The 69,339-nt window shown below is 50.9% G+C and overlaps 2 protein-coding genes across 4 annotated transcripts in view; both read right to left on the bottom strand.

The window, feature by feature from the left end:
• The window catches only part of STX1A (syntaxin 1A), a 72,461-nt gene extending 35,681 nt beyond the window's left edge, over positions 1-36,780 (bottom strand). For both annotated transcript variants that reach the window (XM_053960934.1, XM_053960935.1), the window contains exons 1-3: positions 36,683-36,780; positions 21,378-21,455; positions 20,140-20,239 (exon numbers count right to left, since the gene is read on the bottom strand). In XM_053960934.1, coding sequence (XP_053816909.1) covers positions 20,140-20,239; positions 21,378-21,455; positions 36,683-36,712 — 208 coding nt within the window. In that variant the 5' untranslated portion in view covers positions 36,713-36,780. The remainder of the gene's footprint in view (positions 1-20,139; positions 20,240-21,377; positions 21,456-36,682) is intronic.
• Positions 36,781-45,123: 8,343 nt separating this feature from the next.
• Positions 45,124-57,124, bottom strand: MKS1 (MKS transition zone complex subunit 1). Of its 2 annotated transcripts, none has more exons than XM_053961446.1 (17): positions 57,043-57,124; positions 56,757-56,970; positions 55,832-55,987; positions 55,338-55,435; positions 55,013-55,141; positions 54,588-54,692; positions 53,772-53,880; positions 52,844-52,900; positions 51,885-51,927; positions 51,327-51,389; positions 50,224-50,294; positions 49,378-49,441; positions 47,826-47,933; positions 47,175-47,308; positions 46,389-46,471; positions 46,202-46,299; positions 45,124-45,727 (listed from the first exon to the last, which is right to left on the bottom strand). In XM_053961446.1, exons 1-17 carry the CDS (start codon positions 57,114-57,116, stop codon positions 45,621-45,623), a joined length of 1,713 nt encoding a protein of 570 aa, XP_053817421.1. In that variant the 5' UTR covers positions 57,117-57,124; the 3' UTR covers positions 45,124-45,620. The 2 variants fall into 2 exon arrangements, with proteins under 2 accessions (XP_053817421.1, XP_053817422.1); XM_053961447.1 differs by having other exon boundaries at positions 55,344-55,435.
• Positions 57,125-69,339: the final 12,215 nt, after the last annotated feature.

The following is a 69,339-nucleotide window of genomic DNA, read 5'->3' as shown; positions in this document are numbered from 1 at the left end:
TGGTCCCACTGCACACACAGCAGCAGTTTGTCAGCACTGTGGCCCAGCTCTGCCCGCTCCATCCTGACATTTCAGTAGCTCTGTGGGAGCTATTTTGGTCTCTGCCAAAAGGCAGAGCTCTGACACAGGCAGCCAGAGGAAGGAGGAGGCAGTGGGGATGCAGGAGGAGAAGGCTCCCAGACAATGCACACATCAGCATCACCAGCCATGTCGTGGAGCCCCCTGCCCTATGCTGGCTGCTGCTTGAGTGAAGGGTGGATTTGCTTCCAGCCTGCCCCAGCCTGGGGAGTTGGGAAACTCCACAGAGCTGTCCTGGAGGAGGACATGGCACACAGGGACACCACACAGGGGAAACCTGACCTGCCAACCTCCTTCCACCACCTCCAGACACAGCAGGATCTGCACATCCAGCTTGGATAGGCAGAGGTTGAGCCTGTGCCAGAGCAGGAGCAGCTCAGCAGAGCACCAGGAGCCTGCACAGCACTTCAGAGAATCACAGAATCATGGAATGGTTTGGGTTGGGAGGGACCTTCAAAGGTGATCCAGTCCAACCCACAGCCAAGGGCAGGGACACCTGCTAAGCCAGGGTGCCCCATCCAACCTGGCCTTGGACAATTCCAGGGATGGGGCAGCCACAGCTCCTCTGGGCAACCTGTGCCAGGGCCTCACCTCCCTCACAGGTAAGAATTTCTTCTTAATATCTAATCGAATCTCCCCTCTTTTAGATTAAAACTGTTCTCCTTTGTTCTGTCACTATTTGCATGTAAAAAGTCACTCTCCCTCTTTTTTTAAGTCCCCTTTAGGCTGGAAGAGGCTCCAGGCTCTCCCCAGAGCCTTCTCATTTCCTGGCTGAACACCCCCAGCTGTCTCAGCCTGTTTCCAGAGCAGAAGGGCTCCAGTCCTTTGATCCCTCCACATTTCCCTGTGGAGACCAGGTCAGAGAGCACATCTCACCAGCAGGAACTGAGCCTAGAACAGCTCAGGGCAGAGGGGCAGCCAGCATGGGGCTGTCCTGCTTCAGCCCTGATGGGTACAATTTCACCTCTAAGCAGGAAAGGGATTTTCAATTTACATTCATCCTGCAACGTTAATTAGGAGCCCCAGGCACACATAAGGAAGGAAAAGTTTTCCAACTCCCAGGTCCCTCCAAGCCATAACTGCTGCGTAAACTCCAGGTCATGCTTGAGACAAACCTGGACAGTTAAGAACCTGGTGCCTTCAGGGACCCCAAGTTGGTCTCCTACTATAAATGAAATTGGAAATAGGAATACCAATGCCAGGGGATCATGGGATTATGGTCCTCCTGCTCGTGATGGAGCAAGGCAGCAGCAGCATTCCCCACAGCTGAGGTGCCAGAGCAGCTGACTGCAAGAACACCCCACCAGGGGCTCTGAAAAGCCTGTTTACATTGCAAGAATTTGGATTTTTCACATGACAAATTACTTCAATCATAAAAATATGCCTTTTTTCCCCATTTTTCTGCTGCTCACAGCTGATGGGACATCATTCCCAGCTGCTCCATCCATATCAATGACCACCTTCCCACCAGTGGTGGGTTCGGAGGCTGGTCCCGAGGGAAAGCCCTTCATCAGCAAAGTTAATGACTTTGGGCTGCTGGAAAAAGCAGCTCAGAGCTTCTCTAGTGAGTGAGCAGAAGCTCCCCAGGGCCTTGGGGCTGTGTCCAGCACCCTGCTCAGACCTGGTACACCCTGGAAATGGAGCTACAATGGCAAACACTGACAAGCCCTTTATCAGCATTTTTTCATGTAAAACTGAACAACAGGGCAAACAAAAAAGAACAAGATGGAGGGTTGAAATGTCACTTCATTTTCTTTTCAATTAAGAGCAAATTTTACACATCCTTCCCCAGCTAAATCTTGAGAGCAGCTCCATTTGCTGTGGCTCCACCACTGCAGAAGGGAACAGCAGGAACTAAGCAGGATCTTCTTAAAATTCAGAAGAAAATAAGGTGGGTGATGTTCTGCCTACATTCTCCAACTTGCTTTCCCACCAGGCTGCTTTCCTGTAGCACCAGAAGCTATTAAAAGCCCTTGCAGTAGTCTCAAGAGCACAGAATTATCTTCCAGATTGGAGCTCCAGATTCTTTTTGGTCATGGTGAGATATATAATCCACACATGGTGCCATTACCCACTCTAAGCACTGTCTCTGCAAGAACCCAGATGGATGCCAAGAATAAGGCACCTCTTATAGCTGAGGCATTTTTAAGAGATGTTAACATGCCTTGCATAAACGTGTCCTACTTTCTGACTCGGGCTGAACACACATGAGTCACTCACTGCATCCTCCTAAAAGCCCACACCTGTACAGAAAAATCCCACCTCCTCTCTCACACACCCAACCTGATCAGGAAGTGGTGACAAAGACAGGAACACGCTGGGTTTATCATCATGATTCAAAACTTTTAAGCCCTCAATGGAAAAAAAAAAATGTTACTCCACATCACTGCCCAGTGCGCTACAGAGTCACCTTCCACCATCAGCACAGGAGGATGCTTGTACAGGTGACTCTGAGCTCAGGACAGACCTGGTCCTAAAAACAAGCTATCAGCATGAGGTTGGAATTGCCTTTCATCACAAACAGTAGGTGGGGGGGGTGACAAGAAGTGACACAGAGACTTGGTGCTCCTTCCAAGTGGAGATACAATGGGGACAATGTTCTCCACCACACAAGGACGAGGCTTCGCTGCCCTCAGAGAGCAGATACAGCATCTGACTGGCTCTGCTGCTCCTCCCATGGCAAGAGGAGCCTTTCAAGTCTTGACATTGCCACTTCTCCTCAAAGCCTTCTCACTAGGCTAAAAAGGACAGGAAAGGAAAGGGCTGGTGGAGGTCACACCAGCCGTGTTTTTCACCAGGGCTTGGCCGACAGAGAACTTTGGAACTTCTGCCTTGTTTCTTCAACAAAAAGCTTCAAAGAGAACACCTGTCAGTCTGAGAACAGCAGCTCCCTGCAACTGAGAAGAGCAGGTAGCATCACAGCTTGTTCAACAAGCCAAAGGCAAAGGGAGCACAGAAAAACCATTTCCAGCTAATCTGGCCCTGCTCTGCTTTCAACCCAGAGACTTTTTAGGAGAAACCTGTGGGTTTCTATCCCCTGACTAATTGAAGTAACCACAGATACAAACTGTCTTCTCATCTCTGCTTTTTTTCTCTAGATAAATGCTAAAGCACCTATGCTGCCTTAACTGCCCTCAGAGATCCAGAGACTCCTCAGGGTCAGCTCCTTCTTGAACTCAGGGGCTCTTTACCTGGGGTTAAGGTCTTCCTTCTCCTGAGCCTTTGTATGATCAATCTTTTAAGGCAACCCTTAATTTAAGAGACTAAAGACCAATAATTGTTGGTACTGGAAACCCTTTGACACAACCTGCCAACCTGTAATATCCAGCTGATTACTGCAAGTTTTGAAATATTGACGCAACTCAGAAACTTTTCACATTGTAATAAAAAGTCAAACAGTATTCAAACCACTGCCCACAGGCACAGAATGAGGGATGGTTTCATGTCATGGCACTAGAGAAAGGCTGGAACTGACACAGGCTCACTCTGGTATGTGGGCATGTCAGGATTTGGTTATTTTCCATCATAACTTTCCCCTGAAGCTGCTCCCTTCATGGCTGTGGTTTGAAGGGCAGAGGAAAAAGTTTCAAATCTGGTACCAGGTCAGATGGGGCTTGGAGCACCCTGGGATAGGGGAAGGTGTCCCTGCCCATGGCAGGGGGTGGAACAAGATGAGCTTTTAAGGTCCTTTCCAACCCAAACCACTCTGTGATATTAAGATTCTGTGATACCCACTGTTTGACCAGACCTGAGAGGAAAAGGCTTCCAGGTCCCAGGTTCAGGCTGGGACCATGGAGGTGATAGGAAACCAAAAAAGCAGCCTTTGGGTTATGGGAAATGGCACAAATGTCCTTGTGTGCATGCACACACACACTCAGCAGCTGACCTGGAGATGGTGTCCATCAAAACAGACCAAAACAGCATCAAGGGCATTTCACAGATCAATACAACCATGGACCTAGAGTGGTCTGGATTGCAAGCGACCATAAAAGCTCATCCAGTGCCACCCCTGCCATGGCAGGGACACCTTCCACTGTCCCAGGCTGCTCCAAGCCCTGCCCAGCCTGGCCTTGGACACTTCCAGGGATCCAGGGGCAGCCACAGCTGCTCTGGGCACCCTGTGCCAGGACCTGCCCACCCTCACAGAGAAGAATTTCTCTGCAATATCTGAAGTGCTGCTACCTTAGGGCTGCTTCCAGCCCTGACCACCCTGGCAGTGAGCAGAACAATGATGGATCACTCTCCTTACTGAAAGTGCACAGGGAAGTGGTTCATAGGAGGCAGGTAATGAAGAGTATCTGCACAAGATGGTCTTCAGCTGCACACACATCAGTATTTACAGATCACAGGCCAAGTCCTGACCTGCTGGATTCTATACCGCTTGATTAATTATTTACCTCAAAGCTAATTAATCATCCCTTAACTCTTGGTGAGGTCTTCTACCAGTAGGGCACATTTATGGAGTGACTCAATAAATACTTCCACCATTCAGAACTTTGTAGGATTAAGAAGAAAAATCTTCTGTGAGAGAGCCCCAGGCATCTGAGAGGCCATGTTCCAGTTGCATTTCACCTTCTTTACTGGACAATTCTTGGGCCTTGCCCCAATCCTGTTATCCATGCCATGATGCTCAGTGCTTCTCCAGACAGCACTTTTTTTTAGTTGCATCCAAAGCAACTCTTTTATTTGCATTTTTGCTAATAAACTCATAACTTGATTAGGAAAACAGAGTTCTGCTCCACCTCTGTGGGGCCTGGAAACTCATTAACAGTGCTGAGAGATAAGATGCTTAAACCTATTAAGCAGGCTCTGCTGGCATTAAAAACAATTTCAAGATTTGTTGCCTGCTCTCAAAAAATATTTCTCTCTGACAGACCTGAGGGACTGAGGCAGGATCAGTGGAAAGGGCTCTGGGGACACAGGGGGAGACATGTCACCACAAGGGAAGTGACAGGGCCATTATCAAGGCACACTCTCCTTAGAGAGTGTTTGGCCCTAGTGTTGCCCAGCCAGAGCCTTCGTAGCCATCATGCACAAAACATCAATAATTCACCCCCTTTCCCCAGCCATAGAATCACAGAAAAAGGCTGGAAAAGCCTTCTAAGATGATGAAGTCCAACCATTCCCCCAGCACTGCCAAGGCCACTACTACTAACCTATGTCCACAAGTGCCACATCCACACATCTGTTAAATCCTTCCAGGAATGGGGACTCCACCACTGCCCTGCACAGCCTGGGCCAAGGCTGGATAACCCTTTCCATGATGAAATTTTCCTCAGTAGCCAATCTAAATATCCCTTAGTGCAACTTGAGGCTGTTTCCTCTTGTCCTGTCACTTGTTCCCTGGGAGCAGAGCCCAACCTCCACCGAGCTCCACCCTCCTGTCAGGGAGTTGTGGAGAATAAGAAGGTCCCTCCTAAGCCATGGCCTGTCACTGTCACTAACACGGTGCAGACTGAAGTGACAGACTAATTTCTTTGTCCCTATCAGCCAGCAGCTATAAACATCTCCTATTCAGGCTGTTGAGTCTGGAATATCAACCCAAACCCCATCTCTCCTGTCTCAGTCACAAGCCAGGATTTATGGTAACACCTCCCCAGCCCACATGTCCTCATGTCACCGTCTCCAGAGGAGACTGGTCCAAACACAGCACATCACCACCAACTGGAAAGGAACTGGAGCATGTTAACAACATGACACGTCCCTGAAAGGGCAGACCAGCACTGCACTGATGCAGGAATTGCATCCATGAGCCAGCTACGTTAGGTAGAAGGTCTCAAGTGTGAGAAAAATCATTCAGCATCACCACACCACATGAATCCAGCCCATCCCCAGGCCAGGATATCCCTTCTGGGACAGCCTCAGCAGGCTGAGTGCTCCAACTAAGCAATGGGGTACCCAGGGTGTGGGCAGCCCAGGGGTGCAGGCTCAGGCTCCATCCCACCCTGCGCTCACGGAGCTGTGGAGCATCTGCAACAAACACTGCTGAGCACCCATAGATTACAGGCAGGGGATCCCAGCACTGATAATTCAGCAGCAAATTGCCAGGGAGGAAGCCAAGTGACACATCAGGGGGACTTTCTGATCCTACTGAATGATCTCCAGCTCATAAGCAGCAGTGTCCCATTAGAATGGCAGCAGCTTTCCGTGATATTTCACTTTTCAGTCGCTCCCTGTCTATTATTTACACCTGCCTGCTAAATTCACTTGGAAATACCTCAGGGCCCTTTCCCACAGCTCTGCTCTAGTTGAAGGATCAAAATCCAGAACTAGAACTCACAGAATCACCAGCTGCTGCTTGGTGCTGTGGTAGGCAGCCCAGTGACGGAGGCCACACACAGCTGTGGGTCCCTTCCCTCTAGCCAGCACCCATCCAAGTGGGTCCCAGTACAGCAGGGATGCAGGAGCCACAGCCCAGCCAAGCAGAGAGCAGTTTTGTCCTGGGACTGGCTATCTGACAGGTTAAATCTTCCCCTGGAGAACTGGGAAGCACGCTGCTCCTGATGGGAATAGCTCCTCTCCTGTGCTCCTCACTGCCTGCTGGAAGCTTGGCCATGACCTTGGAGCTTCCAAGCAGTACAGAAATGAGACAGACGCTGGCAGATGCAAGACAGCCTCCAGCATGGCTGCTGAATCACGGCTGCTCTGAGCTGTGGAGGCACTGGGGAGGAGCTCTTGCCAGAGGGAAAGCTGGGGGGACTTGAGGAAACTGGAGTTGCAAAGAGAGGGGTTTGAGGAATGCACTGTGGATGGGCAGGGAATCAGTGGGATGGTCGTGTCCAAATTGTTGCAGTGAATGGCTCAATGTGCAAGAGGAAACTGGTAAAAAGTGGTGCCCACCAAGGTAGGACCAGAACTAGTTCATACCTCCATCAGGACACAAGCTGTGGATCAAGCAAACCCCCAGCAAGTTTGTGAATGGTACAGAGCTGAGTGGTGGGGAAGGGAAGGGAAGGAAGGGAAGGGAAGGAAGGGAAGGGAAGGGAAGGGAAGGGAAAGGGAAGGGAAGGGAAGGGAAGGGAAGGGAAGGGAAGGGAAGGGAAGGGAAGGGAAGGGAAGGGAAGGGAAGGGAAGGAAGGGAAGGGAAGGGAAGGGAAGGGAAGGGAAGGGAAGGGAAGGGAAGGGAAGGGAAGGGAAGGGAAGGGAAGGGAAGGGAAGGGAAGGGAAGGGAAGGGAAGGGAAGGGAAGGAAGGGAAGGGAAGGGAAAGGAAGGGAAGGGAAGGGAAGGGAAGGGAAGGAAGGGATCCAGAGGGACCTGGACAGGCTGGAGCAGTGGGTTCACAGGAACCCCATGAGGTTCAACCAGGCCAGGCAATGTCATGGACCTGGATCAGGACAATCCCTGGTGCCAGCAAAGACTAGGAGATAGATAGAGATGGATGGATAGAGAGGGATGGATGGAGAGGGATGGATGGATGGATGGATGGATGGATGGATGGATGGATGGATGGATGGATGGAGAGCAGCTCTGTGGAGAAGGGACTTTCTAGCTGAAGTCCCATTTGCCAAAGACATTTAGTACATCAGTGACCTCTGTGCAGTCCTTCAGTTCCCAAAGGCTGACATTTATTCTTGGAAACAGAGCTCAGAGTTTCACATTGCAACTTATTGATTCAAGCTGTGGAAAACAGGAACAAGAACATCAGATGCTGACTCAACCCCTTCCTAATTTTCTAGATTTTTTTTCAACTCTGGCCAATAAAACACTTTGCAGCAGGTTTGACAGAACAGGCAAAGATGCAGAAGGATGGATGGAGGAATGGAGGGCACCTTGTGGTCGCTAAAAAAGAAGAAATTTAGATTATATATTAGGAAGAAATTCTTCCCTGTGAGGTTGCTGAGGCCCTGGCACAGGGTGCCCAGAGAAGCTGTGGCTGCCCCATCCCTGGCAGTGTCCAAGGCCCAGCTGGATGGGGCTTGGAGCAACCTGGGATAGTGGAGGGTGTCCCTGCCAATGCAGGAGGTGGAAAAAGATTAGCCCTTAAGTCCCTTCCAACCCAAACCAGTCTGCAAATTCATGATTTCATGAACTTCTAACCCCAGTACTATGGGAGCTGCTGGCACTTGCAGTGGGGGAGCTACAGGGGTGTTCTCCTGTGAGAAGAACCTCACCAGGAGCTGCCCTTTGCAGGGCACAGCCAGTGCCAAATGGCTGCAGAACAGATCGGACAAGCCGAGACCCTCAGTGACAGTGCCTCAGATAAAGGCTACAAACAATGTCCAATAGCAGCTGTGAGAGAGAAATGAGAACATGTGAGAGGAAAAAGCCCTGCAGACCCTGAGGCCAGTGCAGAAGGAGAGGCTGGAGGTGCTCCAGGCACCAGAGCAGAGCTTTTCCCTGCAGCCCACAATGAAAACTATGGTGAGGCAGGATGTCCCCCTGCAGGCACAGAGGATGCCATGCTAGAGCATGTGGATGTGTCCATAAGGAAGCTGTGACTTCACAGAGAGCCTAAGCTGGAGCAGGCTCTCTCTGTAGATTGAAGCTCTAACTGTGACCCTAACACCCAGAACCACTGCCCACTCACACCATCCCCAGCCCTTGCCATTCAAGACCTTCGAAGTACCCACACAAGCTGCTACTCACCCCAGACTCTCTGAGCAAACAGCCTCAGCCTCACCAGGACCTGAGACAAGCTAGGGAGTGTTCACATTCATGGTGGGGAAGAAGCCAGGAGACAGACACTGGTCTGGGCTGTGGAATGTGCATCCAGCCAGCCCCTAAGTCCTTCCACTCCCTCAGTCCCTTTGCCAACAGCTCAAGCTGGGCAGAGGGGATGGGGACAACCCAGGAGACAGCAAAGGAGCCTGATAAGGGAAAACAAAAATAAATCCCAAGTCCTGAATGAGCTTTTGGGCAGCTCATGACATCAAATACTGCCCAGCTCAGGAAACTGAGCAGAAACTTCTCCCTGGGGAGGTGGTGGAGTCACCATCCCTGGATGTGTTTAAAAAAAGACTAGATGTGGCACTGGGTGCCATGGTTTAGTTAAGGCAGGGCATGGGTTGGACTCGATGATCTTGAAGGTCTGTTCCAACCCAGTCACTCTGTGACTCTGTGAATTCTGTGAAAGGGGAGGTCCAAGTGGTACTCAGGAATGTCCCACAGATGTCCAGGCCATGTGCTTGTGTGTGGGTGGCTGGGTTGGTGAACACCAGTGTGCCAGCTCTGCCAGTGGGATTCCAAGCCCTTGGATGGCAGGCAGGCAGCTCTGGGCAGGCAGCAAGGATCAGCCTGCAGGGGCTGGGCTGGCAGCTGCCCCAGCAGCAACCGCTCCGGATCAGCAGCTCCCAGGCACTTCCAGGAGGCAGAGCCCTTCCAACCAGCTCTCTGCAGGGTTTCCAGGAACAGCAAATGGGCAGCAGTGCCCCCACGGTGATTAATCATCCTCCTGGGATGCAGGGAATCGTTACTTCCCACCCCTCTGTGCAGCTGGTGCTGCACCCACACAGCACTGCAGCCTCGCAGCTGGTGGCACCCTTGGATCACTGTGGGTGCAGGAGGGGGCAGCGGGCAGAAACCCTGAGAGAGTGGGCTGGAGCCTCATGCAGAATGTGGGTAGTGCTGTGAGGCTATAAAATGCAGGGATTTTGGGGGGAGCTAAAGGGGAAATGGGAGATATTTGCTGTCTGAATGTTTTTTCCTAAAACAAGTGCTGAAAGGATTTAAAACACAAATACTTGATTGCTGCAGTGATTTTGTCAAACATATGGCAACACTGTGTGAACTGTCTCTGGAACAGGATTATCATGGAATCATTTAGGTTGGAGCAATCCTCCAAGATCATTGAGTTAACCCAGCACTGCCACCACTAACCACATCCCCAAGAGCCACACATCTGTTAAATCCCTCCAGGGATGGTGACTCCACCATTGCCCTTCACAGCCTATTCCATTGCCTGACCACAATTTCTGTGAATAATTTTTCTCCAATCTTGTTACATCCTTTCAGGGAGTTTAGAGAGCAAGAAGGTCTGTCCTTCTTGAGCCTCTTTTTCTCCAGGCTGAGAGCTGTTTTTAGCACTGGGTAGAACACTGGATGCAGAACCACATGCTGCACAGCATCACAGCCATGCCATGGGCCAGCACCACTGGACTGGACATCCTATTGCAGGTGTCTTTGTTTTGTCACTATTCATCAGGAAAAAAGTCCCATGTATCTCAGGAACACTCCAGAAGCACTGTTGGTTTGGCCTGAGCTTGAAGCAGCTGTAGCCCCACTCCTGAAGGAACCAGTCAGCTCACAGAGTGGAGAGGAGGGCAGGGGACAGCAGGGCAGGGCAGATGTGCACAGTGCCAGGTTTGCCCCGGGCTGAGGCTCATTCCACCAGCTCCTGCCAATTCCCAGCCTGACCCCCTCAGATACTCGTCACTCATTCCTGAGCTGGTTTTGTGAGGAGATCTGCTCTGCACTGATCAGTCAGGGATGGGACAGGCAGCCATTCCCACCCTGATGTCAGACCCACTCTCCAGCTGGGCTCACTTGGTTGCTGCCCAGGACTGTCAGGGCTCCAGGAGTGTCTTGGAGCTGGTCACATCACCATCCAACCTGTTCTCCCAGCAGGCTGTCCAGTGTCCCACTGGGTATCCTGCCTGTCCACCCCTCAATTCCTCTTCCAGTTTCTCCTCAATGTCTTATCAGTTGATGATGGCAGACCGTGGGCAGCCAAACTGACTGCAGCACCTGCAGCTTCCACACCAGAGGACTCCACCACCAATCCAGAGAACCCTGATTTCCAGACATCACACAACTCAAGGGTTGTGTTGAGCCTGCCTTCCTGGCAGGCTCCAGCCCAATCCTCCAGTCCATGAGGATTCCCATGCTGCAGCCATGGTCTACCCTCCTTGGCACATGGCCACCCACCTCACCAACCCAGGCAAAGGTGTCCCTGCACCCACCCAGCAATGTCCCACCCCTCCACCAGACCCAATCCACCTGTGCTCCCCTCTGCTCCTGCATACCCACTGTGAGAGCTCCCAAGCTCCTTCAGCATTCAGATTTCCTGCTCTGGCTACCACTTGCTCAGACTGCTTGCCTGAACTCGCCAGTTTTAATTGACTTCTTCTCCCACCTAAAGCACAGCCACACACATCTCCCTGCCACATGTGAGTACAGTCACCCAAGGGGACAGACAGACACTGCCTTTCCAAATCCAAATGGATTTTCATCAATAATTCCTCCTCAAGCTACTCCCAGCAGTTTTCCACTCACTATCCCTGACACTTTCCCCTCTCAATAATTTAGCTGTAGCTTTGTAGAGTCAGTTCTTGGAATGTGCCCTCAGCAGAAGCTCCTGGTGCACCCACAGTGGGGTCTCCATGGGTGATGCTGAGGTTCCAGAGATCCCAGGACTTCTGGCCACCCTCCTCCTCCTGCCTGTGCTGCTGCCCAGCTCTACTGCCCAGATCCTGCTGCTCCTGCTCTCAGCGTGCCTAGAAAGCACCAGTCTCCCACGTCAGAATAATCTCAGGAAAGAGTAAAAGGATTTAGGGTTTGCTCAGCTCAGCCCTCCTAAACCCATTTCTGCAGATAAGGGATTATCCCCAGTGCCAGCACCAGTGATTCAGCAGGAGAAGGCAGAGCTCCAGCTGCAAAAGGAACGCTGCTGGGGCTGAAGGGGTTTGCTTCAGAGCACCCTCCCCACCCTGGGGTCCCTGCCCCTCTCTGCCCACACAGGCAGCCCCCAGGAAGGCACATGGCTGGGTGACGTGGCTCCCAGGGGTGTCAGGGCTGTGCCAGCTGTGGTGACACAGCTGCACAGGGCAGGGCTGGCCTCCTCACCTTGTGGATGCCAGGCTGCCACTGCTGATCCTGCTGTTTCCTTCTCCCAGCACTTTCCAGAGCAGCCCCAGATTTCTGTTCTTCACCCTCTGGTCTTCACACCCCCCTTAACACCTCCCCCCACCCTGACAATGCCAAACCTGAGAGCCAAAAGCATGAGGAATCCCAGTCATGTCCATGCCAGGAGGAGGACTGAAGGGATGGGGAGGGGATGGGGGGATCCTGGCTGCCAGAAGAAGATGAGAGAACCTCAACCACAGACCAGTGTCTGTGACACCCAAGAGCTGTGCCACTGATGCCTCCGATGCCACCCAGCATCCCACCTGCGGGGGACAAGGCCACAGCTCAGCTCCTTTCTCTCCTTCCTCCCTCTTTCTAACCTCTCTGGATGAAAAGACTCAGGCTAGGAGAGGGCCAACAGACCCACTGTGCAGCCAGCTTGGCTCACCCATCCAGCCACGTGGATCCCAGCCAGGCTCAAGGACCAGCCAAGGCTGGAAACCACAACGGGAGTGGGACCAAATTCACACACACACAAGATGAACCAGCAGAGAGAGACAAGGGTGCCACAGGCTCAGGGCAGTGATGGCCTCGTGTCCCCTCACCTCCAGGGCTCCTTGCCTCCCACTCCATCCCAGCACACAGAACAACAGGGACTGAGGTACTGTCCTGGGTGACACTGCTGACAGTCACACAAAGCCAAGGAGCCACAGGCCCCTCCTGCACTGAGATGGGAGCAGCAGCACCTCAGGCAGTAAGGATGGGCTCCTGCTCCACAGTCACTTCCTCACTGCCCATCACACAACAGGCTCTGGGGTGCAACAGGGGGAGCGCTGCCCAAAGGAGTTAAAGTTTTCCAGCAGCAGCAATAACACAGGTTCCAGGAGTGCCACTAACCCTTCAGGCTAAATTAACCCAAAATAATTACAGAACAGCTGATTTTGATTCTTTTTTAACTTGTTGCCATGAATCAGACTCCAGTTAGATATTAACTGCACTCAGTGTGGTGGATCACCCAGCACTGCTCAGGGTGATGGAGCAGACAATGGGTGCTGGTGATCATGGATATTGATGATCACGGAGCAGGAGAACTGCATGGGAAAAGGGAATATCACCTGGGATAGCACATTAAGGGGAAACAAAAGAAAAAGCCACAGGGGCACAGGAAGAGAGGGCAGAGATGTCACAGGTAGCCTCACTGCAGCATTGGGATGATGCATAGGAAGCCCATTGTTGGAAAAATCCCAGCTTTACAGAGATGAGGCAACAGAGAGCGCTGACTTAGGAAGGCCATGGAACAGAGATGACATTGTTGAGAGAGAGATTGAACTAGAAACAAGTTTCAACAAGTTTCAAACTATGGCCTTGCAAAAAGACCAGGCATTTTAGAGAATTAGAACTGTGAAAGATGCATTGTAGCAAGACCTCATGGGGTAAAAATATAGGTGATTCGTGTTAGAAGCATTAGCAGCATCGTGTGGTAAAAGCCAATAGGCTGGAAAACATTTAAAGGATATTGTAACCAGGAAATAGGTTGGCTTCTGATAGAATGGTGTTGAGTTTTACATCTCTTATGTCTCACCCTTCAACAAGACTGATAATGGAATAAAATCTTTTAAAACACCTCTCAGTTGCTCCGTCTCTGTAAAGCTGGGATTTTTCCAACAGTCCATGTGTCCAGTTCCTGTGGGCAGCACCCAAGGGCTGGCAGTGGGTGCCACCACGCTGGGCACAACGTGGCTGTGGGAGCCTCAGGCAGGTGGTGGCAAAGGGAAGGTGAGGAACAGTACGAGCATTCCTGCTTCCATGACCTGAGCATCCCTGGTACCCAGGGCATGAGCATCCCCACACCCATGGCCTGAGCATCCCCACAGCCATGCTCACCCCTGTTCTGCCTGGCACCCCATGGCACCCACTGGACCAGTGCCAGGAGGAACTGGGCTGGTTTAGGGCTGAGGGGCAGCATTTTGCCAGTTTGTTCCCAGAGATCACAGGGAGTGATCCCTCTCTGGACAGCTGTGTCCACATGGCTGACACTCAGCCGAGTCACCATGACCTGCCAGCCCTCTGTCCACGCCCTTCAAACACACATTGCCTGTGGCTACCCAAGCACAGCACCCACCACCCTAACACAGGAAACCCCAGCCCATCCCACACAGACAGATCCCAACTTCCACAGAGAAAGTGAAGGGCAACCCAGCCTGAAAAGCTCAAGAAACGCTGACCAGCAGCCAGGTCAAAAATCCTGGAGACCTCACACCCTGGGGTACTCCACCTCTTTAAAACCAGAGCTGGGGCAGGTGCTGGGGCCTGGGAAGGCTGGGGTTGTGCAAAGCCTACACAAAACACCTGCACTGCTGCAGCGACCTGCCAGGATGAAGCCAGAAGGGCAAACAGCTCTTTAAGCAAAATGTGTTTGTTCCTGGGCTGACGGTGGTACGTACATCGATCGCCAACAGACTCAGGCTGGAAATGAGAAGACCACTGGAGGGTATGTCCTAGAGTGACCCTTCAACAAGGACTACTGGCAGGAGAAACAAAACTCCTCCAAGACAGAGCTGAAGCAGTGTCTGTAAGGGTGACAAAAATATCTGTGTGACACAGGGACAGGACAAAACCTGCTGAGGCAACCCAAGCACAGTGTGGCATTGCCATAAGGGCCACGGGTAGCATTAGCACCATGCTGCTAGGGATAGTCAGGCCAAGTGAGGGACTGGAGACACTTCAGGAGATCCTGGACCCCCCCAGTGGGCAGAGGAACCCCCCTCCCTGCACCAAACACCCCTCCAGTCTCTCCATCACACAGAGGTTTGGTGTAACGGGCAGCCACAGCTGCACTGACCATGGGTGGAAAGAGGCTGAGGACACATTCCCTTAGGGACCTGCCTGCAGGAGGGAGAAGCAGAAGCAAAGAGGCAGGATGCTGAGAGCCACAGGGGCACGTGGCGCCTGTTCTTGCTGTCCCTTGAGTGCCTGCTCTGCTGTGGCTCTGCTGCCACACCATGCCCTTCCCACCCTGCTGAGGCTGCTGGTGAGGACCATGACATCCACCAGCTGCACTGCTGTGTCCTCCAGCCTCAGTCCCACTCCAGGAGCTGCAGGAAGCAACCAGAATCATCCAGCCTCCCTGGGCCACTCACAATTTTATGTCCATCAAAGCCACTCCACATCCTGACATCCAACTAGGCCAAGGGCAAAGTCCTGAATTTGGGTCAGGGCAATCCCCAGTGCCAGCACAGACTGGGGGAAGGAGAGATGAAGGGATGGATGGAGAACATCCTGCAGAGAAGGACTGGAGGATTCTGGGGGGTGACAAACGGGACTTGACCTAGCCATGGGCACTGGCAGCACAGAAAGACAACTCTTGGGCTTATCCTCAGCACTGTGGGCAGCAGGGGAGGGAGGGGATGTTCCCCCTCTGCTCTGAGACACCCTGGAGCTGCCTCCAGCTCTGGGGTCCCAGCACAGGACAATGGTGTTAAACTGAGGGTAGAATCAGATTGGACATGGGGGGAAAATGTCAGACCAAGAGGGGCTGGCACAGGTTGCCCAGAGAAGCTGTGGTTTCCCCATCCTGGGAAGTATTTAAGGCCTGATTGGAGCAGGCTTGGAGCAACCTGGTCTAGTGGAAGTTGTCCCTGCCCACAGCAGGGGGTTGGAATGACAAGAGCTTTAAGGTCCCTTCCAGTCCAAGCCACTCTGTGAATATATCCCTGCTTCAGGCCTGACTGCCTGGGCAGGGGCAGCTCCCAGCTCCACTAAGGCTGCAGATGAAGGGTGAGAGCAGAAGATGAATAGGGGGGATATGTTGCTTTTGCCTTCTGTGACCAGGACATGCCCAGACACCTCTTCCCAGATCCCTTGCTCTGCTGGGGCTACACTTGTTTCATCTTCAAAGTCTGATGAAGTCTGGGCTGTCTCTGATTTCCCACCTGAGGGAAGCTGGGAGAGGTGAAGGAGCAAAGAGAAGACAGGAGAACAAGGTCACCTTCACCTCTCCTGTCCACTGCTCCTCCCAAAGGAGCATCACAGCCCTGAGCCTGCAGCCTCCAGCACAGCACTACTGCAATTCCTGGTCTTCAAGAAAACCTCCTCCCTGCCCTGGTGGGACCAGGCACCAGGGGAAAGTAGCCCCAGAAAACCATTGCATGGTGGTGAGTGGAGCTGAGAGGGCACAGAAAGCCATGTCTGAGGGGGCAGCTCCAGCAGGAACCAGCCCCAGTCTTGTTCTTCCAGCAGCACCAGAGCAGCAGCTTCTTGGAGCACACTCAGCATCCTGCTGGGACACTCTCCCCAAGGACCTGCTGAGAGGTGAGGTTGTACTCACAGGAGAGCACAGAGCCAGCTCAGAGGGGTCCAGCCAGCACCTCGGCACCCAGACAGTTCCAAATTGTTTTTTCTACACAGGCCAGTGCTACCTCAACAGCATCAGACAGAAGTGAGCAGCTCCAGCTTGTCTCCTTGCCTACCTGACACGTCTCCACCAGAAAATGGTCTGCTAGGGGCCACTCTCCAAGGAACTCCCAGCAGCCAGAAAGACTGAACAAAGTCACCTGTGCCCTGGTGTTGAACACCACCACCCTGAGCCTGCACAGCTAAAATGATGAAGCTGGAAGTCAAGCGCCCATGGAAGAGAACCTCCCCTTCCTTCCTGGTGCAGCTGTAATGGACCTGCTTCCAGGTCTGAAATATTTACTGGGTCTCCCGAAGCCTGCAGAGATGGGCTGAGCTGACGGGCTGAGCTGACAGGCTGAGAGACACAACTTGGGATCTGAAGATTTCTGTTCCCAGAGGCAATTCATGGAGCGAACAGCTGTGTTACATAACGCTGTGCTGGAGAGCCACGGAGCACGGCCACTGGAGGGACGCAGTGCTCATAGGACAGGGATGGCACAGAACCTCTCCTGACCACTCCAGGAAAACAGCAAATGTGATCTCATTGCTTGCTGGCTGGAATGTCACCCAAAGCCACCTCCTCTGGGATGCGGCCTGCACCACGGACCAAACAGGAGCAGCTGATTCCAGCGCCAGGAGCAACAACAGCCGCAGCACTCACTGGGAAGGATTTTAGGAACGGGTTTATCAGGAGCTGTGACTCAAATCTGGAGTGGCACAGCGATGGCCCCAACCCAAGGAGGAACCCAGCCCCTCTGCTTTTCCAAGCCCACCCCAGTCCCACCATGACACTGCCCGGCGGGGTGGGGAGACCTTCCTGGTGCCCCTGCAGCCAGATCCAAACCTGCCAGGGCCACAGGCTGTCACCTCACTGTCTCAGTGGCAAAGCCAGCCAGCTCCCCACCCACTGGGCTCCAAAATAAGCCCAGGCAGCAGTGGCAAGCCAGATCCAAAAACAGTCTGTGCAGCCAGAAGAGGGATCAGCAGGAAGGGAAGGATGAGCCCTTCCATGAGACACAGATCCTGCACCTCCGCATGCCAGGAAGGTCAGCAAATCCAGGTCTCACACAGACACTGGACCTCACTTTCTCCTGCAAACAAAGAACACCAAGGGACTGCATCTGCCTACACACAGCCACTTAAAAAGCAGATTCCAGTGGGATTGTGCCCATGGAGTCTCTCTCTTCTATTACTGACCCTGAGAAAGCAGCTATTCACCAGCGGCCACTACACACCTCTCCATCCATCCCTCCACTCAGTATTCCAACAGCAATGCCAACCACTGCCCATACATTTCCCAGACCACCAGCCCAGCTCTGTTCCAGTCCAAAGCCCCACTGCAAAGTCCTCCAGCTCCAGGAGGGACTTGCTGGTGGTGTTTAAGGAGTTTGTATCTCTGACAGAGACGCTACACCCACACCAAACTAAGCTACACAGCACATGTGCCTCCAGACAAGGATGAGAAACCAGTGACATTCTCTTATTTCCTGGAGGAACATTTCCCCTCATCTTGCAGTGAGGGTTCCGCATGATGCTAAAGTACTTGGAGATAAGAAATAAGCAAGGTGCTGTTCCAGAGGGGATGAGCAGCATCCCAAATCCCTGCAGGGAGCAACATCTTGCCCTGATGGCCATCCCAGGTGTCACTCCTTGCCCTGTTAAACAGCAAACCCCACTGAGCACATCCCAAAATTAGCTTCTCACAACCTACATTTTAGTGTCCTTTGGTCCATCCCCCTGCCATGCCTCATGGGAACTTGTTTCTGAATTTCCAAATTAATCTTAATAAATTCACAGCCCTGGGTTACAAATTTGCATTAATGAGCAGGTTCTCTGTGGGTTCAGGAACACAGGAGGGTGGGGGTGAGGCTACCAGCACATACAGCAACCTGGCAGAGCAGGTTCAGAGGTGGCCACCAAATGGTCCAAGGGCTGGGACAAGGGGCAGTGGGGTCAGATTGGACATGGGGAAGAAATGTCAGACTGTCAGGGTGGTGAGGAGCTGACAAAGGTTGCCCAGAGAAGTTGTGGCTGCCCCATCCCTGCAAGAGTTCAAGGGTACATTGGACAAGGCTTGGAGCAAGTGGTCCACTGGTCTAGATTTAAGGTGTCCCTGCCCATGGCAGGGATGTGGAACTGGATGATCTTTGAAGGTCTCTTCCAACCCAAAGCACTCTGTGATTCTGAGTCTCTCCACCACTGAGCCCTACCACACCCCTGAACACACCACAGTGCTACAAATCACTGATTTCAGATGAATGTGTGGGCTCCTCTCCCTGTCCAAACAGTTCTTGATGTGACAAACTGAATTCTCTACAATACCAAGGCAAAGTAATGCTATAGAACAAAAACAGAAGCACTTCCAATGTCCTGGATGCTTCTGGAAGTCATAGGAATGTCACCACATCTCGTTCACTGCATATCTCAGACTTTTAAATAGATTATTATGCTTTTAGGCCATGAGTGCCCTTTGCAGACCCAAGCGGACCCCATGCCACTGCAGCAGCCAGGAGCACAGCAGCTCTTCTCTGAACACTCCCAAACAGGAACACTGCAGCATCTTAAAGTGAAAGCACAAGAGCCTGGAGGATGATTGAGCAATAGCCTGAGACATGTGAACTCCCTTGAGAAAATCCCTCGCTTCCAGGCTTGGCCAAGGAAATTTTAGCTGAGGAGCAGCTGCCAGAAGAGGGGAGCCTGAGACAATTTAGGAAGGGAGGAAGGGCCATTCCTTAGAAGCAATTACAAAATCTACTGATTTGACATAGGGCTGGACACAGGGCAATGTGTGTGTGGGCACCCTCCTGGGACCTCCAGGCACAATTCCACAAGCAGACATGGAATTGCACTGGGCAAATGAGAAATGGATGGGAAGAGGGTAGGTGAGCAGAGACCTGGTCTCAGCTTTCCAGCCTCTAAGCACTGGGAGCACGAGCAGTGCTCAGCCCATGCAAGCAATACCTTTGCCAAAATGAGGGCTGTCAGTGGCCTGGAGCCATCCTGCAGGGTCAGACCTGCAGCATCCAACACCCCTGTGACACCAGCACCATGATGGAGGAGGGCAAAGGAGAGTCACCTGGGCTCAATGTTACCTGAAGGTGGAGCTTGGGGCAGCAGAGCTGCTCCAGGGCTGCCCCTCAGCAGGTGAGCCTGGGCAGGCTCCAGCACCACCCTGCAGAGCTCAGCCCTGCTCTCCCCACACAGCTCAGCCCTCGGATCTGCCCGCTCCACAGTAAGGGCTTTGCAGATACTGAAGCTGGAAAGCCTCTGCTGACTTCACCACCCCCACAGCCGGCTCCTCGGGCTCCCCTGGGAACAGGGGACCACAGCATTCACAGTTCTAACTCTGCCAGATCCCCCAGACACCCAAATGTTACCACCCTTTGGGTGCTCAGATCCCTAATTCCAGCTCCTGGAAACAAATCTCTTCTCTGAAAGACAAGGCTGGTGAAGAAAGAGGTCTGGAAGGGATGGATTCTTTGACCAGCCAGCAACAAATTGTCCCCAAGACAGAGATGCAAAGTCCCAGCTGCCCACCTCTGGCTCAAAGAGGAGCTGTAACATTTCTGGGCCCAAGTAGGTGACACTTGGTCTGTTCTGTCTTATCCACGGACTTTCCCAGGCAGCCCAGGGCAAGACAACAGCCAACCAGCACAAAAACAGCCACGTGCTCTTCCCAGCCTCCACACCACCCCATCCTTTCAGAAATCCCCCTCACTGGACTCTCACCACCTCTCCAGGTCTTAAAGCCACCAGGCCAGCCCAAGCCCTCCCTCACCACGCAGCCGTGGCCACCTGCAGGCACAGAGGATTGTGCCTGGCCCCAGCCACCCACCAGTGAAGCCACGTGCCCACAGGACACACGGGGCTCACGGCTCACTCACTTTCATCAGGGTTGGGGGAAGCGAGGATGGCGCTGTGCTTCCTTTTCACTTCTTCCACATTCTCTGAAATTTTATCAATGAAGCCTCGAATTTCTTCCACCTGTGAAGTGAGACAAGACAGGTGTCTGTGACAGACCTGGATTTTTGCAAAGTGAAGGGATTATTATACCCTGTTCCAAAGCAACCATGACATGTCTGAACCACAGCAAACATCCTCCAGGGTAAATATTTTCCAGCTTGGAACTACAGCACCGCTGTGGAATCAGACCTTCTCCATTCCACCAGCCAGCTCCGAGTTACAGCAGTGTAATACACACTGCATGTCCTGTATTCTCTGTGATACACTGAGAAACTTCTGGGATTTATATAAATCAGCATCAGACTGATTCCCAGACTCTGTGCCACTGGCAGAGCACTGCTGAGACTGCACAAGCCAGGCTGGTAGCACTCAGTCCCCTAAGGCTTCTTCTTCCATAAAAAGCTCCAGAAACACCCAGTTTGATCCTCACTCCCCATTCCAGGGAGTGAGGATCCACATTTTCCAAAAGATCCATTCTGGCATTTTCCCTCCACTTCTGTGCTACAGGAAGACACCAGCATCGCCCAAGAGGGGAAACCTCTCCTGTGTTCTCCACCTGCCAGGCTGCTCACCCTCTAACTCAGTCTTCTCCTTCGGCTCACACCACTCCTTTGCTCATCTTCCTCCACCTGCACATCAGATTTATCCCAGTTCCCACTCCATTGCCTGCACAGATCCTTTTTAACACCCCCCACACACATGCCATGCTAAGGATGTGCTAAAAATCCGCAAGCAGATCTTACAGCCACCCACATGCCAGAAGACAACCTCTTGTTTGGGAACGGGAGGCACAAAATTAAATCAATCCCATGCAGAGACTGCTGCTCTGCAGAGGTGCTCTGGGGAAAGGCCTGAGAGCTGTGTGTGAGGCTTCCCTGGTCCCATCGCCTGGGCAACAGCCTCGCTGGGCTCTGGAGGAGCAGGGGGAGCAGGGAAACATCCATAGGGCAGCACAGCCTCACGTCTGCAGGGAAGCCAGGTTCCTGATGTTCAGCACTCAGCACAACCCTGAGCATCAGCTGAGCAGCACCAGCCAGGGCAGGACCTTCATCCCATCCCCAGTGGCTGCAGGGAGCCTGGACCATCCACAACCCACCCTGGTGCCAGCAGAAAGGTCTGAACCAGCTTCAAAGCCACACTGGAGGAACAAACCTCTCACCTGCTCAAAGAACTCATCCATGAAACGATCCCGGTCCACACTGACGGTGACTTCATCGTCATCATCACTGTCCTTTGCCTGCAACAACAGAGAGAGAGAGAGGCATCAGTGAGGGCTTCCTGCAGAGTTCATGGCCCTATTTCAGGAACTCCTATGAGGAATCTTCCCCTTCTCCTGTGCTCAGTTGCTCCAAGGAGCTGGGGCAATCACTAGCCAGAGTGTGGAACACCCCAGGCACTGCCACTCCGAGCCCCCAGGATTCTGAGGGAGCAGAGAACAGACACATCCAGCAGTGAGGGATGGCCAAAACTCCGTGGCAGCCAGAGCCCCATGGCACGACCTCCGCAGTGAGCATGGGACACAGCTAAGGACACCCCACATCCAAGGTGTGGGAGCTTCCAGGGCACCCTCAGCCCTGTGTGAACACACCAGCTCTGCAAGGAGCAGGAACTGGAAACACCACAGATTCCACCATGGGAAACACCAGGATGCTGCAATGGGAAAGCATGAGGCATGTCACAATGGGAAACACAAGGGATGTTGGACTGGGAAAGCATGAGGGATGCTGCCATGGGAAAGCTCGAGGGATGCTGCCATGGGAAAGCTCAAGGGATGCTGTGATGGGAAAACACGAGGGATGCTGCCATGGGAAACACAAGGAATGCTGCCACAGGAGAAAGCATGGGCGATGCCGTGATGGGAAAACACGAGGGATGCTGTAATGGGAAACATGAGGGATGCTGTCACAGGAAACACAAGGAATGCTGCCACGGGAAAGCATGAGGGAAGCTGCAGTGGGAAACATGAGGAAAGCTGCAATAGGAAATGAGAGATGCTGCAATGGGAAAACATGAGGAATGCCATGGCAGGAAAACATAAGGGATGCCATGATGGTAAAAAGAAGGGATGCTGCCACGGGAAAGCATGAGAGATGCTGACAAGGGAAACACAAGGGATGCTGTGATGGGAAAATAAAAGGAGTGCTGCAGAGTGCAGGAAAGGTGGGAGCAAACAGATAATACAGCAGAACTAGTAAAGTCACAGCAGGCAAATGAGGGGTTGTCCTTGTCTGCAGAAACATGTGTGTCATTGTCACCAGAGATGAAAACACCTCCTGTCCCAGCACGGCGGGGGATGCAAGCTCTCAAGGGAAGGAAAAATTACAGTCCTGCACATAAGGAGACATTTAAAAGATTATTATCCAAAGCAGTTACTCAACGGAGGGAAATGGAAAATTAACAGGTTGGAAAAGTTTCCTCTTACTCCATCTTTACAAGAGAGAAGAAGCCAGTGGAATGGAGATTTAAGACAGGACTGCCTCTGCTCATCTCATGATGACTGCAGTTTGTTGCAGACACTTACACATCACCCCACGGTCCCTCTGCACTCTGCAGAGAGGTAACCACTACAGTCTCCAGAGAGAGCCCTCTTACATTGAAATAAGCCAGATGAAATATCTATCCTACCCCCTAAAATAGTCTTTCCACCCTACAGTGACTGATTAAGGTGGTATCATCTGGAGACCTCAGCTTTCAGCCTTGTGGCACTTTTTGCCTGGGTAACTAACAGAATAAATCACACAGGACTCCATTTTCTTCATGGTGGAAAAAGCCCCCCTCTTTATTCACATAAATAACTCCTTTTTATACAGTTTTACAGACCTCATGTGGGACTCCAATTGGTCAGGAGCTTTCTTGTTAATTGGTTAGTAACAAGTTGTTTCCCTGTATTGATTGGTCACTCAAATCCCTGGTGTGTACATGCAGGAAAAGTTGTTTTTGAGAGATAGTTTTCATTTTTCTATCTAATGGTGTAAAACAGTTTATACAGGTACAAGTTGTTTTTTACCCAGGAATAGATTGTTATGTTAATGAACTGCTCACACCAGGATTGGTTTCACATGGGAACTTGTAAAGGGCTAGCCTGACAAGGCCAGACACTGATTTTAGGAGAGCAGGTTTGATTTTATGAACCCTTTCTTTATAATTTTTCTACCTTACTACAACAGGTAACTCACTCACACACAGTTATCCCATTCATGGTTATCCAGAGCCTTTGTGATCAGAGAGCTCCCACAATTCTGGTGAAAATCTCACCCTGACAAGGAAGAGCAGGCATGGTGCTGCTCTTACCCACCACTCTATGGGCACAGAAAACTGTGCCCTAAAGTCTGAAATTGTGCCCATTTGTGACACAGCCACTCAGGCCAGGAGCTGCTGGCACAGTGAGGCTGGGGCATGGCCAAAGCTGCCAGCCTGGGATGAGTTGGTACATTTAAATCCCTCCAGTGATGGTGACTCCACCACTGCCCTGCACAGCCTGTTCCTGGGTTTGACAACCCCTTCCATGAAGACATTTTGCCTAATATCCAACCTAAACCTTCCCTGGAGCAACTTGAGGCCATTTCCACTTGTCCTGTCACTTGATAACTTGGGAAAAGAGAGTGACCCTCACCTGGCTCCATCCTCCTGTTAGGGAGTTGTAGAGAGTTAAGAAGGTTCCCCCTCAGCCTCCTTTTCTCCAGGCTGAGCCACCCCAGTTCCCTCAGCCTGATCCTCCAGAGCCTTCCCCAGCTCTGTTCCCTTCTCTGGACATGCTCCAGCCCCACAATGTCTTCATTTTCGAGGGGTCCACTGTCCCCAGCCCAGGGGATGGCCACTGTCCTGGTCCCACTGGCTACCTATGTGATGGGACAAGCTGGGGCTGTACAGTCCCTGCAGCAGGCACTGCCTTCTGCATCAGGCAGGGCCAGCTCTTTCCCTGAAGCTTTTTGCTTCCAAAATTCTGAAGTTTGCTCACACCAGGTCCACACCACCTCTCCCATTCCCTTCAGCAGTCACAGTCCAGCATCGAGAGGCAGAGCACAGCTCGGGCAGAGCTGGATACATGACCACATCCAACACCTCCCAGACCTCCCTGGAGCCAAGGGCAGGATTTGGCCACAGGCTCTTTTAAATCTTTCCTGCACACCAGTGCCACCAGACAGCCCAGTCCCTCCCCCTGTCCCATGTCATCACTGCTCCAGCCTTGCTCAAAACCATCTGAGCACAGTGACAGCTGTCAGTGTCCCAACCCCAGTGCTGTTCCTTCAGCCAGCACCAAGCCTGGCTGTAAGCTCAGGTCCACTTGGGGTCAACAACTGCTTCCACAGCAATGCCCACACATGCTCCACTGCTCCCAGAGCACTCCCCCAGCACCCACAGCACGTGGGAGGAGGGCTCACCATGGAGGAGGTCACGAAGAACCATGTCCTAAAGCTAGGAATGCATGGACAGATCTTTGCTACAGAGACACAAGTACCACCCATGTTCACATTCCACTTTACATATCACACATGCCTGCTAGGTTGGTGCTGTGCTTGATTTTAAGCATCAATAAATTTTGAAGCAATCACACACTTTGGTGGATGGTACCAAGAGCCCACTGGATGGGCAATTACAACACAGACCCCACCTACACCCCCCAGGATCCCAGATAATGCCAACAGATCCTGGGGACACAGGCTGTGAGTGATGGAAGATGCACCAGCCAATGCAAACACCACGCTGGATGCCTGTTTCCAGGTCAGGGGATCTTTCTTCCCCCCACCCTGCTAAGCCTCTCCATGTCAGGGACAAGGACATCCACAGATGGAGGGACACATGTCCTGCCTGCAGCTCCTGCCACCTCGCATGCACCGACAGGATGGCCATCTCAAAGGAAAGGGGGCTGAGAGCACCCTGTGAGGATGGATCAGGGGATTCTGGTGGGTGACAAATGGGACTTGACCTAGCCACGGGCACTGGCAGCACAGAAAGACAAGTGTCTCCTGGGCTCACCCTCAGCACTGTGAGCAGCAGGGGAGGGAGGGGATGTTCCCCCTCTGCTCTGAGACACCCTGGAGCTGCCTCCAGCTCTGGGGTCCCAGCACAGGACAATGATGCTGAACTGAGGAGGGTGGAGTCAGGTTGGACATGGGGAAGAAATGTTGGTCCATGAGGGTGGGATGGCCAGAGCAGCTGTGGCTGCCCCATCCCTGGAAGTGTCCAAGGCCAGGTTGGACAGGGCTTGGAGCAACCTGGACTACTGAAAGGTGTCCCCACCCATGGCAGGGGGTGGAACTGGATGGGAAGCATCAGTCAGCCCCTGCAGCCCTGTACAGAAAAACACACCTTCAACACAACTTCCTCACAAGCCTATCCAGCCTTTTTTGCCATCATTCTGGCAGGATCTCAATTTGCCAGAATTCTGAGCCCCTTTTTGAAGCCTGTGAGCAGAGTATTCCCACTGTTAATTTTAAATGCAGGCTTGTACAGAAACCAGGAAGGCCAGGGACGGCAGCAGAGGAAGAGCAGCAGGGGAGCAGGGTACCTGCCAAGATGCTCTTCTCCTTGTCACCTCTTGCTTGTCCCTTCCACCTCTGAAACAGGCCTGCCTCATTGCACAAAGGATGCCACAATCCTGCCTAGTCCTGCCCGTGCTGCCCACTGGACACTGCCATACCCAGAAATCCTGCAGGAAGGGGACTCACCACCCACAGAAGGGGTTTGTGCCAAAGCCACATACAGCCTTACCAGAGGCACTCATGGTTGAGGGCAGACCACTCCTGGGAGCACAGAGGCTGATGGACAGGCAGAGAGATGTTATTTAGGGCAGGCACTGGATAGGGGCAGTGGCACAGAGCCCAGCCAGAAGCCCCATGAAGAGGAAATTACACAGATGGAGCCTGCTGGTCAGGAGGGCACATGTCACTTGTCACTCCAGGCTGGAGAAGGACACCATCTGTCCAACCCACGTCACTGGAAACACCCTCGGTGCCATCCTGCCCCTCACCCCCCGTGCCAGGCAGATCATCCCAGCCCACCACCCCAAGCCCTGGGCCAGTAAGCAGCAGCCACATCCACTAATGGCTGCCTTGGACTGGAGCCAGAGGGGATGCCACTGGGAGAACAACTCATGGCGTGCAGGGCACTGATGGATCAGCTGCTCCCAGCATCTCCCTCCACTCTGGCCCTCACTCACTATCATGAGGTGTCCCCCCATGATAAATTCTAGCACAAAAGTAGGAATGAGGCCAAACTTTCAAAAAAGAAACATAAAACAAAATAAAACAAAACAAAACAAAACAAAAAAAAAAAAACAACCAAAAAAACCCAAAAAAACCAAAAAAACCCCAAAACAAAAACAAAAAAGAAACATGTTTCAAAAGGAAACATAACAGTGGTTTGGCCTCATGCATCCCCAACTGTGAGCATCCCAGGTTTCCAAAGTCGCATGGAAAGCTCCTGTCTCAGTCAAAACTACCTGCAGGTGCTGCTCAGCACAAGCAGCAAACAACTCCCCAGCCTGGGAGCTCACAATGTCAGGCACACCATCCTCCCAGTGCCCCTCCTCTTCTGCCTCAGGCCCTGCCAAGCAGCACCAAGGACCCAGGGCTTCCAGGCTTTTCCCCCACACAGAGTAGGTGAGGATAATCCTTCTTTTGCAAGGCTTTTATTTCTCCAGTCCACCAGAGGCCAAGCAGTGGCAGCACGTGGGCACTGTCCCCGCAGCTGGGATGGCTCTGGGAGCCGCTGCCTCTTCAGTTCCACTGAGCAGCAGGAGCTAGATGGGGAGGGCAGGGCAGTCAGAGCTCCTCCAGCAGCTTTCAGGGCCTCACAGGCTTCAAAGTGCCCTCCATAAGGGCCAAAATCCCAAGTGGAGGCAGAGGCAAACTGTGATACCATCCCTGACACAAAGGAGTAGCAGATGGGAAGACATCCAGAGCCCCGGAGCATCCCGGCTCTATGGATTTTGTAACCAGCACATGCCAATAAATTCATTCCAACCCACCCCATTCCCTCTCCAAGCACTTTCTGAAAGAGGCAAAGGAGCACAGAACACCTGAAAAGACTTGTTGCTTGCTCTCCTCCAAACAGCAAAGCTGGCAGGGTGGGCTGTGCGGGGCACAACCAGGTCCCTGCCACCTCAGCAGTGGCCACATGCAGCCCCAAGCTCCTGTCCTCTCCTGTCAGGGCTGCAGATGGATTTGACCACGTCCAGATGCACCCAGGGAGCTGGTGCAGGCAGCAGAGGAACAACGGGGCTCAGCCCCTGCTGGGCACACCTGAACCCACACACATCCCTCTAACAAGCCCTGCTGGCACATTTTCCTGGGAAATACCTGTGTCCAAACAGGCAGTGAGCCCTTGCCTGCCTCCAGCACCCCACGGGGCTGTGGGCCCAGGCCATGCTGCATCCCACCCTACCAGAGACAAGGCAAGGCTCACAAAAGCACAAGGGAAAGAAAAAGCCACACCAGCTGCCATCCTCCTCCTAGGGACCACTCAGTTAAGCAAAGAAAGGCCTCATCTCTGAGATGAGGAGGCTGCTCCAGGGCTTCACTCCCAGGCTGGATCTGTTTGTTTTTATTTACCAACACCTCCATGCTGCTCTGCCCAGCTGAAGAGATTCCAGCCATCTGGGCTTGACTTGCTTTGTACAATTATGTTCTTTTTGTACCAAGACCAGAACGCGGCGGGATGCACGGGCTGCTCCTGGGGCTGCCTCTGAGCAGCTGTGGGTCACATCTGGGATCGTGTCCCCACACAGAGTGGCACACGGGGGTCCAACACCCAACAGCAGTCACCTTGCTCCCCATGTCCAAACCCCCAAGGCCAGGGCACTGCTGCTGACACTCTGTGAGGGAAGGACAAGGTCACAACAACGCAGCAGCAAGCAGCACTGACATCTCAGCCATCCCACGGAGCCCAAAGGACAAGCAGGAGAACATACAAACGTCCAGATCTCTGGAAACATCCCAGCCTGGCTCTGCAGTGCTTGGCAGCACAAGGGCAGCTCAGCACAGCCTCACCTGGACAAGGTGCAGGGCACCCAGGGATCTCCCACCCACCAAACGAGTCCCTCACCCTGGGGCTGCCCTTCATGTCTTGTGAAGGCTGACCTAGAGGCCAGACAGAGCCAAAGAATAAAGCAGGGATTTATTAAGAGGCTTCAATGGATCCACTTTGGGCAGCACAACCCAAAATGGTCACAAAATGTACAACCAGTCATGAGGTCTCACACTTTTATAAGTTTTGGTCCATTTGCATACTGGAGTTAATTGTGCAATTACAGCTCCAGCCCATGCAGTCCCATCCTGCTTGTTTTTCTCTCTTCAGCCCACGTTGTTTGTGCTCTTGGGCCTGAGATTTGGATCATTTGTCCTTGGTCCCCAGCTAGAGAAGGAATTGTTTTGTCTCCCTACTCTGTGCAGAGAGCTCACCATCCCATAATATGAAGCCCAGACCCACACACTAAAGCAGCACAGAATCTGAAAAATATAAAAGCTAAAAACTGAGGCATCACCCTGACCTCCCCACACTTCAGGGTTTGCTTTAGGCATCTGCAGCAGCCAAAAAAAGCCCTTCAAGCAGGGCTGAAGTCCTGTTCCTGCAGGTTCCCAGGGAGGTGGTGCCAAGGCTGAGGATAAGGACAGCCAGAGGGTGTGCTTCCAGGAGCCCTGAAGAGCTGAACCACCCAAAACCATGCTTTAAACTACCTATGATCTCAGCCTCAGGCCTTTTTGCAGACCATACAGTGCACCATGATAAATTGGCCATTCCATGGCACACAGGCCCCAAACCCAGCTGTGTCCTATTCCAGCATTAAATCCAGCTGTCAGCCTGTCACCAGTGGTGTTCTCCAGGGATCAGTGCTGAGGCCACTCCTGTCTAACAGCTTTATCAATGACGTGGACAAGGGGATCCAGGGCAACCTCAGCAGAAGACACCAAGCTGGGAGAGTTGCTGAGCTGCTGGAGGGCAGGAGGGATCTGCAGAGGGATCTGGACAGGCTGAATCAATGGACCAAGGCCAATTCTGTGACATTCAATGAGGCCAAGTGCAGGGTCCTGCACTAGGGTAACAACACCACCATGGATGCTCCAGGCTGGGGGTAGAGTCAATGAAAAGCTGGGAAAGGCCTTGGGGTGCTGGCCAGCAGCAGCTGAACATAAGCCCAGGTGGGCAAGAGGCCAGTGGCACTTGGCTTGTATCAGAAATAAAGTGTCCAGCAGGACCAGGGCAGGGATTGTGCTCCTGTGCTGGACACTGCTGAGGCACCACAAATCTTGGGCTCAGTTCTGGGCCCCTCACAACAAGAAGGTCAGTGAGATGCTGGAGTGTGTCCAGGGAAAGGAATGGAGCTGGGGAAGCATCTGGAGCACCAAAAGCAGCTGAGGGAGCTGGGGGGGCTCAGCCTGGAGAAAAGGAGGCTCAGGGGGGACCTCACTGTCTACAACTCCCTGACAGGAGGGTGGAACCAGGTGGGGGTCAGGCTCTGCTCCCAGAGAACAAGGGACAGGACAAGAGGAAATGGCCAAGGCAAGTTTAGTTGGATACTGGGGAAAATGTCTCCATGGAAAGGGCTCTCCAGCCCAGTTGCCAAGGCACAGGCTGTGCAGGGCAGTGGTGCAGTCACCATCCCTGAATGGATTTAACAGATGTGTAGTTGTGGCACTTGGGGTTGGTGCTGCCTTTGGCAGTGCTGGGGAAAACTGTTGGATCTTAGAGGGGTTTTCTAACCTAAGCAATTCTATAATTCCAATATTCACCAAAACCAGCCCATACCTTCCCATTAACAAGTTTTTTTATGAATAAAAGTCCAAGGCACAGATGACTTCATGCATTCAGCAACATCTGCATGAGTCAGGTGGTGTTTCCAATTTCCAACACTAGCAGTGCAAGGGAGAACATGATTTCCAAGGTGCTTGCTTGCATTCCTGCAAAATAATTCCCAGCCTTTGGCACAAAGTCCAAGCCTTTTATCAGAACCATGATCACTCTTAAGCTCAGTTTTAAAAGCAATCAGGTAAAATTTTCCTTAACTATGAAGAATGAGTGTCAGAAGTGACAGAGTTGGCACCAGCCCTGGAGAGGGCAACGAGCTGAACACACTGACCTTCTCCTGTAGCTCTGAAACATGGACAGCACTATCACCTACTGGAAAAGCACCCATACTTTACAGCCAGTACTTTATAAATTTAGAGTCATGGCTGAAGAATGATTTGGTTAAAAACAGACTTAAATAATCTGAAATTAATTTCTTAACATCCTCTAAGTGGCATCATCATTGTTGCAGTTCCTGTGCAGACCAGAGCTTCCCCTGGGCAGCAGAAGGACCTGCAGCCACAGCACTCATCTCTTCTGTCCACTCCATTCACCAGGGTGAGCCCTCAGAGAGGTCTCTGCTGGGATCATCACCCTGCTTTGGTGTCTGCCAACGTCACCAAGACCTGGTGATGACCACTAGTGACACTGCAGCCTGTCCTAGGAAACTGCCAGGGAAAAAAGAAAGAAAGCCTCAGGCAGAGAAGGTGACACAGGCAGCACCACAAGTCCCATGGCTGTGGGATCAACGCAGTCTGCAAAATGGTAATCCTTCAAATCCCACTACCCCACCTACAAACAAGCACTCATGGAATATTGATTTGGAAGGGACCTTCAAGGATGCTCCAGTCCAACCTCCTGCCATGGGCGGGCAGGGACACCTTCCACCAAACCAGGTCGCTCACATGATCATGAAAGCTCAATGACATTTCTCTGGTGCTGTTGTCTAGTCCCTGTAAAAGAACCTCAGCACATCCAGGTGAGACACTGATCCTCCCAAAAGGCAAAGGTCCTCTGGAAAACCAAAACAAACAGTCATTTCATGCACAAACCCAAAGTCTGATAGAATCTGATGGAACAGAAGCAATGGCAGAGAAAAAGGCAGAGCTGATACTGGAAAACCTGCAGCACACATCTGCAGAAGTACAGCAGCATGGAAGTGGCAGCACTCTCCTGAAAACTCACTGGACAGTGAGTAGAAAATTTCATTTTTAGTTATTTCCTATGAAAAGAAACCTGGGCCTGCAAGTGTTCACCAGAATCTGGAAAACTGCACTGTTAACAGAAAGTTCAGTCCCACCCTGCAGCAAATTTTGATGCTGCACAGCCAGGTCTGTCCCCTGTGTTGACATGTATCCTGAGGTGCCTGTGGATGCCTGAGGAGGAGGAGGCAGCAGAGAGGGGGAACCTTTTCCTGCAGAAAGAACATGCTGGCCTAGGAGCAAATGAACACAATTTGGGAAGGAGATTTGGAATTCTAGAACCAGTCAAGAGCTGGTCTAGTGGAAGATGCCCCAACTCATGGCAGTAGGGTTGGATGAAATGGTTCTTTGAAGGTTCCTTGGCAACTGAGGGGAAACTTTTCTTGAGCCTGAGCTCTCCAGGGCTGCTGGAGCAGAAGGACTTGCTGTTCTCCTCTGGATGTCCCCAAGCTGAGCTTTTGGCCAGCAGATGTCCTGGGCTCCACTCACTACTTCCATCAAAAGGTGATGGAAGAAAAAACCCTCCTGCAAGGGGCAGCAGCAGCATCACTACAGAAAATACTCAAGAGTATCTCTGAAAAAGGTTGAAAGATGTTTCAGAACATCTCTCATGCAGGACTTGAGCATCCTGAAGCCTGTCTGCTGTGTCTGAACACCCCTGGAAGTGTTCAAGGTCAGACTGGAAGAAGGCTCAGAGCAATCTGGTCTAGTCGAAGGTGTTCCTGCCCATGGCAGGGGTGTTGGAGCCACACAGTCTTTGAAGGTCCTTTTCAAGCCAAACCACTCTGTGAGCCCATGCCACAGCCTGTCCCCTGCTCACAGCCACAAGTCTGCTCCCTGATTTGGGGGGCAAAAGCAATGCCCACATTCCCAACACCAGCCCTGGTTCTGGCCACTGCAGGCAGGGGCGCAGGCAGAGGTGCAGAGGTGCAAGCAGCCTGTGACACGTCACCCCTGCCCTCTCCCCTTCTTTCAGTTCAGCAAAGCTTTCTACTCCTTGTGCTTCTACAGTTGCCTCATTTCATACTTTTCCTAAGCAAAGAGCCTCTTTGGCTTTGTGCCTGGTTGGGTCCTGACACAGCATTGCTCCATCTCCATTTCCCGTGCTGTCCTCTGCTTGCCCTCCCCTCCCCACACATCTCCTCCAGGATCATCCTGCGGACACCGTGGTGCAAGGACACTCCCCTGAGGCAGGTGTGCTCAGGTCACCTGCAGCCAGAACAATACCACACACTGTCTTCCTGGCCTTCCACCTGGGCTCACTCTCCTCCTTTTTGCTAATATACATAATTTTCCGGAAGAAGCAATTTATCACAGTACTTAGCTTAATGAGCCTTACTGTACATGTTCTGCCTGTAGTGATAATTTTGCATATTTCCTGAGAAATCTTGTTAATGGGGAGATACATGGCAAAACAAACATTTGTACAGCTTCTGAGCAGCTCACACACAAAGACACTTCGATTAAAACAACGGGGATGAGACTGAACCCTTTTGGCTCCATCCTCTCAGACATCCAAGGCACAGCTGACCTATCTGGCTGCACTTACTATCACTCCTATCACTCTCTGGTGCCCACAGATTGACACCAGGTCTCAGTGGGTCAAGAGTACTCCTGTATTTAAGCTGACTTCATGGTGGGACCACCAGACCCCCATGCACCAGACCTGAAGCTCCCCAACACATATCAAGGGACTCTGGGGCTCAGTGTCCCCTCGTCTGTCCCTCAAACCCTGTCCCTCACCCCACCAGGCCCCTCCCAGGCTGGGGACATGATACACCACCCAGAGCTGACCTAGAGTCTGGGCTTTGCCTGCAGCCATGTTTAAAGCACAGAAAAAGGTTTCCCCAGTTTTTGGCTTGCCCTACCATGGTGTGCACCCACTGCTGTGAACAGCATCCCTGTGGCACAGGGGCACCCAGGACCCCCCAGCTCCTGGGGAACACAAGAACATCCCACACAGAAGCATGTAGGAACACGAGAACATCTCACACAGGAGCATGTAGGGCTCATCTACATCCCTCCTGTCACCTTCCTCCTCGCCCAGCTGCCCAGCCCAGCAGACCCCAGCAGTGAAGATTCATCAGCATCTCACTCCTCCCACTCCAGGACCCCAAGGGAGCAGGCAAAGCAGCTTTCCTGCCGCAGTGCTTGTGAAATCAGGAATGCTCTAAGGGCAGCCATGATGTTTGACCTGCCACGGCAGCTCTGCTCCTCCCCACCCCCAAAAAAACAGCATTTCAGCAATGCTAAAACCCGTCACGCTGAGGCAGAGCAGGCGGAGCTGCGGACACAGACACCGGCTGTCACCCGCCACGTGACAGCCGCACTCCCGACTGGAGGGACATAGGACAGCTGAATTATTTATGTGTGACCCTTTTGGCTGAACAGAAGAGCTCGAAAGCACTTATGGCAACGGAGAGGGTTAAAAAAAGAAAGGAAGATGGCATCTAAACAAGTGAATATATTCATCTCCAAGGTCTGTAGGGACTTCTGCAGCCGGGGGTTCTGGAAAAGATGGAGACACAAAAGACGTGACCTCTGCAAACAGCAACTGTGGTCGACTTCACATTTGTGCCCCCAGGAGAGAATGCCTCAGTAGGAAGAGTATGGAATTAAGAGGAAAGGATGGAGTGAGGTCGGGCTGCGAGTCCTGGGGCACTGCTGCAGATTTCACTGCCACAGGAGGGGACAGGGTGCATCCACAGAGCTGGACCTGGAGCCCACCTCGCTTTCCCTCTCCTTTTATTTTTAACTCCCACCTCCCACAACTCCCACTGGCAGGAGGCAGCGCTGGGAGCAGGGACTTGGATGTCAGGAGTGGGGATTCAGCCAGCTGGGGAGGGCAGTGGCACGGCACAAACACACAAACATCACTGGAGAAATGCACACAAAAACAGCTGTGGGGATGAACAACGGGCATAGGAGGAAAGTGCACCCCAAAAAATGGGCCCTCCCCATGGCTGGGGGGTAGGAACTGCATGGTTCCTTCCAACCTAAACCACTCTGTGATCCTGTAACGCTGGCACATCTCCCTCACTTCCTCTCACTCTCCAAACACCATTCATAATTATTTTACCATTTGGACCTGTGTCACATCCTGGAAATCCCAATGTCTCACTCAAACTGAGCTGTCAGCTCTATGGCACGATGGAGCACCACAGGACTCTCACAATCCTGCATTTACACACCGTCTCATCAGGGCTGCTTCTGGGGGTGCTGGGGAACGGGACCAGCTCCAGACCCACTCCAGAGGGGCAGGAAACACCACTGACAGCCACAGCTGCGACCTGCACAGAAGCAGCTGTAAACAAAGCTCTGCTCAGCCTCATCCAAGGCATCCTGCACGGCCCATTCTCAGCAGCTCTCCTCCACAACAAGAGGACATGTTTTATCTGTAAGTTAAATTTCTTATCCCTGGTCCAGAGCAGACCTGGGGGCACTACTCCCACAAGGGCACTGAATAACCTCCAGCAGGTCTGATCCAAACCAGAGCCGGGGTTCAGAAAAGAGCTGGGATTAGCATTTTGAAATTCAAGTACCATTTTAAAAATCCCGTTAAGACGTGGAGCTCCTGCTCTGTAGAGCAGTGACTGCCCTGCATCCCCTCCTCTGCTCCAACAATGCCAGCTCTTTTTTTATTAATCCTTCTTTTTTATCATCCCTGGCAGAATTTAAACACTGCATTAACATGGGAAAAACCAACCCAGCCTATTAAGGAGGCAGCAGAGAGGATACAAGTTCAAACGCTCCCGACTCCGTGTCCACTGCAGCATCTTGCTCCTCCCTGGTGTCTGCCACCACCGAGGGTGTAAATCCATGCTGCCTCACTCACTGCAGTCCTGCCAGGGGGCACCCACTCATATTCAGGGCAAGTGGATGCTCAAAAGGATTCCTCCATCCCCAGGAGTCCCCGGGAAGAATGCTGCACCCTCAGCATGAGGCTGATGAATAAGGAGCAGCAGCAGGAGTGAGGCAAAAACACATTTTATTTTTCTTAAGGCATATTTAAAGGAACAGAGAAATTTTAAAATACTCCATGGCATCACTTCTCAGCCAGCAACGGCTGCCAAAAGGACATTCATGAGGCTTCTTTTTACTATTATTATTAAAAAGCCTGCTTTCCAATCCCATTTCACAGCCTGTGCTGGTGGTGGAGACAGAGCCCCATGTTTGGGTGTTTTCCAGGCAGAGTGGGGAGGCAGCTCTTGGGGGAGCCTCTTCCTCCCCCAGAATCCACAGCCACCCCTGGGCACATAGAGTCAGCCCTGGGCATTCAGAGCTGCCCAATCACCCCAACAGCTGCCCATGATCCCCGACAGCCACCCCCTCAGCCCCTCGCTGGCATCACCCCAGCTCCATCCTCCTGGCGTTCTTCAGACCAAACCAAACTCCCGGCCAAGTGACCCTGGTGGGAGCTGTGATGCCCGACCAAACTGGACACCACAGTGGTCCCCACTGCCCCTCGCTCTATGGCAGAGTCCTCCCCACGGGACAGTCCCCCCTGCAGTCCCAGGCGGCTCTGCAGCGCCAACCGTGAAGTAATTAAAGAAGAAAAATAAAAAAAAAAAAAAAAAAAAAAAAAAAAAAAAAAAAAAAAAAAAAAAAAAAAAGAAAGAAAAAGAAAAAGCACTAGAGGGAGGACCAGGGGGTGGTACAGGGCGGGGGCTGGAGCAGCGCTCCGGGATTTCGGGCTCTGCCCTTCCGGCCACTGCTGCTGTCCCCAGGGCTCGGCCCCACGCGTGGGCAGCAGCACCACCGCGGCTCCGAGGGTGCCACAGGGGGCCAGGGCATGGGCAGCGGGGGCCACCGCACCGGAGGCTCCCTCCACCGATGCTCCATGCGCGCAGCCGCCGCCGCCGCCTCCCACCGCCCGCGCTGCGGGACCGCGGGGGGCTCGGGGCCTCCGCGGGGCACAGCACCGGCCACGGCCGCACACAAAGCCCGAGGCCTCCCGGACAAGCCGGGTCACGGCACTGGGGTCACCGCGGTGCAGCGGCCGCAGGCGCCCCCCGGCCCCGCCGCAGCGACTGCGCCGGAGGATGAACACGCAAAACGGGAGCGGGGCGGGCGCGGCACGGTCCCGGGTGAGCACGGCACGGCCCCGCCGCCCGCGGGCAGCCCCCGCCCGCAGCGGCACAAATTCACGTCTGTATCCGGTGATGCTGCTCCGCCGCCGCGGCCCCCCGGTACCGCGCAGATCGCCGCTCGCACCGCCCGGCGCCACGGAGAACCGGAGCGGCCCGCGGTGTGCGGACGGCGCAGCCCGGGGAACCCCTCCCCTAATCCCGACATCCCGGCGATGTCCGGGGGGCTCATCCCCTGCTCCCAGCCCCCCTCGCCGCCGCCGTTCAGGGCAGGGCGGCCCCTGCCTAGGGAGGGGGGGCCGAGACGGCTTCGGGCGGTCCCCGATGGGGGCAGAGAGCTGCCCGCATGCCCCGTATCCCCCGCATCCCCGGCTGCGCCCCGCACTCACAGCGCGCAGCTCCCCGGTCCGGTCCTTCATCCTTGCCCCGCAGCCGCTGGGAACGGCCAGAGCGCGGGGAGGGGCGGGCGCGGAGCATGCGTGGAGCGGTGCGGAGAGGGGCGGGGGGACACCGGGGGGACCCTACCATGGCGGGGGGGACTGGCAGGGGGACACTCGCATCAGAGTCAGACTGCGGGGAGGCGGCACGTGGGGCCTCACACCGCGGGGAGGCGGCCGGAGGAGGGGATGGCACAGCTGGGAAGGTCACAGCCACAAGGGGATGTCACCACGGCGGGGGGGGATCGCACCCGGGGGAGAATGTCACAGCTGCGGGTCACACCCAGGGGACCCCACACATGGGGGCGTCTCATCTACGGGAAGGGGTCTCACTGGGAGGGGTCCACGCGAGAAGGTCACAGCTGCGGGCACACCCAAGGGACGTCACACTTGGGGGCGTCACACTTAGGGAGGCCACAGGAGGAAGTCACATCTGGGAATAGCATCGGGAGGGATCACACCTGGGGAGGTCATACCTGTGGGACATCACAGCACAGTGCTCCTAAGGGTGTGGAGGGATGCACAGCAGGGTACCCCCAACAGCCACCCCTGCGTGTCCCTGGGGCCGTGGCAGTGGTGCTGGAGCTCCGGCAGACAGCGAGGTCTGGGGGCACCAAAAAGCCTGGGGACAAACAGGGCATACTGGGGATCCACTCTGAGGACCCCAAACCAAGGACCGCAGGGAGCAAAGAAGTGCCAGCAGGGCTCGGACAGATGCTGCCAGTTTGCCACTTTTGGGGAAACTGGCAGTGTTGGGGAGACACCCCTCTCCCTCCCCGCTGCCAGGGCTGAAAAGGAGCGGGATCTCCCATAGCCGAAGCCTGCAGGTTCCTGCAGGTCCTGGGGCCGTTGGATCCAGCCGCGAGGTCACGGGTCGCACTTCCCGCAGTCCGACAGTGTCCAGCATCCCTGGGGTGCCCAGAGCTGGGGTACTGGGGTACCCTGGTGCAAAGGCTGGGGGGCTCCTCCGCGGGTGTTAGGGCCAAACCCAGCCAAACGCAGCTCACCCTGCGTCCAGCCCCACTCGCGCCTCACTGACCCGCACACGCCACACACCACCCCGCACAGCCCCCCACTCACCCCTCGCAGCCCCGCTCACTGCGAACTGTCCCACATACCGTGCACGGCCCACCTCGCCCCGCACAGCTCCACTCTACCCCACTCACCCCGCACTGTAGCGCACAGCCCCGCTCCCTCCGCACAGCCCCAGTGACCCTGCTCCTCCCGCACAGCCTCCCGGTTACCCGCACAGCCCCGATTACTCCGCATAATCCCGTTTTCCCCGCACAACCCCGTTGCCCCGCACAGCCCCGTGTTCCCCGCAGTACCCCATTACCCCACACAGCCCCGTGTACCCCGCAGTACCCCATTACCCCGCACAGCCCCGTGTTGCCCGCAGTACCCCATTACCCCGCACAGCCCCGTTGCCCCGCACAGCCCCGTGTTCCCCGCAGTACCCCGTTGCCCCGCACAGCCCCGTGTTCCCCGCAGTACCCCATTACCCCGCACAGCCCCGGTTACCCCGCACAGCCCCGTTGCCCCGCTCCCCCCGCACTGCCTCTCCCTCCCCGCAAAGGTGAACCCGACCGGAGCTCCGAGCGCGGCTCTGGGGCGCGGCGCCCCCTGGTGGCTCCAGCCATATCCTGCGGGGTCGGTCTCCTCGTACCCCTTCGTCCCCCGGTACCCCCGGCACCGCCGGTACCGGACGGGGTTCGGGCTCCCTTCTCGCTCCTCCGGGAGAGCTCATCCCCCTGGGACAGCACCGCCGGATTACACCAGGGCCACCCCAATATTCCCATATTATCCCATACGTGTTCTTCCCCTAATTTCCCGTATCCATCCCTTTACCGCCTTTGCTTCCTATCAGAGTCAAGGCTTCCTGCAGAGGAAGGGACCATCTCCCTCCCAGAGATTTGAAACTCCTGCTCCCAGCACATACATGTATTAGCTTGAAAACCAGCTCCTTGCATGCCAAGAAGTGGAACAGGAACAGGTTTTTTGGCCACCACCATCCAGGTGCATTTAAAGAGCTCTGATGTCAAGGGACACCCGTGGGCACCTCAGCTGGGACTGCAGGAGCAGGATCCCGTTGTGTCAAGAGGTCTCATTGGTGGAACTTAAGCATTGGGCACAGTTTAGGTGCTGGGCACAGCTCAGGTGCCAGGCACAGTTCGGGTGATGGATTCATTTCTCCCGTTGATGCTGCACTTATTTACTGCAAGTTATTAGGGCAGGGGCTCGCTCCACCCCAGCGAGGGGGACACAGACCTTGTTGCTGTGAATCACTCCAGTGCCAGGGATGGTCTCACTCATGGAAGGATGTACAAACTATAGCTGATCTGACCCAAAGAGTTGAGACATGGCTGTGGGGTGATCAGTCTGCCAAGAGTCCTGGTCATGCAGGGGCTCATGGAGAGGGTCACACAGCTCCTCACCTGTGCTACAGGCAACAGAGGCTTGCAAATTCAGGGAGCCAGAGGCACAGCTTGCTGGAACAGTGCCTGTGTCTGCAGCACTCAGCGTATGGATGGACTTTCAGGTGTTAGGCAACCCAAAATGCAGCACAGAAACACAAAGACACAAAAGGAATTACAGAGGTGTTTTGAGCAGAGGCTGCAGAGGCTGCAGCAGATCCAAGATCAATCCTGTCATTCTCAAGGACTTACCTCTATCAGGAAAGACAGAACCACAACTACCAATGGAAGAGTTCACACACACACACAAGGGGGTGCAGAATAAATCCTCAACAGAAACACAGAGAAAAGCGAGTGCTGGGCTTGGAGTGAGGCTGACAGTGCGAACGTGATGAAAATCCAGAGCGTAGCCCTGAGCCGCAGCTTGGCTGCGGATCAGAAACCACCTGAAGCTGCTCATTCATTCATTTTCAGTCACTGCTGTCACTTCAGGGACACTATTCACTTTGGAGGGACAAGACAGAAATCCTGGAAGAGCTGCCGAAAGTTGTTTGTCGAGGATTAGGCTGGAAAGCTGTTCAGGGAGGAACAGACCAGAGCCACAGAGCACATCAGCGTGGAGGGAGCCAGGGAGCCGTTCTCCGTGCCAAGAACACAGGCAAGTCCTGTGGCATAGGAGAGACGGGATCTCAGAGGCAAGGAAGGGATGAGGTGGATGGGCCACTCCACACCACCTCCCTGCAAGGGAGACTCATCCCTCATCCCACTCAATGCCCACAGAGAGATGCCAGGGAGGGCAGGAGCAGCAGAGGGGAAGGTCCATGTGACCACAGTCGCAAGTGGATCCAGCTGGAGGTTCCCTCTCCCTGCTGGAGGGAAGCAGGTATTGTCAGTGGGAGTTGCTCCAAATGCTTGTCTCCATGCCAACAACCATTAAAAGTTGCTTTTGGACAGCTAACACAGGCTGCAATCCCATGTGTCCAAGGATGGGAAGATGCTGCCCAAGATCTTTCTAGGGACAGGACTCCTGTCCCGACTCTGGGGAAAGTTCATATAAGCAAACAGGATGATGATGTTGGGAGGAAGGGGAACTGTGCCATGACTTGCAGAAGCTGAGGCAGGACACTCAGAAAGGCATTGGATGGGGGTGGAAAATTGGGAAGAGCCATGTGTTGTGGCCAAAAAAGTCAAAATGGGACAGAAGGTAAACAAAGGAAAAAGAAAGGTGACCAAGGAGGAGAGGCAATTCAGCCTTTTGAACACATCTGGAAAAAAATCAGACATTATAAGGGCTCAGTATTTCCAGCAGCAGTAGGAAAAATGGACATTCTCTTGTCTACAGCTTGTCTCATCTCTCATTCCTGACCCCATGTCCAGAGCTGAAAGAGCATCATGGCGCTTACAAGAACATGAGCAGAGGGAACAAGGTTTCCCAGTGAGTGGCAGAGTGGGACAGGAATCCCCCAGAGAAACAAGAACCACCTAAAAGGAATCACAGGCTCTCTCCACCTCCTCATGCCTCAAGTAGCAGCCTGACAACACACTCAGGGTGCAAGCTGCCACTGCCAATGCCCTGCACAGGAAAATTTCCCACAGAAAAAAAAGAAAATATATGATAGGGATGATCTGTATTCTCTGTCTTTATGTAAGAAACAAGTTGAAAAACATTTCTCGGGTTTTTCACAGATAAGCATGTGTCATCTGTTACGCTGCCTGAAGAAATTCATGCATTATACCTTGATATTCATGATATTCAGCCTGACCTTTCTGGATTTCTAAGGTCACATAAAGCTATGGGAAACCCACCTTCCCCACCTTCCCAAAAGATGATTCTCTCATTCTCAGATCTGGAAGGCTTGAAACAACCTGGAATAGCACACCTCCAAGACAAGTTTCACTTTCGCGCGTTGTAGAAATCCTGCCAACTGTTGTGAAAGTCAGATGATTTTTAGTACAAGAACTTGTGAATAAATTATAGAGAAGTCTGATTCTATCAGTCCTTTCTGATATTCTGTGTTACTCTAGAAAATGATTTTGACAGATGAGAGAGAAAGGGAAGCATCTCCAGCCTGCACGGCACTAGGGTTCACTTAAAAACCTGCTCGAACCAAAGCACTGAGGGATATTCAATGAAACCAAAGCAATCGGTTCAGTGCTGGAACAGGGCACATGGACATTTATTTCTTGACTGATCCAATGAAGTGGGATTTTGCTCAGGTCAGCTTTACTCTGCCATGCATTGAAATACTGGCATTAACTGCAGAGAATGTGGGCTGCACCTTGGGAGAACAGTGAGCATTAATAAAACAGCAGTGGGGGGTGAGAGGCAAAGCAGCCCAGAACTTCCCTTTGCTGCCGGAAGCCTTCCTCTGCTACTCCAACCCTGTGGCTAAAATTAAAACATATTGATCCAACAATTAACCTCCAGTAGGGATTTAATAATGACCACTTAAACCCTGTGGTGCAAATAAAATATTCCTCCCCTCCCCACACACCAGCCAGGGGCAGGACAGATCTCTAGAGTACATGGTCCTGCTACACCTCCACACATCCCAAACCCCCATCTTGGTGCACATCCCAACATTCTTCCCAAATACCTGTCCTGGTGCATATTCCCACCATCATTCCCAAACATCCCTCCTGGTGCACATTCCAGTGTCCTCCCCAAAATCCCCTCCTGGTGCACTTTCCAACAGACTTCTCCAACATTCTTCCTTGTGCACATCCCAGTGTCCTTCTCAAACACCCTCCTGATACACATCCATACATCCCAGCATCCTTCACAAAGGAAGGATGCAACTCCCAGTGCACATCCCCAGTCCTGGGATGGGGCCAAGCTAATGCACCATTTGAGATTTCCTGGCAAGTCCCCAATTTGGAGTTATCACAGCCCAAACCTTCCTCCACTGAGACCAAAACCCATTCTTGCAGTCTGACTTTGGTGGGAAGCTGTTCCAATCATGTGAATGACTCATCTCTAGGATTTTTTTTTCCCGTTACATTTACATTGGAATATCTAATGGATGTTGATTTGCATCATCCAGGCTCTGTCAACTGCCCACAGCCTTTTCCTCCACCAAGCTATCATTCCTGCCATTCCCTTTTGTTTGCACAGCTCATTCAATTTGACCCTGGAAGGCCCTGATGGCCTTTGGGCTGAGTCCTGCCCCCACCCAGCCCAAAGCACTGGTGAGGCTGCTGGATTCAGCCTTGGACAGATGCCCATTCAGCTGGAAGTTCAGTTGGCTCTCAAAAACCCATCATAGCTCCAGTTTGCTCAAAGGAAGAAGCAGACAAAGCCTCAGAGAAACCAGCTATGCTGCTGCAGCTGGTGTAGCCAGAGCTGGGGGCTGCCAGTCATGCACAGACCCTCAAGTCTCACTGCTAGACCCACTCTGGGACCCCCAAGAATCTGCAGCAATTCCTGGCCTGTGCCTGTTGCAGGCTCCTCTTGCCCTCCCCTTTCAGTTCAGGGTTCCCCTGTCTCGTTAACTCGTGCTCACCCATCCCAAGCTCTTGTGCACCCACAACAGTCCTTCCTCTCACTTCTGTTGAGTTTCCCTGTATGGACACCCCTCTGGTGAGAACTGTAGCCCCTCCTCATGGCTCCAGGGAGGACACCGGTGTCCCCTCCTGCCTGTCTCCAGGGCCCATCTCCTGTTCAATCTCCCTGAAAATGCACAACCCCACTCCAGCCATAGAATCATAGATTCATGGAACAGTTTGTGTTGGAAGAGATCCTAAAGTTCACTTCATTCCAATCCCCTGCCATGGGCAGGGACACCTTCCACTATCCCAGGCTGCTCCAAGTCCTGTCCAGCCTGGCCTTGAACACTTGCAAGAATGAGGCAGCCACAGCTGCTTTGGGCAACCTGTGCCAGCACCTCCCCACCTTCATAGGGAAGAGTTTCTTCCCAATATCCTACCTGACCCTGCCCTCTGTCAGTGGGAAGCTATTCCCCCTTGTCCTGTCACTCCAAGCCCTTGTAAATGGTTTCTCTCCATCTTCCTTGTCAGCTCCATTCGGGAACTGGAAGGCCACAATTAGGTCACACCAAAGCCTTCTCTTTTCCAGGCTGAACAATCCCAATTCTCACAGCCTTTCCTCAGAGGAAAGGTGTTCCATCACTCTAATCAACTTGGTGATCTCCAGTTCCAGCTGTGCACACCTCCTCTCCAAGCCAGGTTCCTTGGCAGGCTCAGAGCACCAATGCCAGTTGTGACTAAAAGATCACTGACATTTTCATATGTGTACATGTATATGGAAATTTGCTAGTTTAATTTATGAAAGTGCAAATTCAAACAGCATTTGCTGAGGGGTCTCTTCAAACCAGCTTTTACCAGCACCACTTTATTCTGTCAGGCCAAGGAGGCTGCAAGCATGACAGTGAAGAACTGCAGTCTCTTACTTTGGAAGAATTGATTTCTTGATTCTAGTAATTTTTAATTTTAAAAATTTCCTTGTGTGTTTCTCTATCCAGAGTTCTAAGTAACAAAATAATATAATTATGTACATCTTAGTGCATCTCACACTCAGGACACTAAATCCTGCCATAATAACTGGTCAATGAGTCAGGAACCCGACCTCATCAGAAAATTCCACTCTAACTGGATCTGCCATTGGCATAATCTCAATTAAAAATGTGTTTTGTTACTTATTGACAAAAAAAATTATTCTCATAACCTTTTAATTCCATCCTGAGAAGCCTTTCAGAGAGATACAGTTCAGCTATTGGTGATAAGCACCACAAAAACACCCAGAAGAGTGTGATAAACACACAAGGCCACAACGTGAATGAAGATTAAAATATAGAGATAACAAGTGCTGCATAGTCACTGAATGTTTTTCATCTTGGGTAAGTCATTACAGACCATGACAGAACACAGAGATCAGTTCTGCTGCTCCAGTACCACATGTGGTACCTCCAGAGTGGTCACATCAGCACCAGGCACATCACCCAGCTCCAGGCCAAGGACACTGCTCTGCTGTGCAGGCCACACTTCCAACACATCCTGGAGCCTCATTCATCAAAATGAGGGGCAACAGGCAAGGAAGTTGAACAGAAGTCCCCTTATAATTGCAATTACCAGAGAGATTCAAGCTGCCAGACAGATCTAGGAATTACAGCAAAGGTCAAGGAAGAACAAACTCTGAGAGTTGCTGATTCCTTTTTGGAGTTTGTTTTCTCACTGAAGACTGGGACAACCTCAAAATGGCAAAAAGGGAGTGAGGAAAACAACGGAGCAGCAGGGAATAAGGGGATGTTCTAATAACCACACACATGGCTGCAACCATTAGTCTCTTGTTCCCTGTGAAGGAGGAATGTGCAGAGCAAAAGAAGGATGGCCAATTCATATTTCATACCCTGCCTCTGAAGCCTAAATTCACAGACACATTCAAACATGCATGATCTTAGCTTGAGATTTCTCTTTCCATCCTTTGTTTGAAACAGAAAGCACATGGAAATGTGACTCGTGCACAAACCAGCACAGCACTGCCAGTCTGCAGGGAGCTATGTTCCTCTGAACTTGAAACAGAAATAAAAATAAGGGGGAAAATGAGAAAATAACAGAAGAAACTGGGTAAAGAGTGGGTAAATACAAGCTTTCCCAGAAAGCACCACAGTGTTCTGCAATCAGAGGTGCAACAACAAACCACCAACAAATATCAACCTCAAATGAACAGCTTGAACAGTTCAAAGTTCAGCTGCTGTGCAAATGTTATCATCTGCTCTCACTGTCTGCAAACCTTCCAACCCCCAAAAGCTCTGTGGTGAACTAAGGGGAAGGTGTGTTTTCAATTGTGTTCCTGAACAAAGAAACTTCCTGCTTGCCACTGCAGAGCCAGACCTTATGGACACACAAGAAAATGCAGAATGTAATCCTTTTGTCCAGTTCTCCATCTGTCTTCCTTTGCTTTAATTTCATATATTACATGTGGCAGAGAGCTCTCTCTCTAGGAATGAATCAGTCTTAAGGTAGAGGCGGATGGATTAATTTTACTATTGATTGCCCTGTACACAACAGCTAACAACAATTATCAGCATTTCTCAAGAAGTTATCTAGTCATTCCATTAATCTCAAACAGCATCCATGCCTTGACCTTCAGCATCACCCTCTTCTCTAAGAAGAAAACTAAATTTACCAATTTTTCTCATTATTTCCTTTTCAATTCCTGAAAAGGTGTTACAGGGTTCACAGGTTCCATGCCAGTATTTCAGAAGAAATGTGAAAAATTGGCTGCATTGTTAGAGTCTGGTAACAAAGGGCCTGGGAAAAAAGGGCTCCTTCCAGAGATACTTGTGGAAATGCAAATTCTGGGTCCGGAGGTGTTACAAGCTCCCTCCCCCATCCCAAGAAAGCAACAAAGGAAGGGCTTCTGAAGCTTCCAGGCACCAGCACTGGGACTCCTGCTGAGGGGTGGGAGCTTGTGTTGTAGGGAGGATGCCAAGTGCTCCAAGCAGCAGAGGTGACACTCACGGCTCCAGTGGCTGGGGCACAGCAGAGGCAGAAGTGTTGATGAGGTCCTGGGGAAGGCTCTCCCGTGCTTCCTGCATCCGGCGCCGTGCCCGCTGGAAAGCCTCTACAACACAGAGGTGACAGCAGGCCAGAATGCATAAGACAGCCTCAGGGAAGGGAAGGGATGTGTCTTTTCAGGGAACATCATCTCTCCTGGTGCAGGATCCCACTTCCTACAAACAGGTTACACCACCAAAGCACCTGATGCTGCCCCACCTGCTGCTCTCTGATTTCTGTACACAGTGGAATCAGAGAGAGCCTGTGCCTTAGTGCTGCCAGCTCTGCCCAGTGCCAGGCAAGACTGGGCAGCCCAGTCCAGGCTGTGCCCTCACATGGTGGTTATCCCTGCTGCCTGCTCAGAGCTGATGCTTCCTGAAGTTTCCAGCTAGGAGCAGAACATTTAACCTCCGCCATGGACTTTGAGAGCTCTCAGGGAGGGGAATCACTCCCACAGTAATGGATTATCCTGAAATATCCTGCCCACTCTGTAAAAAGGGAGCTGAAGTTCACCAAGACAGAATGACACTGAAGGCCCTACCCAAAACATTGTAGACAGAGCTCTGCTGGCTGAAGCCTCCCAGTCGGTCCAGTACACTCTGCATGTGCTTTCTCAGGGCACTGTTCTCCAGAAAGGCTCTGCACAAAGCACACCAGCAGGTCAAGGCTGCCAAAATCACCACAGGAGATGAAGTTGATGGAGCTCATACTCCCTTTGCTGCACTCACCTGGACTGCTGCAGGCAACAGAGCCGGAACGTGACGCTCCCTGTGCTCTCTGTCCGGAAACCAAAGCGGCTCAAGCGCTTTCCCTGCAGAGATGGCACAGGTTAGAGTAACCCCACAGAGAAAACAAGCGTGTTCCACCAGACTACAAACTCCTGTGGGCATAGTCTTCCCTTCCCTGCAAGGTTGGAAAGAAGGGTACATAGTTCCAGGCTGTGTTGAGGGCAGGACCTAAACACTTGCAAGCTGACAGTGCAGTGCTGGGGCAGGGTTTCAACAACTGCTTCAGGGCTTGCTCCCACACAAACGTGCCACTAACATCACCTTGCTCATTACACCAGCAGCCACCTCTGCAACTTACTGAAGAACATGAAGTTTCTACCTGCCTCACACCCATTAGCTTCTTGCTTCGGGATTCTGTTCTCTTCTGGAAGCTGTTCCAGGCATAATACAGCCCAAATTCCTCACAGAAACCAAGGAGAAGTCTACAGCTGGTACCAAATGTTGACCTGACAAACACTGTAGAGGCAGAGGTAAGCCAAGGCTTTGGTCCATGCTTCCCTACCTCTCTGAGCTGCTCACCCTTCAGAAGGTAGAGCTCTGCCTCAGCGTTTGCTCATTCCTCTGCTCAGGATTACAAGACTCACAGAGCAGACATTTCTTTAGCGAGAAGAACAGGAGCAGCAGCTCATCCTTGTTCAAATCTGGTCCAGGCTGACCACGGACACCTGAACCCAAGAGCAAAATGCACCACGTCCTGGCAAGAGGCTACTCTGCAGCTGAGCTCACCTTGAAGGTCGATGGTATCCGGATGTAGGTTAAGTCCTCCAGCTCAGGAGATCCCCCAATGAAAAACCTCCTCATTTCAGCAACAGGTCCCAGACCCACAGGACGCCAGGTGGGGATGGTGAGCATGTGGACACCTGGCCCAGGACAAGAGGACAGCTTAGCTGCTGTGACCTGTGATTTATTCAGTCACAGAGGACAGCAAAGGCAGGTGGATACCTGCTGACTCAAGAGCTGTCTAGAAATGGAAACACTGCACAGTATCAGAAATGTTCTAAAAGCATGTTCCCATTGAGTCAGCCTGTTCTAGTCACACAGCCAATGCTGAAAGTACCCTCTGCCCAACAGCAGCATCTCCTCATAACACACAGGGGTCACTTCAAGATCCCATGTGGGACACAGTGGGTTATTGCCATTGTACAGATGGATGCACAGCATCACCCCAGAGCTTTATCACACCAGATGTTGTGATGGCTGTATCAAAGGATCAAGGGCAGCTGCTCCAGATGTGCCTCACATTCTTTGCTGCACCCCAGACAGCTGACTGCTCCCTTGAGTACACCAAGTCCCTGGGACTGGCTGAATCACTTCCCAAGAGGATCCACTCAACTCATTCTCCCAGACAATTAACACAATGTCCCAAGGATACTTTACCTGGACATGTCGGCAGCACCAAGGACCCGTATCCTTCCACACGATACCTCTGCCAGAAATCCAGGGATAGGACCTCAAAGTAGAGAACAGGCCACTGAGGGAGACTGTCTGCAAGATGGGGAGCAGGTCACAGCTTTGGGAAAGAGTCTATTAGTGAGAAAAAGAATGCTAAATGCCCAACTCCACTAGTAGGAAGACACAGAATCAGAGAATCATTTCGCTTCGAAAAGACCTCAAGAGCATCGAGTCCAATCTGTGACCAATCCCCACCTTGTCACTCAGACTAGAGCACTGAGTGCCACCTCCAGTCATTCCATGGACACTTCCAGAGATGGCGACTCCATCACCTCCATGAGCAGCCCCTTTTAGTGCCTAACACCCATTATGGGAAGAAATCCCTCCTAGTGTCCAGCCTGAACCTCCCATGAAACAACTTGAGGTTTCCTCTTGTCCTGCTCCTTGTTCTCCGGGAGTAGATCCCAACCCCCAGCTGGATCTACCCTCCTGTCAGGGAATGGTGGAGAGTGAGAAGGTCCTCCCCAAGCCTCCTTTTCTCCAGGCTGAGTCTGCCCAGCTCCCTCTGTTATTCCTTGTGCTCCAGACCCTTCCACCACAGTGCTTTCTGTATTTCTTCTACAACGACTAACAAAGATTTACAGCTGATTAGTTTCCTCTATAAAAGTTGAACCCTCAGATTTGAGGCTGAAAACAGAATTATTGAGGATAAAAATTAGGGAAAATTCTTTAAGAGCAAGTCCAGACTGGGCTGTCAATTATCTTTGAGCAGACAAGACAATCTTCCATGAATGATCTGAAGCCAAACAGCAGAACCTGTTTATCTCTGACCTTTCCCATTGCTACTGGGGGAATATTAACTTGGATTCTCCTAGATCTCTCCAAGCATTTCTTTCTCCCACAGTGAAACAAACTCATTGTGTTTCTTCTAGTCTGAAAATTCATTAGTGTTGGTTGAATACACAGATCCAAAGTGTACACTGGATTCAAGTGGCAAGGCATGCCACAGCGCTGTCCCTAGCAATTGTATCCACAGAGCAATAGGATTGGTGAAGAAGCAGCAGGAACAGGCAGTAGAGAAGCCCAGCTTAAAATAGAGCTGCAGTTTCAAAGTGACATGAACTATAGGGATTATACAGGTCACTGAGCACGTCTACAAATGTAAGACTCAGCACAGAGTTTTAGCTGAGTATAAAAAAGCTGCCTGGTTCTCCAGCTGCAGAATCCCAGGGCTCTGTGCAGGCACAGCAACATAGCCCTGCGCTCCAGGTTTAAAGAAACAAGCCAAGATCCAAGTAGTTTTCCAACTGGTAAAGGTGCCTACAGCCTAGAAACACGGCAAAATCAATGAATCCATAAGAAATGCTAATGGATTCCTGGGCAGGGCAAACACAGGATGTGCCCAGGGGCTGTGTGGTGTCAGGGTGAACTTTTGTTGAACCAGAAGCATTTCCCTCTGTCCTTTCACCTCCAACAGGACAGACAGCATGACAGCTACAGTGGGACCAAAGGATTTCAGAGTAACAAGGAAACACACCTTCATCTTCTTGGGTGTAAAACATCTCCACAGTGAAGGGGTAGCAGAAGTATGCCACATTATCCTAGAAAAAGAACAGGGCAGAGATCAGATTCCTGGAGAAGAGAATTTATCACCAGCATTGCAGAGGGCATAGAGAGCTGGGAGAAAGGAGCTAATGGTAGAAAGCAGGTGATGCTGCCCAAAAAGATCAATTGCATCCCACTAACAAACATGTAGTGGGATGGATGTAGCAGGATGGACCTGCATACACTCCCTAGTGCCATGTCGATAGAATAGAATGTTGAAAATAACGGAAAAGGGGAGTGACACACCTCAAATGAAAACTCAGTCAGTTGCATAACTACAGGGCAGCCTCAAATTTTACAGGAGCCAAGCCAAGCACAGTACCTCAAACAATGGTATTACTGAAATGTTGTATGATAATTATTTTTGTAATATGAGAATATATAAAATACATTAAAAAGCTGGTAAAATTCAAAGCCAATGTACAGTCTCTGCACATTCCAGTCCAAAGCAAACTGGAACAATGCTTGGTTAACTGAGAGCATTGGAGAACACAAAAATCAAAGCTCCAAAGCCAATCAGTCAACAAGAATGAATAAAAAAAGTGAGATTCTAGAAAATGCATGGGAGTAGCTTTATTTGGTTTTGTTTTATTTGAGATGGTGGCCCCTTGAAAAAATGACAAGTATAATTACAATAAGGAGAATCCCAAACATGCTCTGGTTTTGAAAAGAGCCTCCAACTCATGACATTTGCTGAATATATCTGTAGTTTGTTACCCATGTTCCACTCCAGAGACTGCCTGTTCAAATTGCTCTGCAGGTCTCAAAGTGTCCTTACCAAGCCCACTGCCTTGGTGGCACAGGTCTGAGTCACTCCTGAGAGCTGCTGGAACGGGGAGCTTGACCACTCTGCAGAGGACAGGAGAAGATGAAGGCTTGGGGTAAGGCCAAACTCACAAACCAGAGCAGCTCAAAGGAGAATGTCAGTCCCTGATGACTGGGGTAAAAAGCAATGTCACCCACCCTGACATTCACAGAATCATTAAGGTTGGAAAAGCCCTCCAAAATCATCAAATCCAACCTGTGACCGATCCCCACCCTGTCAACCAGTCCAGAGCACTGAGTGCCACATCCAGTCATTCTTTGGACACCTCCAGGGATGGGAACTCCACCACTGCCCTGGGCAGCTCCTTCCAATGCCTGACCACCCTTTCCATAGAGAAATTCTTCCTCGTGTCCAACCTGAAGCTCCCCTGGTGCAACTTGTCCTGTTACCTGTCTGTGAGCAGACCCTGACTCCCACCTGGCTGCACCCTCCAGTCAGGGAGTTGTAGAGAGTGAGAAAGTCCCTCCTGAGCCTCCTCTTCTCTGGGCTGAGCCCCTCCAGCTATCTCAGCTGTTCCTCATATGACTTTTCCCTGTCCTGTTCCAGGCACTGCTCTTTAGAACACCCTGAAAAGCACCAACTCATGTCAAGAGAAAAGTAGAGCCTTATCTAAATGCATTGAGTAGCACAAGTGGTATCTTGACAGATATATCCAGAGAGGGGAGGCAGAGCCATAGTTTTAGGAGAATTAAACATGCAGCAGGATGTGCATGTAAGTGCTGGGAGCCTTATTTATCCATCAAAATTTAATTTATTAATATCAGCACGAAGCATGATGGCAAGCACTGAAATCAGACAAGGTCACTGTGGTGGAGAGCACAGAAAGGCTGTTCTCTGCAAGATAAGGAATGAAGTTTGGATAGACTGGTCACCACCACCATCTCTATGTCCCAGTCTGAGCTGAGTTCTGCCATTTTAGCTCTGAAGGCCTCTGACTAGATCACAGCCTCAACATTAATTTTTGCTGACTCCCAGCAGAGCTGGTCTGATGGACCAGCCAAAGCCTGTTTCATCTCTTCAACTGCTGTGATGTGGCTGGGAATGTGAATACTCACGGTTAGGCAGCTCCAGGAAAAAATGCACATAAAGGTTGTCATACTCATAGCCTTGAGCTGAAACTGAGAAGAGAGAATGAACTTCAGCTGTTTGATTCCATACAAATTCTTCCAGCATGCACTGTAGATTTTTGGGAGACCCACCACCAATAACCTCAAGGAAAATCAGTTACTGCTGGAAGCTAGGAAAAGCCTTCAAAGTAACAGGAGATAACCCACAGAGAAGATTCCTCCTCCAGACTAGCCCTGTCTCTGTTTCACTAACCAGATGAGGGAGTTCACACATTTAATTGGTTTCTTTGGGAAATTAATAGATATTATAGCAATCTGCTCTCCTATTTTCAGACCTAGGCCTTCTTAGAACAGCTACAGCATTTGTAACCTCCAACCTATAAATGCCTCTCAAGGGATTAGTCTACAGGAAACAGGGAGGAGAAGGAGGAAGTAAAGGATTCTAGGGTCTCTTGAATCTAGGGATTCAAAAATCCTTGGATCACATCCTCAGCCATCCTGGCACACCCACATTGGCCCCCATTACTGTTTAGAATAAAGACTCACCTATTTCTCCATTCACGAGAAGTCTCAGAGTACCAGGAAGAGGCTGGAAAAAATAGCAGACAAACAAGATAAAGAGCTCAACAACCACTGGTGCAACCTCAACAATTCCTTCCCAACAATATCTCACACAGGTTTTCATGGGTTTTCGGACATGAATGATTTACTGTTCTGGCCAGGTAGGAGGCATGATTTGTCCTATCACTTCCAGAAGTGAACAGTTCCTCTGGAAAGAGGCTCTCAAGAGACCAAACCTCCCAAAGCCCAGCCTGCAGGAATTTACTGTTCTGTAAATAGGTCTCTTACAGATGTCAAGATCGATATAACACACAGTGAGAAGTCACTTGCAGAAATCACAGTCCTGCTTCTGTCATGCTCCTGCATTTGCCCAAGATGAGGGAGCAGGGGGAAGCACTGAGACACTCTATCAAAGTACTGAAAGGCACAACTTTCACTGTTTTGTATTGTATTTCACTGATTTGTATTCACTGTATTGTCAAACAATATTTGAGCAAAAAAAGATTGCAGTTTGGATAATTCAATGAGAATGGAAACTGCATGAGTCTGAGTCTGAGGGGCAGTTTATTTGCACAAAGTGGCACATAGAGCTGTTTGACACTGAAGAAGTTAACAGCAATCACTGTCCCTGAAGACATAAGCCCTCCTTCCTTCTCAAAGTACTACAATCACAGGCCTTGGGGCAGTGCACACAGCCTCACAGGGACTGTAACGTTCAGCAGGCTCTGAATGGGCAGGATGCATCTCTGCAGACCCCAAATCCACTGCCACTTGTCTCTTCTGACCCAATTTTCTGCTTGAAACCACAAAGTAAAAGCTGCCAACCCCCCTCCAGAGCAGAACAGTCTTTGGAAACTGTGCTGCAAGTGCAAACTGTGGGAGCCAGATCACCAGACCCCAAAGACAAGAGAACTCCAGTCCCTGCCAGTGCCTCTGGAACTCACCATTTCAAAGTCTGAGCCCACGAGCCCACTGAGGTAATCCCTGTGCCGCCCGTACAGCTGGGAACACACACAACAACAACAACAACAAAAAGAGTGGCATTTTGATTATATCTGCTGTTATGTACTGCAAAACTTAAACTGTATATAATTTAAACTCAAATCATTACCAGACTTAGCATATGTGGGGTTGTTACAACAAATATGGAGAATGTAAGTATCTACTAGAACACAGATGCATAACTGCTAACACTGCACAGAACTTCAGCTTAGGTTCTCCAAGGCCAGTTTTAAGGGAAAAGAAGGTCTGAAAAATTGGATCTTAAATGTTATCTGAAAAACACAGGTTCAGACTATTCCAAGGAAATGGCCAGGCAGAGATCAGTGTAGTGAAATCATTATTTCCTTGGTGACCACAAAACCAGTAAGGAAATGCACAAGTAAAAATCTAAACCAAAAAGTACTTTCATAAACTGTCAAGAGACAAAAAGGCAATTCAGAAAAATCAAGATGTGAAATGGGATCCCAATATCCTGGGACCTTACAGGTAACAAGATATCATTTAATAAATATACAGGCAACAAGAGGAAGATTAAGGAAAGGGTTTGCCTACTGCTCAAAAAGGAAGGAAAAACACTGGCAGGTGACACTAGGAAGGCATGGAGTTGAGTGGTTTCTTGCATCAGTTCTCACTCTCTAAAGCACTGCAGCCAGAGGCAGGACAACTACAGAAAAGGTCTCTTTAAGGAATAAGGGATGAAGCAGAGAGTAGTATTTGCCATAGTTCTCAGATCCCTGACCATGATGAAGCTCAGGGCAGTGACATTTTGTCTCTTCAGGTGTGCAGAGCACCAGCAGTTCCATCTCCATGATGATCTGAGCTGCCTCTGTTACTCAGAACTAGTGAATATGCTCTGTGGCCAGTACTTACTTCTCTGAACACACGCTGCTCACGCTCCTCCTCCTCTGGCTGCACCTGGGCAGATGCATTCTCAATAGTGTATTCCCACACCTCTCGCTTCTCCCCATCCAGCTCGATCCTGCAGAGCCCCAAAACACATGGGAAAAACTCCCCCATTATGCAGAGAATAATGGCATCAATGGGGCCCTCCTGACCCAGCAGTGTCCCCTCTACCAGCCTGTGCAGTGAGACAAGGGCACTCATAGCCCTCTCCTCACTCCCAAGTACCTGCCAGCATCATTCCCTCAAAATGGAAGACTTGCTTGCATCTGCCACATGCATAATGTAATTTTACAAATTATAGAACAAGGAGGAATGGCTTCAAACTGACAGAGGGCAGGCTTAGATGGATATTAGGAAGAAATTCTTCCCTCTGAGGGTGGTGAGGCCGTGGCACAGGTTGCCCAGAGCAGCTGTGGCTGCCCCATCGCTGCAAGTGCCCAAGCCCAGGTTGGATGGGGTTTGGAGCAATGTGGAATACTGGAAGGTGTCCCTGCCCATGGCAGGGGGTGGAATGAGATGGGCTTCTAGGTCCCTTCCAAGCCAAAGCATTCCATGATTCCATGATAGCCTGCAACCCTAGAGACTTGCCCCAAAGCCCCACATAGCACACACACAGTGACACTGAGCGTTAAGCACACAATAACATTTTTCTAGAAATCTCTGAAATGAATGAAATATTTCTCAATTTAAGTGATGATCCCCTGCCCAAAGGGTGACCAGGAAACAGCCATTTCAGCCCCTAGCCCCCAGTCCCAGGAGAGGTCCCAGCCCTGTCCCACTCACCGGTAGGCTCCTTTGGTGCCAGTGAAGTCAGGCTTCACTGTGATCACCCCATTGCCATCCACCTTGATTGTGCAAAGCACATTTTCGTACTCCCTGTGACCAAGCCTGAAGGAGGACACCAGGAAAACACAGTCTAAACAGAGAACATGGACACTCTCCTGCTCTGGAACAGCAGAGCTGGTAAAGGAACTTGGGGGTACAGAAGGGAGCACATAGACACTTTCCTACATTGGTTTAGAAGCCTTTTGGATGTACACATTCAGCTACCTCTCAACTGAAGAAAGAGGCAGAAAGAAATTGCAGCCCACATTACTGAGCTCTTGGGATTCTCCCCCCTTAACTAATGAAAGAAACAGGAGTTTTGAGTAAGAAGGAAAGATGGATTTTCTTTTGGAAAATTACAATCACTTCAGGATTTTACTTACTTCCCATAAGGTCCCAAGTCCCCCATAATGTACATGGTCTGGACAGGTGTGTTAATTACATGATTGTTCTTTATAAATTCTTCTGAAGGTTCCCAGGTGATGATTTTTGACTTCAGAGAACTTGCTTCTCTGTCAACAAGAGAACAGCACCAGTCTCAACTCACCTCAGCAGCACCAAACCCACCATGATGAGGAGTCACAGTGCTGGATTACACGTGTGACACAGCACAAGCCATCAGCTCCCACAGACCAGGCTGACCCACAGCTGGGGCACCAGCACCACGAAAGCTGCATGAACAAGCTCCAAGCCCAAGTTTGAACTCACACAGACCTACGGTCCTGTCTTCTCCTCCTCACATTGGCCATCCTCTCAACCAGATACGATGGCACTTCATGATCCAAGTCAGTTACCTTCTGGCAGAGCTGGAAGAACAGACAGGAACTAGCTTAACTGGACATCTTTCCCAAACACAGCTCTCCTCTTAGAGGAGGGAACAGATATGCACACAACCATGCGCAAGGACAACCTGCTAAATAACTGCAGAATTCCTTCACTGTTCTGGTGGCAAAACACAGCTCACTCCAGCCAGCAAGCTTCATATAGAGCAGTGCTCCTACAGAGCCAAGTCCCTCTGGCTGTCCTGACCATTGCTCTGAACCAAGGACATCCCACCCCAGGTCTGGGGCACCAGTGGAAACTGCTTTGCAGCAGTGTGTTCTCCTGCACTCAGGGTATCTGCCCGGCTGAGAACCAAGAAATGCTCTCTCTGCAGTAGAACTGGAAGTTTTGACAGACACTGAGTAACTAAGAGCTGGTACCTCCTCTAGGTTGGTGAATCGGTCGTGGTCAGTGTAGGTGAAGATGCGACAGTTCTTCCGACCTCCAGCCTTCTCCAGCTTCCGGATCTCCTCATGGTACTGCCAGTCCAGGGGAGTCTGGCAGGCTGACTCATTCAGGTACAGATCCACCTCAAACTGACAGCACCACAGGTAAAGCACAACAGCTGCCTTTCACCAGCCTTGGCAAAGTCACAAATATTTTTCAGCTTTTTTCCAAAGCCACCCCAGACACAAGACCCTTTGAGAATCCCAGCAAATAACTCAAGCTCCAGAGCAGCTCCAACACTGCTCAGGCATGTGGAAGCCAGCAGCACCACCGATGCCCACCTGGAAAGCCTTGGGCACAGTAGCTCGCCCTGAAATAAGGAACCCTACAGTGAGGTGCAGAAAAGGGGGTGTCAGGAAGCTCCTCCAAGCCTGTCCAGTTCTGGACAGGACAGGAGACACATGGAGCTCCTGGAGCAGGTTCAGCAGAGGGTGAGAAAGTTCATCAAGGAACACCTTCCTTATGATGAAAAGCTGAGGGAACTGGGGCCGTTCAGCCTCGAGAAGAGACACTGAGAGGGTCCCTCATCCCTGTCTGTCAGTGTCTGCAAGGAGGGGTCAGAGCATGAACGAGGCTCTGCTCCTTGGGGACCAGCAGTGGCACAAGTGGAACGGGCAGGAACTGATACCCAGAAAGTTCCAACTTCTTCCCTGTGCGCTTACCAAGCCCTGACCAGGCTGTCCAGAGTGGGTGTAGAGTCTCCCTCACTAGAATTATTTCAAAGCCAGCTGGACACAAGCCTGAGCAGCGTGCTGTGAGGCCCCTGCCCGAGCACGGGAGTCGGACTGGATGATCCCCGTGATCCCTCTGATCTGACCCATTTCGAAGTCCCTCTCGCCCCCCTCTCCGTGCACCCACCTGGCTGAAGAGTTTCTCCTGCCACCCCACCTCGACCTCCTCCTCCTCGTCCTCCGGAGGTCTCTGGGCGCCTGCGCGAGAGGCCGCGGTAACCCGCAGCGGCGCCGCTCCCGCATCGGCGGCCCGATCGGCCCGGCCCGGGCTCTCGGGGCCGGCGAGCGGCGGCACCCGCGGCAGGAGAGGCCCGGCCGGCGCGACCCGCTGGATACGGACCCTGCGGGGAAGGAGCGGAGCGTCAGGGCTGTGCGGGCCGGCGGAGCCGGGCTGGGGCCGGGCAGGCGCTCACCGTAGGCGCAGGTTGCGGACGGGGTCCCGGGAGCGGTACACGGCGCTACCCCCACACCGCGCCGCGCCCGCCATGGCCGTGCTCCGGGGAAACCGGCGTGCACGGGTGGGCAGCGCCCCCGCGCGGCCGGAGCCTCCCGCACAGCCGGACCCGCTCCGCGCATGGAGCCCGCAAAGCTCCGCGTGAGAGGCGCCCCACAGCCTCCATGTGAGGGAGGGTCCCACACACCCCTCCGTGTGAGGGTTCCCGGTCCCTGGGGGCATTCCCCCAGGCTCTGTGTGAGGGAGGGTCCCACACACCCCTCCGTGTGAGGGTTCCCGGTCCCTGGCGGGATTCCCCACAGCCTCCATGTGAGGGAGGGTCCCACAGACCCCTCCGTGTGAGGGTTCCCAGCCCCTGGCGGGATTCCCCACAGCCTCCGTGTGAGGGAGGGTCCCACAGACCCCTCCGTGTGAGGGAGGGTCCCACACACCCCTCCGTGTGAGGGTTCCCGGTCCCTGGCGGGATTCCCCACAGCCTCCATGTGAGGGAGAGTCCCACACACCCCTCCGTGTGAGGGTTCCCGGTCCCTGGGGGCATTCCCCCAGGCTCTGTGTGAGGGAGGGTCCCACACATCCCTCCGTGTGAGGGTTCCCAGTCCCTGGGGGCATTCCCCACAGCCTCCATGTGAGGGAGGGTCCCACACATCCCTCCGTGTGAGGGTTCCCGGTCCCTGGGGGCATTCCCCCAGGCTCTGTGTGAGGGAGGGTCCCACACATCCCTCCATGTGAGGCAGAGTCCCACAGACCCCTCCGTGTGAGGGTTCCCGGTCCCTGGGGGGATTCCCCACAGCCTCTGTGTGGGGGTCCTCACGACCCCCATAGGGAGGTCTCTATGTCCTTCTGTGTGAGGGTCCCCACAGCCCCTCAGGGGGTCCCAGGCCACCAGGGAAGGGTCTCCCTCATCCCTCCGTGTGAGGGTCTACACAGCCTCTCTCTGTGAAGGGGGTCTGCCACATCCCTCCACAGGAGGCCCCAGGACAAAGCCCCCCATACCCACAGCCCCGGAGAAATGCTGAGGGACCTCCAGCAACCATGGACGGAGCTCCAGGCCCACACCTGTGTGTAAGGAGACACCTGAACCTGCCCCTCGCTGGGGTAGTTCTTACCCCCTTCCTAGCCTGTCCCTGGATCTTCATGGGCACCACCAGTACTCTCATGCTGTTGCCAATTTTAGTAGCTCTCTAAATACAGACACAGTCTGTTTTAAGAAAGACATTACTTCTTCTCTGCAGGGTGCAGAGTGGTTTCTACAAACCGAGCACACCAAGGGGTAAAAAGTTATCTCATCCATGTGCACCAGCTGTCTGGGGCTGGGGGAGGATGGATGGGGACATCCTGCCACAGTGATTCCCTAAATCCTGCAGCTGAATGGCACAAATGACCAGATAGGTGTTGCGAGAATGACGTTCCCTGGCAAGAAGCCCAATCTGATTCCACCAGCTTGTACCCAAAGAATTACATCCTCACCTCCAAGGACATCCCAACCCTCCTGCAAGCACTTGCAATTGTTGTGCTGTGATTTAAATCCTACTTGAGTGACAGTCTTAGGTGTGAGATTTTTCAACCTTCTCACTCTCAAACAACATGAGCTAAATGCTAACAATCTGCACAAAGTAAGGAAGCAATTTGTCCTTGGTCTTCCTGGAACTGGGAAAACAATTGTGGCTTTCAAGATTATTGAGATAATAAAAAACACTTTTTGCTGTTCTGCAAAGGAGGAAAGACTTTCCATTTGTGAAAATCAGCCCGTGAGGGGTTTATTGGGGTAAGCAGCCATGTTCCTCTTTCTTCTGTCATTGCATCCTCTATGCCTACAGCAGAAGCCCTTCTGATTTTCCCTCTCTTTGCCTAAGTTTTAACTTTGCCTGACACAAACACACAACCTTCATCTCAAGGAAGGTGTTTCTATTCAAAATGGGATTGAGCTGAGCTCTGGCCCAGATCCAGCACTCAGTGATTGCAGTGAGCATCCCCCATTTGGGGATTGCAGGACTGTGTCAGACCCTCCAAAGCCAATGGCCTCAGTATAATGGTCTGTTATGGCTGCTGCCGACCCCAAAAGTGCCCATCTGCTGTTCTCTGCTGCTGCCTCAGCACATTCTGTGCTGGGCTCGCTGCAGGCTCTGTGCCTTGAACTGCCCTTGGACCTGAGCTGTGTAAACATGGAGAACTGAGGATTCTTCTGGGAGAGCATTTGAGGCAGAGCGGTTCCCCAGCCCCGTTCTTGCTGCTTTTCCACTTGTGGCAGTATGTGGAGGTCAGCAGCCACCATGCAGACAAGGCATCAGGGAATGGCAGTCCTGTCCTGGGCCCAGCAGGCAGCAGAAGTGCTGCCAGTCACGGCTCACCCTGGCAGAAAAGGGAACCTGTCCTTCCCACAGGGAAGCCCAGGCACCAGGGGAGAGCAGGGCAGAGGCACGCCCTGTGGAGCCCTGTCATGGGGGTCATCTAAGAAGGTGGGCTTGAGTCTCCTCCTGGGTGAGATCCAGAGGTGGTGGGGGCTGTGCAGCAATGCCTGTGCACAGCCAATCCCTTGGAATAAATGTTTCTGTGCGGAAAATGACACAGCATGCTCCAGATGAGATGGGCAATTTGCTGTTGTTTGGCAGGAGGAGCCCTCCAAGCAAGAACTCCTGGAGAGATAGAGGTAGTCAGTAACAGCTGGTCATGTTGTTACCAAAAATTAGGTAAAATAAAAAACAACTCTTTAACACCAGTGTGGCATTAAGAAGCAGGCATTCTTTATTCAGCTGGATGCAGGGGGTATAGCTCCTCCAAAAGTTGTGCATACTGGGTACAGGAAAGTTTCTGTCTATTGCTGGATATATCCCCATTGTCCTGTTTGAGGGCTATTCCTTACTTCTGGTATTTGACATCCCCAATACCCCTCATACCCTAAGGGGTATCACCGCAATCTGTCGGCTGATAAATATTTCCAGAAGTTATTTCCAGATCTGGTTTCGAAATACTATAATTCTCAACAGTATAGTTCTTATGTATCCATCATAAAGAATATTCCTCTTCTTTCCCTGTCCAACTGGCATGGGTACTATCTCTTTCCTGCATGTCTTCCCATATTTTTGTCAAATTGCTAACTAAGACTCCCCATGGAACTCAGTTTTCTTGGCTTTCAAATTGGCTTGAAAGCAAGTTGTTACAGAACTCTAAAAAAAGTAACACAAATCCCGCCCCCCCCAAGAAATAAATTTTAAAAATACCCATTGTTAGTTAGTTAGTCTTGTTCCCTACATATTTTCATTTGTAAAGGATTTTCCACCAGTTCACAATGATATGTGATCTTTGGTTTTACCTGTGATGAACCCAGAGCTTGATTCCTTCTACCTTGAGTGTAGTGTAGTTTATCAGAAGAACCTCATACAGTCTCTTCCACTTCTCCTGGATTGGTCCAAAATTCAGATTTCTGTGCACACTGGATCTCCTGGTTGAAAAAGCATGTACATGTCAGTGTAGTCCCAATGATCTCTTGATAATGATGTACCTTTTAAGACCTAAAGAGCTAGTTTCAGTGCTTTTAAATATTAATTTCATCAAAACTTTTGAGATTTCCCTTGCCTTGTAGGTGCCACAGGGGAAAGCTTCTGGCCATCCTGAAAAAAGTATTTACCAATACCAAAATGTACCAGTCCCAATACTGCCTGGGCAGTTCTGTAAAAGCAATTTGCCAACAATCACCTGGTGAATTGCCATTTTACTAGTTCTGGAGGTGGCCTTCTCCCTTTCTTCTGATTATTTTACAAACAAACCACATATTTTTCAAGAAATTACTTATTAATTTCTATCATTTTTGTGCTTACTAAATTCTTCTGTAAACTGATTGCCATATTTCCTAATGTCTTTCCTGATGTTTTCATTCCATTTTCATAATTTTACATTATGTTTGGAGATACAATTATCTGCCCACATGAGGTCACCAATCATTTGCTGTTTCTTTCTGCAGTTTTTAATGGTGGGGCTAACTGCCTGTCCTGATTATTATAATTTGGTTTTTACTCCAGGACATTCAACTCCTTGCTAGATGTTCATGCAAGGATATCTTTTTCAGCAACCTCTTTAGCTGTTTTGTCAGCTAATTGATTCTCTGTATTAACTGAAGAGTTTCCAAATTGATGGGCATTACAGTGCATCACAGCCACTTCTTTTGGTTTTTGTACTCTCTGTTGTAGGTGACTTATTTCTTCTCTGAACTTAACAGGAGACCTTTGTGCCAATAGCAATCCCTTTTCCTTCCATATGGCTCCATGGGTATGTATTATTTCAAAACCATATTTTAAATCAGTCCGTATGTTTATCTGCTTTCCTTTATCCTCTCCTTTTAGCACTCAATGTAAAATAACTAATTCTGCTTTTTGTGTTGTTAAGAAGTAAAGTCTGGACTCCTTTTACCTGGGTCAGGGTTACCACTGCATACTCAGCTGCCCATCTTCCATGTCATATCTTGCTGCTCCAAGCAGTGTGCAGGTCCAGTTCTGGGTCTTTAATGGTGATGCCTTGTGAAGGCTGACCTAGAACAGAGGCTGGACAGACCTAAAGAATAAAGTAGGGATTCATTGAAAGGCCTCAATGGATCCACCTTGGGCAGCACAAAAGCCCAGCCAAGATGAACCAAAATGGTCACAAAATGCACAACTGGTCACGGGGTCTCTCACTTTTATAAGTTCTGGTCCATTAGCATACTGGAGTTAATTGTCCAATTATAGCTTTGGGTTATGAAGTCCCATCCTTCCTGTTTTTATCTCTTCATTCTGCCATTGTTTATGTTCTGTCCTGAGATGGAGAATTGGAGGCACAAAATGCAAAGATCACAGGTTGAGATAAGAACAATTTACTGGAAGCAGCAATGAGATAAGAAAATGAACAGTAAAAGCAGCAATACTAGAGACAGAGAGTATAAGAAAAGAATTTATTCATGTGAGGGAAAAAAATCTATAACAGGCAATACCAGATGGCTGACTCTGCCATATTTTCCCTCGAAGAGAGTCCCTTTCCCCCACCCCTGGCAGTGACATGAGGTGGTACAGAATAACCTCCAGGTCCTGGCCATGCTGCCTCCAGCTACTGCAAAAATTAGCCCTGTCCTGACTGAAATCAGAAGCTGAGAAGAAAAATGCATCTAAGTTACAAAACTAAGAACATTCAGCAACTGGTCCAATGAGAAGACTCTAGAAGAAAAAGCCTATGCTAGACTTAACCTTTCTTTTGCAGCCTATAAACTGGATCACCACCAATGAGACAGTTCACTTTCCTACCCAGGTACAGGCAAGATCACATTCTTTCAGTCTCACAGATCCAGGATCCATAACTGAATCCCTACAGGAGCTGCTCACACAATAATGGTGCCAGGACAAAAAAAATTTATTGGGTTTTACCTTTGCACATCACCATTCATGAACACCTCACAATGGCACAATTTACTTTTACAATAAAAGTAAATGTACCATGACTATGTCTAAACCACCAAAAGTGCCGATCCAAAGTTTATCTTTGGATCTTGTCACTACTTTCAAATAATGTCAGTCCAGAAGGTTTTCACTGACCTTCCCCTTCTATTTGCAAACTTTCATTTGCATCACACTCAAGTGGAAACACAAACACTTTCCCAGTTATATATACTATTAAATTCTTTCGCTCTTGCCAAGCTGAACTATAAAATTGAAAACATCTGGCAAAAATTTAACTCAAAAAAGTGCCAGCTGAGAAACGTATTGTTGGCTTCACCCTTAACTGCACTCCTTGAACTGCACCACACACCCTTGTGCTCTGTACTTTCCTTCTCAGCTCAATAAAACATCATACTCAGTCTCACAGAATCAAGATCCAAAACTGAACCCCACCACTGACTGCTCAGACACTAAAGGTACCAGGACAAAAAGCTCAACAACTTACCTTATACATCCACACTGTAACAGTTCAACACTGTCATCTGATTGCACTGTGTACTGGCAAAAGCAATTAAACTGACCAAGACACTCCCTGAACCACTCCATGTGTGCATCCAAGACTGCCTTGTCAACGAGAGGAAGAGAAATGTGGTCCCCAACTCCAAACCAGAATACACTCAGGGATTTCTCACACACAAAAGATGACACAACCCAAATGTATTAAGTGTCTCCATATCTTTGAGGTCCTGGATTTTTTCACTAAATCTTAGGGCTGGATTTTCCCCTTCTTTCTATCATTTGTTTTAAAATCCCCCTTGAATCAGAAAATGTCATGAACTGAATGGAGTTTCTTTAAGGGTAAGGTTCTTTCCTTGCAAAGTAAGAGCAGTGGTCAAAAGGCAGCATGGCCTTAGCAGAGCCCCATGCACACGAGCTGGGACTGCTGGCAGAGCATCGCCTGCATGGGTGTCTCTGGAGAAAAGCAGGTGTGTTCTTTGCTCCTTTCTGACCGTGGCAGGACATCTATACTCCCCTCCTCTCTACCACAGATGGCTGGTGCATACAGAAGAGATCACCCAGGGGTTGAAAGGGCCAGCAAGGGGTCATCTCTGGAGCCAAAAGGGCCCAGGCCTCAGCTAACATTTAACATCTTAGTCTGGAGAGCAGATGTGAGAAGAGATAAAATAAATATTCTTGACTGAAAGACAGTCTTTTACAAACTATAAGAGACACACAGGTTATCACAGAGGCAGAAGCCTTCTACACACACAACCTGAAAGTGTGGGAGAATTCTCCCTGGACTTTGGATGCAAATCCATGGTTACTTCCCTGGGGATTGAGGGAAAGGATCTTGATGTGTGCCCCACCAACAACTGGATGGTAAGATACACTGAATCCTAAGTTATATTATTTCTTCACTAGCTGTAACATTAATAGGTACCTTTAACCTCGCACTGCTTATATCTACTAATAGTTTCTCTTTTTGTCCTTATTCCTGCATAGTATTAATTTAAGTCTTATGTCTGTTAGTTTTATGTCTATTAAATAAGTAAATCATTCTATAATAGACCATATCAGCCATTATTAAAGAACTTGTGAACAAGAGTGTGTTTTGGGGAGCTGTCTGCCTCAATAAATGTACTGCCTGCTGCCAGAAGCCTGGGCAAAAGGCAAGGACTTATCTAAAACCCCACATCCATTCATAACACTGACAGCTCTGTGAACCTGTAAGTCCACCAACCCCAAGTGATATAAGATGTACCCCTAGGATCATGTACTGCCATGGAAGAGAAAGATGTGGGACTGAGCCCTGACCCAGAGAGGGGCTCTGGAGAAGGCAGGTACAGCTCCTCTCTTCTCTGGAGTGTTTGTACACCATTGAATGGGAACCAAAATCATTCTTGGGGCACAAAAGAGAATCAAGGACTTCATATCCTTAACCACAGGGCAACAGCTGGTTCCTTTTCCCCTTTTAAATGTTTTTCTATAGTTGTGTTTCTTGCAGCTGCTGTGACCAAGAGGTGCCAGATGCACTTGTCCCTCTGGATGGTCCTAGTGTCTGCAATGACACGTGGCCTGGGCAGAAGGCTCAGGTCTTGCCAGCTAAGGATGGAGGAATACCTGTGTTCAGAACTTGGGCCCTAGTCAAGCCAGCAAGATCTGGTAGAGTTTGGAAGCAGAATGTTTTTAGAGCAGAAACTACAGACCTCTTTTGAGCTGTGTGTTACTTAAAATTTAAAGTTCAATGAAATTTATTGCAATTTAGATTTAAACTAACTCAACATAAAAGTAATGCTATTTAATATCAGACAGTTAAAACTAATATCTGTCAAAAAGATGTTAGTAATAAAATCTATACCTCTTTTTTGCTTTGTGTTGAAGCTTCATGGGTCAGGAATGTACATGTTTGTATTTCCCAGTCTCAAATATTCCTGTTCCACTGGAGTCCCATTCATGTTTTCCTTGGTGTTTGCATCCTTTTATCCCTTAAGAAATCATCCCTTCTGTGAGTAGCCTTTAATTAGTCTGACTTGCAAACAAAGAAATGCTGTCAGAAGCAAGCCCTTTCCCCTCTATAAAAGCTTTAAAAACTTTTGAGATTCGTTTATTTCAAAGCTATTTGTCATTAGAAACAAAAATGCATGAGGGCACCTCTCATACTTTTGGCTGCAGTCATGGTAGCTTTTGGGGTGTTTTTCCTTCCTTTCTGTTTGGTTTCAGTTACTTTACTGCTGTGAAATAGACTCTTCCATTGAAATCTCTGTATTGACAATAGGAATTTATCACAATTCTCTCTGTAAATGGCATTGGAAAACAGCCACTATAAAAAAAGCGGTGAGGAGGAAATTAATCTTGAGCAAGTTTTTCTTGATAAGGAAAGAAGATGAATGAAGTCTGCCTCTGCTCGGTGGTGCTGAGCAGTAAGAAAACAGACAATGGGCAGAAATTAATGCACATGAAGTTACACCTGCACGCGAGGCAGAAATTCTTTACTGCGTGAGCCACCAAGCACTGAACAGGTTGCTCAGAAGAGGGTGTGGAGTCTCCCTCACTTGGAAATATTCCAGAACTATCTGGATGCAATCCTAAGCAATGTGCTCCAGGACTGCGGATGACCAGGCCTGAACGCGTTATATCTCAAATATTCCAACTGTTAAAACAGGAAAGTTCTGATGGAAAGTGAAGAACCTGCAGAGGTGGGGCAGCGCTGCTCTGAGCCAACTTCCTGCTCTGCCTTGAGAGTCATGCTCAGTCCCCACCCCCAAGTCACTACCTGGAGAATGGCTGTGCATGCACGAAAGAAACAGGTGAAAAATCTAGTTTGCATAAGAGGCGGGCACCCAGGTGAACTATAAAAAGGAAGTGGATTTCCTCTCCCCACCTCTCCCCACTCTGCCTTGCTCATTCCTCTCCTTCTGTCTCTTCTTTGTCTCTCAACCCCAGATCTGGACACGCCATGTGGCAGGACCAATGCAAAATCTACAGACTGGTTATATTCTTTTTCCTCCCTCTCTCTCTATTCTGTGCCTTTATTTCCCCACCTGACAGGATGGGGAGGATGCCGTGCCTGTTGTCCTGGGCAGGCAGGCACAGTCCTGAGGGTGAGTGAGGTCTGGTCTCCTCACTTAAAGCCACGGGATCAATGCAGATGTCCTCTGCAGCAGACCTGAATACCCTGTGTAGCTGCCAGTCCTGGAGCGATGTGGATCATCTCATCCAAGATGCGCTGCAAAGCCCAGGGCATGGAGAACATCACCTCCAGAGAGCACTGCAGACCGTGGCAGTGCTGAGTGCTCTGTCAGCAGGGCTGAGTTAGCACTGGGACGTGCCCAGTTCAGCCTTGACAGACCTGGGTGATTCTGCAACACCAGCCCTTCCCTCTGCCTTCTCTTTGGGTCTCCAGAGGGCCTGCCTGGGCAGTCCAGAAGGGGACTGAGGTGGTGTTTTCTGTGGGGCTGGGAAGAGCACGGTGCTGGGAGCTCTGACTTGGCCAGATTTGGTGCTGCACATCTGACACACCTACTGAGATTCTCAGGAACACTTCTGCTTTGGGGCCAGAGGAATGTGATTCCTTTCTGGCATATCTCCTGCCCCATGTGGTGTTTCGGGCTGTAAAGAAATCAGAATACCATCTCTGATGGGGTTAATTCCACCTCCCATGCCAAGATGCAGAGCAGAAGGGAGGACCTTGAAGCTTCCAGGCTTTCTGTTGCAGGGTCAGGACTTGAGAGATGTTACCAGGATGGCTGTGCTTGAATTTTTTCCTTCAAGTTCCTGTGCAGGTACTGGAAATATAGTGGCAGAAGCCCACGCTAATTCTAGCTTCTTGCCAGCTAGGAAAGTGCCTCTTAGCTGAGAGCATGAGTAGGACCCCATGTTATAATTTCTGAGTCTTTATAAGAACTCTAAAACTACTCTGAATTAAATACGCAGCACTGTTGGCACTTGGTGCTTTTTCCATGCTAAAGCCTCTCTCAGCTGGGAATGTCCTTGGCTGCCTGTGGCCTATGCCCTTGCTCAGCAGCACTCATACAACAACAAAACCCATCTCCTCCTGCTGTGTTTTTTGTGTCCATGGGTTGTAAATCCTTTACAGAAATGCACTGCTAGCTGTCTTAGGATATAGTGAAAAAACTGGGATGCTTTCTTCCTTGTTTCCTGGCTCCTCCTTTTTCTGGACTTCAAATAAAATTCTCCACTATGAGAATTACCTGAAAGTTTTAAATTATTTTCAAATAGTTGGTGAGGTTTGCAGGTGATGGATTGATTCCAGAGTGAGACCCCAAGACAATTACAGGTGACAAATAATAACACCCTGAAAATTGGCCATTGCAGACTTATTCCAAAGATATAACAGGGTCTGTGCAGTGTGATCTGTGATATCCTATTTTCTTTTTTTCAAGATAGGCAGAAATTTCTGTCAAGAATAAAAAACTTGAGACTTTCTATTTCTCCAGCAGCTTCTGGGCCCTGTGCAGTGCAAGGTCTCAGCATCTAAAATATCTCTGCAAGAATGGCTGCTCCATGGGGCACTGTGTGGCTTATTTCTATAGTGGGTGCTGAAGGCACCCTTTCTTTCCCACACCTCTTTTCTGTTTCTTTACCTTGCAATTATTTTAAAATAAAATCCATATTAATGACTTTCATATATGGTCTTGTTTGCAGCTTAATTTGGGCAGAGGCATCTGGCACTTATCAGATCTTAACAAAGCCCATCCCTGAACAGTGGCTTCAAGGAGGTTTGTGATCCTCTGCTCCATCATCCCATCTTGGCTGCTGAGGGAGAGGATAGCTCCAGCAGCAGCTGTTGAAGTGTCCCCACACCAGCTTCCAGGTCAACAAGAAGGTCCCTTTTTGCAGCCAAAACTTCTACAGGAACACTTAATCTGAAAAGACAGGTTTTGGGAACAGGAGGCATTATCCAGTACATCTGGAAGAAAACTGAGTTTTCCATCGAGCCAGCCCTCCCTTAAGGGGAAGATGCACGGGCAGGAAGCAAAGGCCACCAGAACCAGATCCCTGCTCAGGGCAGGTGACTCCAGCTCCATCTTTTGTGTAACCCCACTATATAATGCCTTAATGTGCATATTTACAATCAAGTGGCCAAGTCCTGTATTTTACAGAGTTAATGATGCAGGCATCCCTTTGTTTGCAGACATCACATCTTGATGTCGTTAATTGTATAGTGAGGATTAATAAAACATGAAGTTTAAAGATGTCTAAATCACAGTGGGGGAGCTAATAATCTCTGCCAACAATAATATTTGCACTTTATTTTCATCCTAACATCCAGCCATGGATTGAAGCTTGGGCCAGGGAGCATCACTACTGCTAATGGACTGGGTGAGGATTGCACTGGGATCCCAGCCTGCGCCTTGGGCATCACTTGGACATCCTTGGGATGCTGTACCTGTGCCACAGCTGGACCAATGACTTAAGGCTGAGTTTACCAGGACTGAGGTAGGAAAGAGACATGAAGTGGTCTTTCTGTACGTAGAGGTGATATCTCTGCATGGATGTGTCTGTCCTGGACTAACACATATGCTGTGGCCAGCCATGGTCCATGTTTTGAGGACCACCACCCAAGGGCACGTCCCTTTGGGATGTCCCCTCTGGAAGGGCCAAATGGTCCAGGGCTCTGGTGCTGGAAGATTTGTGAACCACCAAAGGTGTAATTTGGCTTTTGCAGAGTCTGCCTGTGTCCCCCCTCCCTGCTACAACTCCCAGTGCCAATGACCTGGCTTGCTGGGGCACCACAGCCTAGCATGCCCAGGGCTGAAATTGAGGCTGGGGATGTGCTGCTCCCCTGGCAGGGCTCTTTCCTCTCCATCTCTTTGCTGCCTAGCAAGCATCCTTGTCAAAATAGCTTATTTCATTCCAGAACAAAGTTACCTGAATACATTTGGAACTTGTACTGCACTATCAGGGTAATCAGAATTTAATTTGATGCAGTCAAGGCTCTAAAAAGATGTTATCAAGAAGAACATCAAAGCTGGATTCCTGCACTTGGAAAGGCAACTGGAATACTTAGTCCAGATTTCTCATTTTATTGAAGACTTTCAAAATATCAGTCTAAATAACAAAAAATTATTATTGAGAGTATTTGCAAATTAATGTCTTTTGTAGATGAACAAAGGCCCACTTCCTTTGCATGTCAGGGACAGTCTCTTATTAAATCCTGCTAATTATACCATTTGTTGTGTCTAATCATTTCTGCACTTGCAGAAATTAAAGCTGAAGCATATTTTCCTATATGTTGAAACATGCTCTTCCTTGGAGTCCCAATCCTGCAAAGTGAAGATGCTCCCACTCAAGAAAGGGAGACCCTGTGGGTACAGCAATGGGGGGAAAGGTGG

This window comes from Vidua chalybeata, chromosome 20, assembly GCF_026979565.1.
Source record: "Vidua chalybeata isolate OUT-0048 chromosome 20, bVidCha1 merged haplotype, whole genome shotgun sequence".
Taxonomy (NCBI): Eukaryota; Metazoa; Chordata; class Aves; order Passeriformes; family Viduidae; genus Vidua; species Vidua chalybeata.
This window is presented reverse-complemented; position numbering and strand designations above follow the sequence as displayed.

What these genes read in the sequence shown, in the direction of transcription:
- MKS1 (XM_053961446.1), bottom strand. Translation starts at nt 57,116, where the DNA reads ATGGCGGGCGCGGCGCGGTGTGGGGGTAGCGCCGTGTACCGCTCCCGG. An exon ending in AGGAGAAACTCTTCAGCCAG is followed by an intron (nt 55,988 to 56,756) that starts GTGGGTGCACGG and finishes TGGTGCTGTCAG; the next exon opens with TTTGAGGTGGATCTGTACCT. An exon ending in TTACACCCAAGAAGATGAAG is followed by an intron (nt 47,934 to 49,377) that starts GTGTGTTTCCTT and finishes CCCATCTTGCAG; the next exon opens with ACAGTCTCCCTCAGTGGCCT.